We start from the raw sequence: 72,089 nt of genomic DNA, 5'->3' as shown, positions 1-72,089 counted from the left end.
GCACTGTGAAATAAGCCCTCCACCAATACTGACTGGACACAGACATCAGAGCTGAATGAAGCAGCAGGGGGAAGAGAGATGAGTGGGAGAGAGAGATGGGGAAGAAAGAGAAAGAGAAAAGAGCGAGAGAGAGAGAGAGCGAGAGAGAGAGCGAGAGAGAGAGAGAGAGAGAGAGAGAGAGAGAGAGAGAGAGAGAGAGAGAGAGAGAGAGAGAGAGAGAGAGAGAGAGAGAGAGAGAGAGAGAGAGAGGAGGGGGTTGTGGTGTTTCAGCATGGGAGAAAAGTGGAAAAGTGAAAGTGGCCTACCTCATGTCATACATCTTCCCATCAGACACCTAGTGGGGGAAGAGACGGAGGAAAGGGGGAAGAAATGAAAAGATTAGATGGATACTGAGCTGAGACACTGTCTAGTATCTTTAACGAGGCAGGCTTTTGTGGTAAGTGTCTCTCAAAGACGCCCGTATACAAATACCCCTCACTTCCACATCAGCATTAAGACAGAGAGGAAAACGTCAGAATTACGGTAAGAGAAAAAAATGCAGCGTGCTGGGACCAGGTGCCCCAGGGCCATGGGTAGAGAGAGAGAGAGAGAGAGAGAGAGGGCAAGAGAGAGAGCGAGAGAGAGCGAGAGCAAGAGAGAGCAAGAGAGAGAGAGAGAGAAGGAGGGAGTACCACAAGTAATAGATAATGGAATCTGTTGACTTTCCTTGTATGCTTGTGTCTCCCCTACATGCATAGCATGGGTTACACAAAAGGGTTTTGTGGTGCAGAACCAAACATTGGATCCTCTGGATCCTGTTCCATACTGTACAATATTATAACAAAACAGATGGTTCTCACTGTTAATATGATGATAATACTATTATATTATATTTATGACTACGACTATAATTAAAATTGACACTTCAGATTATATAAAAATTATATACTCCTTCACAGACATCGTCATTTTGTTATTAAGTATCATAACAGGTTATAAACACTTCAGCATATGTTATCTGACACTGCTCTGGGAGAGGCAATGCTGTGCGTGTGTGTGATGTGTCATAGCAACAGTGTGTGTGTGCGCGCGCGTGCGTGTGTGTGTTTGTCATAGCAACAGTGTGTGTGTGTGTGCGCGTGCGTGTGTGTATTTGTCATAGCAACATTGTGTGTGTGTGTGCGCGTGCGTGTGTGTGTTTGTCATAGTAACAGTGTGTGTGTGATCCAGCAGGATGAGTCACGACTCACTAGTGAATGAGAGACCAGTAATCCCCCCCTACTCCCCCGCCTCTGCCCCTCCCTCTCCTCCGGCTCCTCCTGTCCCCAGGCAGGAAGCCAAGTCTATGGGTATCCCTGGGAGCAGTCAATGGAAAAGGAAGCAGAGGCAGCCATGCCAGCACCTCCCCATCGAAGCCTCACACTGTCCTGAGTATTGGATCTGATAAATAGCCTTTGAATACCATATTGTAGGGTACCTCTGCCATTACATTTGACATTTTAGTCATTTAGCAGACACTCTTATCCAGAGTGACTTACAGGAGCAATTAGGGTTAAGTGCCTTGCTCAAGGGCACATCGACAGATTTTTCACCTAGTCGACTCGGGGATTCGAACCAGCAATCTTTCGGTTACTGGCCCAACACTGTTAACTGCTAGGCTATCTGCCGCCATGCATGGCATCAATCCTTTGAACAAATAACGATAAGATAATATAAGATAAGATACGATAGTATTACTTAACAGTTCATCATTTTTGGAAGGTTGTGAGTCGACATAAGGACCTTGAATTGAATTTGATGAAACACACACACACACACACACACACACACACACACACACACACACACACACACACACACACACACACACACACACACACACACACACACACACACACACACACACACACACACACACACACACACACACACAGTGCTACTCCCATCTCTCTTGCATCCCATCTTCTCCATTCATTCATTCGTCTTGGCAGAGACCATCTCTCTTTGATTCCCCCCTCCCCTCCCCCACACACTGACAGACAGTTGCTCTGAGTTGCTAGGGAGCTGGCACACGTTGAATTCACATTGCGGAAAACGACCCTCCTCTGACTCTAGGCTTTGTGTCTGGTCCAGTCCACCCCAGAAACAGCATACAGTGGCCTATAATACCATAGTGCCCTTAGGAGTGTTAAAGAGACATTACAGAAGCTGCAATGGTAGAGCCCAGCCCAGACAAAATAGGGAGCATTGTGAATGATTTATGCTGGCAACCATCACAGGCAGGCGCAATAGTGAAAAGCCAGGTTTCTTCTCAGTCTGGACAGTGAGTGAGAGGGTTGTGAATTAGGCCTATGTATATTTTACAACATATACCAAAGGGAAGGACTAACACCAGTACGTCTGTGAGTCTGGCTAACATGGGTAACAGATATCTAGAACAGACATAGTATAACTGCAGTGTATTCCATTGACATTCCAGAAAGGTTTGTAAAAATGCTTGGGTTAAGTGTGAATTCAGGTTTGAAATGGGAGAGGAATCCCATTCATAGGCGTGTAAAAAGTGTGTACGTTTGACTTTGTGGCTTTAACTGCAACGTGTTAAACATACTGCATCTGTTGTAAAACAATATCGCGCCAATACAAAAAAGCTCAGGTCTCTGTCCTGCGAGTGTAGTTTTAGTGCACCATAACTAGATGATCTGTCAGACACATTTAATAGCAATGGATCAAATATAGAGGCTTGACAATGCGTATGCCCGAGTGTGTCAAGTATAATTACAGTATTTTTTTTTAACAAGGCTGCTTATGATCAAATTATATTTCAAAGCCTTGAGCATGACAAAGTCAAGTCATTATGCATCTCTCTAATCTGCTCCTTTCTGCTCCCCAGTTTTTTTTATAACGAATCTCTGTTTTGCTCTGCTCACTAGGGAGCTCATTGATAAGGACTTCGCATCTGGTGTATAAAGCAGTCCCGTTTAAATTAAATGTTTAATTCATTGTCGTAACGAAGACGTTGTAATCTGGAGGATGTCTATTATGTATGTGTGTATGTATGTATTTTTTTAAAGGGAACTAGTACTTACCGTGTTACTGACAGGTCTAGTGGACCTGTTGGGGTATTTGGAAAAGCCTTGGGGCCAGGACAAGACAGGACACGGACTTGGGCTTCTCGGTCCCTCGAAGCTCACTCGAGGGGTTTCAGGGCTGCCGTTTCTTCTCTCCCTCCCTCTCTCCAGGGAGCCATTAAACTCCAGTTCATCCCGTCTCCTAACAATGTCGATATCCGTCTCCAGATAGGTTCTCCCTACAGATGCCAGCTCCGAGTGGAAACAGCTTTCCACCTGGCCCACTTTGCTCAGGCCTTCTCCGTGGTCCAGCACCTTACAGCTGGGCGTGCTGTACTTGCTCCACTGGTGCTCCAAGTGGGAACAGTCCACCCTCGGTTCTTGTAGTTCCTGAATGGGCTGTAGAGAGGAAGACATTGGGCTGGACCAGGAGGCTGCAGCTGCGGCTAGTTCTCTCTGTCGAACATGGTTGAAGGACTCCCAGGGACTCCCTGGAACCAGCACCCTGTTTGTGACCTCATCTAGGAACTGGGAGAACTTGAGCCGCTCCTCCAGTTTCTGCTCCTGCTGTGCTGAGAAGGTCACAACCTTGCCCTGGCCCTGGTTGCTGGATGACGACAGGCTTTGGGTTGAATCACACTTTACTTTCAACACTCGCTCCGGCCCCTCCTGGCTCTCGGCTCTATCCGTTCCGCTATCACCCTCGCAGTTCCCCAGGGTCTGGTAGACATTCTCTGTAGACGTGTCACTGGCGGCAGTCTTATCGGCCCTGCCACCAGGACCAGGGGAGCTGGCACGGGCCCGGAACACCTCGTCGCTGTACTGCTTGATGGAGGTGCGCAGCAGGCAGGTAGCCCCGGAGCTCCAGCTGTTGGTATCCCAGCTGTCGTCCTCGCTGGAGCTCCCGCTGCACACGCTGGAGCTAGAGGTGCTCTGCAGACTGGGGCTAGAGCTGCGCAAGCTGGGACTGGAGCTGCGCAAACTGGGGCTAGGGCTGGGGCTAGAGCTACGTGGACCCAGGCTGGAGCTACACGGGCCTGGGCTGGAGCGATCCAGACCCGCCAAAAAGCACCTCAACCCAGAGATGGATCCCTTCAGGCTGGGTAAGGAGCCTTGGAGGCTGGGTAGAGAGCCCTTGGGGCTGGGGTCGTATGAGTAGAGACTGCGTAGAGAGCCATTGGGACTTTGGCCAGAGGAGTGGAGGCTGGAGTTGGAGACGAATTTGTGGAGGCTGGAGTTGGAGATTGACGAGTGCAGACTGGAATTGGAGCCCTGGAGGCTGGGGGAGGAGAGGCTGGAGGGGCAGCGTGGAGGTGGGTCCTCCTCTTGGTCACTATGCCTTCCGGAGAAGACGGGACAGGAGGCGATGGAGGAGCAGGAACTGCACTCCTGCCGGGTGAGGGAGGTTGTCCTGGCCGTCTGGGGCCGGGGATGGTTCTGCCGCTGCGGGGCACCTGTAGTCCAGTTGGCCATTTGTCCCGCGACACGTCTTCGCCGATCCACTCGCTGATCCCTTTGCCGATCCGTTCTGCATTTGGGGCCTGGAGCTTGGAGCTGCACCGTCAGAAATCACTCGCACAGGCAACTGAACCATGGCGAGCTGGGTGGGACAGATTTAAAATGTGTTTCCGTCCCACAGCGTCTATATCACTGATCGTCCTAGATGTGTGGGCTTCCCATCATGCTCTCTGCCTATCACTGACAACTGAGTTTCAACCCCCCTGCTGGTTAGCACCCATAGTCATTTGGATGTGGGGACCTACTTTCATTATAGACCCACTGACATTCTAAATATAATCTATTCCCCTTTACAAAAGGCATTAGAGCGCTCAGCAAGTGCATACACTCTGTGAACGGTATTTGTAATTAACATGTACAGCTACGTATATTGGTTTAACAGCAGAGCCCAGCATGCTTTCCAGGTCACTTGCTTGTTGGGGCAGAGACATTGATCACAGATACCATGTGACGTCTAGGATGTGGTCATGAAAACAAAGTTACAGTGCCATAATCAATGACTCTATTGAGGGGACTGTTTTTGTGTGGCACATAAAGTGGGGTCCATAATTATTGGCACCCTTGATAAAGACTAATTTTTGCTCATCTTTATCAAAAGGTACCAATAATTATGGACTCCACTGTAGTAGGTGTTATTTGATGTTGGACTATTCAATGGACACAGCTTAGCCAACTTTAGTTTGTCAAATAACCTAAGTGCTTGAAATTCAACTGGCACAGTTACCACAGTGTTTTGTGCTATATTCCATGTGTTGTTGAAACTAACCACCCGAGGGTACGCATGCAACTATTACAACGGAGATGCAATGAGTTTGAGACTTTCAAAATAGTATTCTAATAAAAACAGTGCATTGTACGGTACTTCACTATAATTGAACAATTCTACCAGTAGTAATTCATTATTTGATTTCATGCTACCTATATCCCAGTGATGGATCACCTCATCAAAACAAAGATATAAACGAGGAAGAACCTGGTCTCTTTTCTTCTCTTTTTTTCTATTTTCTTCTATTTTTTCTATTTTTTTCTCTTTTCTTTTCTTCTCTTTTCTTCTCTTTTCTTCTCTTTTCTTCACTTTTTTAAATGTTCTTTATTTTTATCCTTAGTTTTCCTCACTTGTTTTGAACTTTAATAAGTGCCATGGAAAGTCGTACAGAAGTATGGCTCTAGAAAGACATGGGTTTAGTGTTAAAGACATTGGGATGATGAGGAATTGATACGGCACCAGATATTTCACATTTCAACCAGCTGAACTGATAAGTGAGAAATACATCTTTAATGGCCAGGTGTCTAGACAAGGTTACATCTGCTGGGGTGGGTCGTTTTATCCTAGCTGTAAGCAACAGCTGCTATCCTGGAAGACACCATCAGAAAAACATGCTATATTTAGATAATGGGTGTTTGCATGCATGTCTTGGAGGATTTTGGAGAATTCATACATGCACTTTTTTTTTTATATTTTAATTTGAAAATGATCTTTTAGGTGGTAGATCAGCTTTAATATTGCAGAAAGATTGTGGCTTCTATCAATGTAATTATCTGCATCATTTTCAATCCCCCATATATATTTGGGTAAACAGGTGGTCCTCTGTAGCTCAGCTGGTAGAGCACGGCGCTTGTAACGCCAAGGTAGTGGGTTCGATCCCCGGGACCACCCATACACAAAAATGTATGCACACACGACTGTAAGTCGCTTTGGATAAAAGCGTCTGCTAAATGGCATATTATTATTATTATAAACATATATTCTTTCTTTATTATTTTCCCCTAACCCTACCATCCCTCCCCTAATTGGAGTAAACTAATGGACAACAATACTGTATTGTACTACCAGCTTATACATACTAGATACATTTTACGGGAACAGTATATTTTATATTCGTTTTCTTGTTTTTTGTTATCTTTAGTCCCACCCTTCAGCTCCCCTCAACCACTCCCATCTATCTCTGAACACCATCCAGTTTCTATTTGCCATATCATTTTCAACTGTGCTGTGCTGTTTCACAATGCACAACTCTTATTAAAGGCCTGTGCAGTCCAAATTCAGTTTTTCCTGTGTTTTGTATCATATTGTACAACAGCTGATGAAACACTATAAGTGTGAAGAACTGCTTCGTGGACAGTGTGCGGTATGCTTCGTGGACAGTGTGTGGTATGCTTTGTGGACAGTGTGTGGTATGTTTCGTGGACAGTGTGCGGTATGCTTTGTGGACAGTGTGCGGTATGCTTTGTGGACAGTGTGTGGTATGCTTTGTGGACAGTGTGCGGTATGCTTCGTGGACAGTGTGCGGTATGCTTCGTGGACAGTGTGCGGTATGCTTCGTGGACAGTGTGCGGTATGCTTTGTGGACAGTGTGTGGTATGCTTCGTGGACAGTGTGCGGTATGCTTCGTGGACAGTGTGCGGTATGCTTTGTGGACAGTGTGCGGTATGCTTTGTGGACAGTGTGTGGTATGCTTTGTGGACAGTGTGTGGTATGCTTCGTGGACAGTGTGTGGTATGCTTCGTGGACAGTGTGTGGTATGCTTCGTGGACAGTGTGCGGTATGCTTTGTGGACAGTGTGTGGTATGCTTCGTGGACAGTGTGTGGTATGCTTCGTGGACAGTGTGCGGTATGCTTCGTGGACAGTGTGCGGTATGCTTTGTGGACAGTGTGCGGTATGCTTCGTGGACAGTGTGCGGTATGCTTTGTGGACAGTGTGTGGTATGCTTCGTGGACAGTGTGTGGTATGCTTCGTGGACAGTGTGTGGTATGCTTCGTGGACAGTGTGTGGTATGCTTCGTGGACAGTGTGCGGTATGCTTTGTGGACAGTGTGCGGTATGCTTTGTGGACAGTGTGTGGTATGCTTTGTGGACAGTGTGTGGTATGCTTCGTGGACAGTGTGCGGTATGCTTTGTGGACAGTGTGCGGTATGCTTCGTGGACAGTGTGCGGTATGCTTCGTGGACAGTGTGTGGTATGCTTCGTGGACAGTGTGCGGTATGCTTTGTGGACAGTGTGCGGTATGCTTCGTGGACAGTGTGTGGTATGCTTCGTGGACAGTGTGTGGTATGCTTCGTGGACAGTGTGCGGTATGCTTCGTGGACAGTGTGTGGTATGCTTCGTGGACAGTGTGCGGTATGCTTTGTGGACAGTGTGTGGTATGCTTTGTGGACAGTGTGTGGTATGCTTCGTGGACAGTGTGTGGTATGCTTCGTGGACAGTGTGTGGTATGCTTGATAGCTTGTGGTGTTTTCAAAGTGCACACCTTAGTATATTCTCTATTACTCCATTTGGAAACCTATACATAGTCTCCACTCCTCACCAATGATCAAATACTGAATCACAGAATTATGTGAATTACTATTGATAGAGTAATGCGGTGGGACTATGATGTAACGCAGTGGGACTATGATGTAACGCAGTGGGACTATGATGTAACGCAGTGGGACTATGATGTAACGCAGTGGGACTATGATGTAACGCAGTGGGACTATGATGTAACGCAGTGGGACTATGATGTAACGCAGTGGGACTATGATGTAACGCAGTGGGACTATGATGTAATGCAGTGGGACTATGATGTAACGCAGTGGGACTATGATGTAACGCAGTGGGACTATGATGTAACGCAGTGGGACTATGATGTAACGCAGTGGGACTATGATGTAACGCAGTGGGACTATGATGTAATGCAGTGGGACTATGATGTAACGCAGTGGGACTATGATGTAACGCAGTGGGACTATGATGTAACGCAGTCGGACTATGATGTAATGCAGTGGGACTATGATGTAACGCAGTGGGACTATGATGTAACGCAGTGGGACTATGATGTAATGCAGTGGGACGATGATGTAATGCAGTGGGACTATGATGTAACGCAGTGGGACTATGATGTAACGCAGTGGGACTATGATGTAATGCAGTGGGACTATGATGTAACGCAGTGGGACTATGATGTAATGCAGTGGGACTATGATTCAACTACAGCTGTTCTTTATTCTTGTTTTGACAAACATTGAAAAGTAATAGAGTACAGTAGTGTTCAAAGGTGATGTACTTTTTTAAAACAGCTTTTTGGAGATGTTTTTTTTTGTTGCATATTGTCCCATCCTTGCTGTGTTGTTCCTATGTTTTTAACATGCTTGCTTTCTCTTCTTACTAATCACAAAGAACCATTGCAAGGACATGCATCTCAAATGTTAGCACATTCATGCATCTCAAATGTTAGCTCATTCATGCTTCTCAAATGTTAGCACATTCATGCATCTCAAATGTTAGCTCATTCATGCTTCTCAAATGTTAGCACATTCATGCATCTCAAATGTTAGCGCATTCATGCTTCTCAAATGTTAGCACATTCATGCATCTCAAATGTTAGCACAATCATGCTTCTCAAATGTTAGCACATTCATGCTTCTCAAATGTTAGCACATTCATGCATCTCAAATGTTAGCGCATTCATGCTTCTCAAATGTTAGCACATTCATGCATCTCAAATGTTAGCACAATCATGCTTCTCAAATGTTAGCACATTCATGCATCTCAAATGTTAGCGCATTCATGCTTCTCAAATGTTAGCACATTCATGCATCTCAAATGTTAGCACAATCATGCTTCTCAAATGTTACCACATTCATGCATCTCAAATGTTAGCACATTCATGCTTCTCAAATGTTTGCACAGTAGGCCAAGGGGGCATACTGTATAGTACTGTTGATATGTTGAGTAATCCCTAGTCTCAGTGCTACCAATGGCACATGACTGGTGGAAAGGGAAACAACTTTTTTTTTTTTACGTAAAACCTTTTTTTTTACGGACCGGTGAAGGTTTTCTTTTGAATCTGTATAAAACTGATCCACATATACAGCGGTGACCTGGTAAAATGGTATTGGATAAAACCTTTTTCAACACCATGAACTATCTGACCTCAAACTGTTTTGTTCTTTTCCTGTGAGGTAGCTTTTTTGGGTGGATTTCTATTCATATGGGTGCCTGTTGTGAGCAAACACATGGCAACTATAAACTACCACAGAGCAAATGCATTAATATTCCCAAGCATCACTGCTTCACTCAATAATACACAGGCAGATAAACAATACATTGGCCACCAACCGCTACACGGGCAAAGAACAAATCCATTACAACAGCCAAGATGCATATCCTCCCGATATCATTTGAGCCGTCGCCATTAAACAACGCATTGCTTTCTTTTCGGTTTTTTTCTCCATGCCATCAATGGGTGTTGAAACTAATGGGGTGTTCTCAATTCCCTTGTGTCAACAACATTGACGTCGCCATGGCAACAGGATCTGCGAGATGAAGATGAGTCTATACCCCGAGAATGCAGAGCTAGACTAAAGCCTCACTTTCCTATAGAAAATGAAATCCTCAGTTCACCAGGATATAGAATTTGTACTAGGGTGACAGGCGGACCATACGTTTTTCCTCCTTAACGTCCGACCTTCCACATTTACTCTGATAATTTTCCATTGGAAATAAAAGGAGCAGAACATCAGAGAAAACCTAATTAAAAAGATCCCCATAACAAGCAGCAGAGATCTTAGTATTGGTGTAATAGAGAATGACAGACTATGGCTTCATTGGTGAGGGAAGTACAGGCCGGTGTAGGCTGTCACTTTTCAATTAGATTTGTTTGGACATTTGAAACCCCACCTCTTTAAGGAATACCTGGGATAGGATAAAGTAATCCTTCTACCCCCCCCTTACCCCAACCCACCCCCCCCCCCTAAAAAAAACAACAACAAAAAAAAACATTGTAAAGTGGTTGTACTACTGGCTATAAGGTGAATGCACCTATTTGTAAGTCGCTCTGGATAAGAGTGTCTGCTAAATGACGTAAATGTAAATGTAAATGTTAATGTGTAATTGTAAATGTAGAGTGTTTTATTAAGACTGATCATGTTGATTTATTGTTACCATGGCACCCCTTTAAATGAGACCCTGGTCTTAATTGGTTTCTCCTGGTTAAATGAAGGTTACAAAATAAAAAATAATAATAACAATAATAACAATAATAAAAATAATAATGGGCCGGAGCAAGGCCATTAAAACCATTAAACCCTTCCATTGAACACCTCTTTTGAACGCCTCCCTAGACCCTTTGCTCTTGATGCTCTGACTGCAGCTTGTCCGTTTCTGATTAATTCTCTGTCAGTCTTTCTGGTTTATCTACCTATTACAGAGCATATTTATAATTTAAAGTTAAAGACGCTATACATAACCTTTGCCTCTGGAGGTGCTTTTGAGCCAAGGGGTCCCCAAAATGGACAGATATATTGCCCGGAAATGACCTCATTGGAGGTGCTAAACTAAGGATTTGTGTGGTTTCATGAGATAAGACATTTATTAATATTATTTCATGATCCATACAGCCAACATTCAAGCCAACATTTGATGTAAATAATAAGCAACTAAACTTCCATATTGTATCTTTAAAGAGGCCCTCATCTCTAAAGTTCTATTTTCAGATCATGGGAAGAAAAATACTGAGCTATTTTCATACTGAGAAACACAGCTGGTGTACAGATCGCAGTCAAAGCATGCTTCATATTCGAGAAGATAATTACAGTGATGTAGTCAAAATAGAGTTCTTTATATATGCAACAGTGCCCTCTAGTGGTTAAATACATTCATGTGTTCAACGTCATCAGTGTCTGTCTCCCACTTTCACACTGGCTTCACCCTTAACCTCACCAATTCACTGCTTGTACTGTGGATGTCTGGGCAAAAACAGTGTTATGACCCTGAAAAATATTTGGTCAGATTTTATATGAAAGATGAGGGGAAACAGCACCACTGTCAGTCCCAGCACCTTTGTTATTGTTTTTGTTCTGTTTTTGTTCTTTTCTCTATTTTTGCATGTTTTTGATACTGAATGTTATCAGATCTTCAACCAAAACCTAATATTAGATAAAGGGAACCTGATTTTACAAATAACAACAACAAAAAATATACTTATTCAATTTATTTTACTAACAAAGTTATGCGCTCTGACGAATCATCAAACAGGCAAAGCGTCAATACAGGACTAAGATTGAATCGTACTACACCGGCTCCGACACTCGTCGGATGTGGCAGGGCTTGCAAACTATTACAGACGTGAGCTGCCTAGTGGCACGACCCTACCGGACGAGCTAAATTACTTCTGTGCTCGCTTCGAGGCAAGCAACACTGAAGCATGCATGAGAGCATCAGCTGTTCCGGACGACAGTGTGATCACGCTCTCGGTAGCCGATGTGAGTAAGACCTTTAAACAGGTCAACATTCACAAGGCAGACAGATTACCAGGACTTGTACTCTGAGCATGCGCTGACCAACTGGCAAGTGTCTTCACTGACATTTTCAACCTGTCCCTGACTGAGTCTGAAATACCAACATGTTACTAGCAGACCACCATAGTCCCTGTGCCCAAGAACACTGAGGTAACCTGTTTAAATGACTACAGACCCGTAGCACTCACATCTGTAGCCATGAAGTGCTTTGAAAGGCTGGTCATGGCTCACATAAACACCATTATCCCAGAAACCCTAGACCCACTCCAATTTGCATACCGCCCCAACAGATACACAGATGATGCAATCTCTATTCCACTCCACACTGACCTTACCCACCTGGACAAAAGGAACACCTACGTGAGAATGCTATTAATTGACTACAGCTCAGCGTTCAACACCATAGTGCCCTCAAAGCTCATCAACAAGCTAAGGACCCTGGGACTAAACACCTCCATCTGCAAATGGATCCTGGACTTCCTGACGGGCCGCCCCCAGGTGGTAAGGGTAGGTAACAACACATCTGCCACGCTGATCCTCAACACGGGGGCCCCTCAGGGGTGCGTGCTCAGTCCCCTCCTGTACTCCCTGTTCACCCATGACTGCATTAAGTTTGCCGACGACACAACAGTGGTAGGCCTGATCAACGACAACGATGAGACAGCCTATAGGGAGGAGGTCAGAGACCTGGCCATGTGGTGCCTGGTTAACAACCTCTTCCTCAACGTGATCAAGACAAAGGAGATGATTGTGGACTACAGGAAAAGGAGGACCAAGCACGCCCCCATTCTCATTGATGGGTCTGTAGTGGAACAGGTTGAGAGCTTCAAGTTCCTTCGTGTCCACATCACCAACAAACTATCATGGTCCAAACACACCAAGACAGTCGTGAAGTGGGCACGACAAAGCCTATTTCCCCTCAGGAGACTGAAAAGATTTGGCATGGGTCCTCAGATCCTCAAAAAGTTCTACAGCTGCACCATCGAGACCATTCTGACTGGTTGCATCATCACCTGGTATGGCAACTGCTCAGCCTCTGACCGCAAGGCACTACAAAGGGTAGTGTGTATGGCCCAGTACATCACTGGGGCCAAGCTTCCTGCCATCCAGGACCTCTATACCAGGCCGTGTCAGAGGAAGGCCCTAAAAATTGTCAGACTCCAGCCACCCTAGTCATAGACTGTTCTCTCTGCTACCGCACGGCAAGTGGTACCGGAGCGCCAAGTCTAGGTCCAAAAGGCTTAACAGCTTCTACCATCAAGCCATAAGACTCCTGAACAGCTAATCAAATGGCTACCTGGACTATTTGCATTGCTTGAAAACCCACAAATCTCGCTAAGTTAAAGCAGTTTTGCATGAAAGAGTGTGCCAAAATTCCTTCACAGCGACGTGAGAGATGGATCAACAACTACAGGAAGCGTTTGGTTGGAGTCATTGCAGCTAAAGGTGGCACAACCAGTTATTGAGTGTAAGGGGGCAATTACTTTTTCACACAGGGGCATTGGGTGTTGCATAACTTTGTTTATGAAATAAATGAAATAGGTATGTAATTGTTGTGTTATTTGTTCACTCAGGTTCCCTTTATCTAATATTAGGTTTTGGTTGAAGATATGATAACATTCAGTATATAAAATATGCAAAAGTAGAGAATATTAGAAAGGGGGCAAATACTTTTTCACAGCACTGTAACTGTTCATAATGTCAGTACCATTTCAAAGGTTGCCCGGGTGCAAGCGAATGAAATGGCAGTGGTGCTCGTGTGTGAAAGGAGCTCTGCATTTAACCTTAGCTATCAAATAAGCTTTGCTTACCTCAGTGTACAATGCCAAAGACACAGGGACACAGTCATTCAGGGATGCACCTGCTGACACTTGGCAGGTCACACTGACTGTTCCAGCATGTTGCCGCCTCCCTCTGTCCTCCGTAATGTGTCTTCCTCATGCAGAGGGATCCTAGAGGTTGTGACAGAAGTGACACGCGCGCTGACATCATGCATGCTATGAATAAATGGATGGAATGCATAATGTGACTGCTGCCTGTGAGTGGTAGCAATAATATCTGAGGGATTTTCATGGGAATGAGTGGTATTCATGAGATGGAGATACATTGTTTATAGAGGACGTGTGGAATTCATGCGATGTTTGTCATCTGAATCGAGTGTGAAGGGTGACTGATTGACTGTCACCTTGGACATGTTAAAGGTAGCTATGATGACAGAGAACCCACTGGGCACAGGTGTCAGTTCAACATCTAGTTTTGATTTCTATTTGGTTGAGTTGAATTCAGTGTGAAATCAACCAAAAAATGTCACCCTGTCATTGGATTTAGGTTAAAAGTTGGTGAAAAAAATATGAAATTCCCTTACGTTGATGAATTTTTGCAAATCCAATCAGTTTCCACGTTGATTCAACGTACTCACATTTACTTTTTGGGGTTGAAATGACGTGGAAACAACGTTGATTCAACCAGTTTTGCCCAGTAGGAACTACCTATTTACAAATAAAATCTATGTTTATTCGTCATATGTACAGGATACAGCGGGTGTAAATGGTACAATGAAATGCTTCCTCGCAGTAACAATACCAACTAAATGTTTAATAAGGCAACAAGCAGGTAAAAAACAACACAACACTATTCCAGGATTGCAAATTATTATACTACAGTGCATTCAGAAAGTATTCAGACCCCTTGATTTCTTCTACATTTTGTTACATAACAGCCATATTCTAAAACTGATTAACTAAATAAGAATCCTCATGAATCTACACACAATACCCCATAATGACAAATCGAAAACAGGTTTTCAGACATTTTAGCAAATGTGCTATGTCAGGATGTGCAAAAATAAAATGTTTCTCTCCAGAATTGAATATGCACTGTATACAAATGTTGATATTAACCCAAAAACAGATGTCTGTGCTTCTTTCATAAAGTGTACTATTACGAAGTTATATCGTTTCAAGAATACATAGAGTAATCGCATCACCCTGAACCAATCAGCTAATCGATTTCAATTTTAACACAATATTTTTATTACCTGCCATGAAGAATGTAGGGTTAGTGCCATCTGAATTAACAAAAAATGTTAAATTCACAATTCACAATTGTACACATCAATACACTCACACACTGTCCTCCCTTTCTCAACCAGAAGGATAAAAGTATCACAATTATCAAATATTTCACGCAACAATCGTTTTTCATTTATAAAAAAACAAGTAGGTCACTTATCATTGCTTCCTTCAATAGACAGGCCAATAACAGTTTGTCATTACAATAATTTAATTGAATCTTTGTCATGCGTATCAACCATGGTCTGGGTCAATTCCATTTAAATTCCATTAAATTCAGGAAGTACACAGAAATTCCAATTCCAATTCTCTTAAAAACTTTTCAATTAGGACAATAAAAAAAAAAAAAATGGAATTTGGTTTACTTTCTGGAATTGAATGTCTGGAATTGAAATGAAATTGACACCAACTCTGATACCAACCGGAATCCGTGATGAGTTCCTTGTATTTTTTCTAGAATTATTCCCACAATACCTATGATCGAAAGTGTACTAGAATATGTCCAAAAAGCAGTTAATATTACAGCGAATACTATGGTTAAAATGGTCATGAATACCTCCTCCTTCGTTAAGCCAGTCTCTCTTTCTATTCTCTTCCAGTTGATGTGACCAGACAGGTCCTCTGACAACCCGAGTTTTAGGATGCACAGTGAACTTCAACCATTTGTACAGTGATGATGCCTTGGATATATTTAAGAAATTCCTTTGTTCAGTAAACCACTGAAGCGCGGCTCTGGGCTCTGGGTTGGTCAGCAAATATAGCATATCTGTCTTTTGGGTGTAGGCTTCAGCCAGACAGTTAAATTATTCTCCATGTTGACAGCAATTTTTCTTATCCACGTCTTGGACTGTCTGGCTCTCTCCCATTCTCAGCTCTCTGATCAGGTCTTCAACCTGATAGTGGATCTGGGCTTTGATATTGGCGGCAACGGTGATTTCATTCTGTTGGCTGTGGCGAAGCTGATTAACTTCAGCAATCTTTTTGTCCAGGATATCCAAGTTTGAGGCCTGCTCCTTCTTGAAATCCTCCTCCAACTCGTTCAGTGGTTTGAAGGAGTGGGCTATGTGATCTCTCCCCTTGGTGCAGACCAGACAGACCAGGTCGCTGCATGACACAGACCAGTTTTAGAGGCTCCTCATGTTCAGGGCACATGTCCCCTGCTGGCCTGACATGACCTCTGACCTCCCTTCTCTGTCTCAGCTCCCGTGTCAAGTCTCTCAGGATTCTGTTGACCTGAAGGTTCTCCTCTGTGATCTGTCTCCTGCACACTGGACAGAACTGGTGGCCAGCGTTTAGGCTCTCTGCCAGGCACTATGTACAGAAGGTGGGCTGGCAGCTCAGAGATACAGGCCCAGTGAAGACCTCTGTACAGCTGAAACAGAGGAGATGGTCAGATAAAGGGGATGCTGTCGTCATGTTTTAAGTCTGATCTGAAGTCTCCTCTTTAGACAAACACAACATTACTTTTGTGACTTTTTTTTGAACTTGTGTGGCACTGCAAACTTCCTGTGATGAACAAAAGTCAGGGACGTGTGTTCACGGTGCTTGAAAATATTTGACTTTTAGCAGTATTCCATTGCTTTTATTGTACCAGGCAAACTAAATCAGTATAGCTCAGTTGGTAGAGCATGGCGCTTGCAACGCCAGGGTTGTGGGTTCGATTCCTGCGGGGGCCAGTATGAAAAAACAAAACAAACAAAAATGTATGCACTCACTAACTATAAGAGCGTCTGCTAAATGACTAAACATTTTTATGTAAATGTATGTGTTTGACCCAGGACAGGGCGGTATGTCACTAAGCTAGTTAGATAGCTAACTTTTGTAGATGTTCAGAAATAACTGATAAATATATTTTTTAAATAATAAATGCTTCAAATGGACATAGATTGATTCAGTTGTTCAACCAACAACCTATATTCAAGTGTAGGTTCATTAATGAACCAGAAACTCTTTTAAATTCTGAATGTTTATCAAAGTTAGCTAGCTAACTTAGCGATCCTGCATTGTAGTATCGTTAGTGTTCCATAGTCAGTGTTTTTGGACTGGTATTGGTGAAATGTAAACATTCACTTTTCATAATAATGAAAAACATCTGTCAATTACTGTTTACCCACTTGGTGTATTAATGGTAAATAGTTAAATTCATAAGTAGCCAAGTGCAAGCATCTGATTCATTAGCAATGCATGTGTTATTTCCTCAGTGGTATGTATGGGATTTTCCAGTGACATAAATTATGATTGGTTGGGACTGAAGAGTAGCTCCTCCAATGACAAACATGCCATTGATTTTTTTTAGGATGTTTTTTTTTTTTTTTTGTCACATACACCAGATAGGTGCAGTGAAATGTATGGTTTTACAGGGTCAGACATAGAAGTATAGCACCCCTTGAACAATTAGGGTTAAGTGCCTTGTTCAAAGGCACATCGACAGATTTTTCACCTTGTTGGCTCGGGTATTCAAACCAGCAATCTTTCGGTTACTGGCCCAATGCTCTAACTGCTAGTCTACCTCTCGCCCAATGATCATTATATAACCATTGATCCAATGATAAACATTGCTAGATGATCACTGATCAGGTTAAAAGTAGGTAATCTGAGAGGTATGCCTTTAAGAATATTATGTATTCTCTGATAATAACGTAATCTTTATCAGGGATACACCAAAGACAGTAAACCCTATACTTCTCTATTAATGCTATCACGATTACCAGGGTAATATTTCAGTAAGGCTGCAAAATGTCTGTAAATTTCCCAAAATGGACAGGTTGTCACGGTTCTCTAAGACCAAACCCAGAAGCAGACCAGGACAAGGTGAGTTGAATGAATGAGAGTGTTTATTTACAGATAAAATATGCAGAATAGTCCAGGAGACGGAGCGGGTGGCGGAGATGAGTAGGTGGTGGTGAAGTGGCAGATGAACTGATGGCACGGCAGGGGTTGGGTGAAGGTTCCGGGAGAATGACTGTAGACAGAACAAACGGAGGTAAGTACAAGGCAGGTCAACAAGGTGCAAAAAAACAACAAAACTAACGCTGGTACTCAGAGGCTGATACGCTGGCAAAACATACTGTTTATGGCTAACGATCCGGCAGGGAATGGATGTCAGGTCAGAGCTTATGAAGGGGTGATGATCAGGACCAGGTGTGCCGAAGCTGATGAGAAGCAGGTGCGGGTAATCGAGAGATCACCCGCCTAGCAACGTCGCCCGGCAACCGGACAGGGTGCGTTCAGGCACCTTCGGGAAACAGGAGATACAGAGCAGAAAAACGGCAACACAGGCAGGAACAGACTCAGGACGCAGGGTTCATGACAGTACCCCCCCTCCGACGAACGCCACCGGACGGACTACCCGGAGTGCCAGGATGGAGGCGGTAGAAGTCACGAAAGAGGTCAGCATCAAGGATCTGACGCCGAGGAATCCAACTCCTCTCCTCAGGACCATACCCCTCCCAGTCCACGAGATACTAGAAACCCCGGCCCCGCCGTCTGGAATCCATGATGCGGCGCACCGTGTAGACAGGACCTCCTCCGATCATCCGAGGAGGAGGAGGGGGAGGTGGAGGGGGCAACAGAGGGCTGAGGAGAACAGGCTTGAGGCAGGAGACATGGAAGGTGGGATGGACTCTGAGCGTACTAGGCAACTTGAGTCGAACCACAACAGGATTAATCACTCTCTCCACCACAAACGGACCAATGAACCTCGGCGACAGTTTCCTTGACTCAGTCCGCAGAGGAAGGTCCCGTGTAGCCAACCAGACCCTATCTCCGATTGCATAAGCGGGGGCTGGAATACTGCGACGATTCGCCTGGAGCTGATACCGGTCAGAAACTCTAAGGAGGGCCTTTCTGGCCCGATGCCAGGTCCGGTAGCAACGACGAATGTGGGCCTGGACAGAGGGAACCGAGAGATCCTTCTCCTGAGAAGGAAACAAGGGGGGTTGGTAGCCGTATAGGCACTGGAAGGGAGACATCCCAGTGGCAGAAGTAGGGAGAGTATTGTGGGCATTCTCAACCCAAGGCAAATGAGAGGCCCAATAGGTGGGGTTGGAGGAAACAAGGCAGCGCAGCGTGGATTCCATCTTCTGGTTGGCTCTCTCCGCCTGTCCATTAGATTGGGGGTGAAATCCAGATGTAAGACTGACTGTAGCTCCAATGGCCAAACAGAAGGATTTCCAGACAGCAGAGGTGAACTGAGGGCCACGGTCGGAAACTATGTCACTGGGCAATCCGTGGACCCTGAAAACCTCCCTAACCAGGATCTTGGACGTCTCAGAGGCAGAGGGAAGCTTGGAGATGGGCACAAAGTGGGCGAACTTGCTGAATCGATCCACAATAGTCAGAATGACCGTGTTCCCCTCAGAAGAGGGCAACCCAGTGACAAAGTCCAGAGCCAGATGCGACCATGGTCGCCGGGGGATCGGTAGGGGGTGAAGAAGTCCAGAGCTGGGCCGATTGGCACTCTTGTTCTGCGCACAAACTGGACAGGCAGCAACAAACCTCCGAGTATCTTCTCCCATGGCAGGCCACCAAAATCGTCTGCGTAGAAGCGCCATCGTCCGAGCCACACCAGGGTGACAAGCCATCTTGCTGGCGTGGGACCATTGGAGGACAGCCGAACGAACCGACTCAGGCACAAACAACCGACCGGGTGGACCGTTACCGGGGCCGGGCTGCGTCCGAAGGGCCGCCATAACCTCCTCCTCAATCCTCCACATAACGGCTCCCACGACAAGGTTCCGGGGAAGAATCGTCTCAGTCTTGGCCCCACTCTCCTCCGTCTTGGAGAACATCCGGGACAAGGCGTCCGCCTTGCCATTCTTAGACCCCGGTCAGAACGTCAAGGAAAAATTTAAGCGTCCAAAAAACAACGACCACCTGGCCTGACGGGAGTTGAGACGTTTAGCCGATTGCACGTAAGCAAGATTCTTGTGGTCAGTCCAGACAACAAACGGTTGCTCCGCCCCCTCCAACTAGTGGCGCCACTCCTCCAAGGCAAGTTTCACCGCGAGAAGCTCCCGGTTACCCACATCGTAGTTCCTCTCCGTAGACGAAAGACGACGAGAGTAGTAGGCGCAGGGATGGAGTTTACCGTCAGTGGAGCATCGCTGGGACAGGATGGCGCCAACCCCCACATCAGACGCATCCACTTCAACGACAAACTGACGGGCAGTGTCAGGTTGAGAGAGAATCGGAGCGTTGGTGAATCGCCTCTTCAAATACAGAAATGCTCGGTCCGCCTCAGGATTCCAACTGAAGGTTCTGGTACTAGAAGTCAGGGCAGTTAAAGGAGCGGCCACACGGCTGTAATCACGGATAAATCTCCGATAGAAATTCGCAAACCCCAGAAACCTCTGGAGCTGCAATCTCGTACCGGGCTGGGCCCAATCCAGAACCGCCCTAACCTTCTCTTGGTCCATCCTAATCTCTCCCCTGGAGATGATGTACCCGAGGAAGGATGTAGTGTGGGCGTGAAATTCACACTTCTCGGCCTTCACAAACAGGCGATTCTCCAGCAATCGCTGCAGAACCTGCTTGACATGCTGGACGTGGCTGGAAGGCTCCTTCGAGAAGATAAGAATGTCATCCAGGTAAACGAACACAAAAAGACCGATCATATCTCTCAGGACGTCATTCACCATACTCTGGAACACTGCTGGGGCATTGGTCAGTCCAAACGGCATCACCTGATACTCGAAATGACCCATCGGTGTATTGAAACCAGTCAACCACTCGTCCCCCTCTCTGATCCGGACCAGATGATACGCATTGCGTAGGTCCAGCTTGGTGAACACAGTAGCACCCTGTAAGGAGTCGAAAGCAGAGCTCATCAAGGGCAGGGGATACTTGTTCTTGACCGTGATATCATTCAACCCCCGATAATCAATACAAGGTCGAAGAGAGCCATCCTTTTTACTCACAAAGAAGAATCCTGCCCCCAGGGGTGATGACGAGGGACAAATGAGACCAGCAGCTAGGGACTCCTTTATGTAGGTCTCCAAAGACTCACGTTCAGGTCGGGAGATGCTGTATAACCGTCCCTTGGGATAGGCAGCTCCAGGGAACAGGTTTATGGCACAATCATATGGTCGGTGGGGAGGGAGTGACAGAGCCCGCTGCTTACTGAACACTTCCCCCAAATCGTAATATGTCTCGGGAACCAGGGACAAATCTGGGGGGTATGGTAATATTTTATGTATCATTAAGGCAAATGTTGGGAAATGTCAAAAGTAAAATATAGTAAACATGATTGACATTCTATAATTCAGATGTATGTTTAAATAAGCAATATAGCCAATACAGTGTGTAACCATGCCTTAATGTATGTATGTGTATTATTTTTGAGAAAGGGTCTGCCACCAATATAATGAGATAAGAGGAAGAGGTCATATGGAAAAGTTCACATAGCCTTTTTGGAGAAAAACAACATGTGACATCTAGACGTTGAAAGATAAGGGTGGCATGGCCATGAAAGAAGTTAATCAATTACCCTAAGGGTAGTAACTGTGTATGCTATGTAAGGATGACTATGCACTTGTATTTGTATAAAAGGAGATCTTTGAGCCAAGGAGAGCCAGTTGTTCCATGGAGCAAGCTCGGCTTTGTTATGCAATAAAGTCTAATTCTTGGATTCACAAGCTCCGGTCTCTTGAGAAATATCTTTAAGTTGACTACTTTTCAGTCAAATATTTCTATAACAGGGGTTAGCCTCAATCACCTGACTGGGAACAGAATGGGAACAGGCAGTCTTGAGGCAGTTAGCATGACAATCAATGCTCCAACTAGTTACCTTGCCAGTCACCCAATCGAACGTGGGATTGTGTTCTTTCAGCCAGGGGTATCCAAGGACCAGAGGAACATGGGAAGAAGGCAGAATGAAGAATGAGATAACCTCAGAATGATTCCCTGACAATAGCATCTTAACCGGTTCAGTCCTCATCGTGATACGTGCCAGACTACTGCCGTTCAGAGTGGTAGCTTCAATGGCTTCCGGTAATCGCTCCTTGGAAAGCCCCAGCTGTTCCACCACGTCGGCATCAATAAAGCTTCCATCGGCACCTGAATCGACGAAAGCGTTAATCGCTAAACTCTGATTCCTGTTCATGAGGGTAGCTGGGAAACGGGGTCTGACAGGGGTATTGAGAGGTTGAAACTGGCTCGCTAAAAGTCCTCCCAACTTTAGCGAGCCGAGCAGTTTGACGGCCGCTGGGAACAAGTGGAGATGTAATGTCCCGAACTACCACAGTAGAGGCAGCGGTTGGTCTTACGTCTATGTTGGCGCTCCTCCTTGGTTAAACCGTGCCGCCCCACTTGCATGGGTTCAGAATCTGGAGGCAGGACCTCTCCACTAATCCCGTGTGGTGGACAATGATTGACGCATTCTGGTCCACCTCCTGACCCGACTGGAAACTGAGAAGCTGATTGATTGGACGGGCCCCATTGCTTCTCCCTCCTTCTCTCTCGAACTCTGTTATCCACCCGAATAGACAAAGCTACCAAACTGTCCAGGTCACTAGGCTCCGGATAGGAGATCAACTCATCCTTGAGCTGCTCCGACAGCCCCTGGTAAAAGGCCGCTTGCAGTGACTCCTCATTCCACCCACTCTCCACAGCCAATGTCCTGAATTCGACTACGAAGTCGGCAACGCTGCGAGTTCCTTGGCGAAGAGAAAACAGGCGCTTAGCTGCGTCCTTACCTCGGACTGGATGGTCAAACAGCTTCCTCATCTCTGCCGTGAACTGCTGGCATGACGCCATGCAGGTGTCCTGTCGTTCCCATACGGCTGAAGCCCACTCCAGGGCTCTACCACGCAGCAATTCAATAACAAAGGCTATCCTAGCCTTGTCTGTGGCGTAAGAGTGGGGCTGTAGATCGAACACTAATCCACACTGCATAAGAAAGGAACGGCATCTTCCCAAATCCCCTTCATACTTCTCAGGCGTCGGAACCTTGGGCTCACTGAAGGGCACAGCTCCAGAAGCGGCAGGCGAGAGAGGTGAAACCGGTGGTGGATTCTCCACCGGCAAACTGAGCTGAGCCTGGATCTTCGTCAGACTGGCAGAAAAGTTCCGAACCGATAACGCTATCTCCTGTAGCGCCATGCTGTGTTGTCCCAACATCATCTCCTGATGGGTAATGGCATGGCGAACAGAGTCCAGGTCCGCTGGGTTCATTTATGGCCGGATCGTTCTGTCACGGTTCTCTAAGACCGAACCCAGAAGCAGACCAGGACAAGGTGAGTTGAACGAATGAGAGTGTTTATTTACAGATAAAAGATGCAGAATAGTCCAGGAGACAGAGCGGGTGGCGGAGATGAGTAGGTGGTGGTGAAGTGGCAGATGAACTGATGGCACGGCAGGGGTTGGGTGAAGGTTCCGGGAGAATGACTGTAGACAGAACAAACGGAGGTAAGTACAAGGCAGGTCAAAAAGGTGCAAAAAAATTATAATACTAACTCTAGTACTCTGAGGCTGATAAGCTGGCAAAACATACTGTTTATGGCTAACGATCCGGCAGGGAATGGATGTCAGGTCAGAGCTTATGAAGGGGTGATGATCAGGACCAGGTGTGCCGAAGCTGATGAGAAGCAGGTGCGGGTAATCGAGAGATCACCCGCCTAGCAACGTCGCCCGGCAACCGGACAGGGTGCGTTCAGGTACCTTCGGGAAACAGGAGATACAGAGAAGAAAAACGGCAACACAGGCAGGAACAGACTCAGGACGCAGGGTTCATGACACAGGTTTTCCAGAAATCCTGCTTGGAGAATTCCTGGAATCAGTAGGGAATAAGCAGGGAATTCAGGATCCTTCTACCAGGATTTATTTTAAACCAGGGAATTTAGGGAAAGTTAGCGGAATTGGACATGGATTGACTCCGTGGCCGTGCTTTCAAGTGTAGGTTCATTCATTTTGCAGCCCTACATGAGAGACTAATTCCAGGATAATATTTCCACATTGCCTGATTTATGTTGAGCATTCTGTTATCCTTGAGACAGTGAGACATGTCCGGGGGCTATATACGTCTTGATCAAATTGGATTCATTAGTTCAGCACATACCCAATGTTGTGAAAATATCCCATTTGGAGTCTTGCCAATATAGGACAATCCTACAAGGGACAATGTTCCATGTTAAGAGTTTCCCACATCCCAGAGTATCAGAGAGATTGGTCACACGGTGTGTTTGCTGAAATCAACCTGGATAACACAGTCACTGTTGCCATGGTGACGGCCGCCTGCATATGTATGAGAATTGGCACGTAGCCACAAAGGCCCAATTATTTTCCACTGTGCAAGGACACTCTGACACCCCATATACAAATGAATTGAATGAAAGTAATGATTTCAGAGTTAATTGTGAATAAAGTATAAGCTGTTATGATTGACAAAAGTCAATCACTTTTGAGCGAGACATACAAAACATTTGTGCATGAAAAATGTGTCCCGCAATGGCAAATGCAACTATTCTAACTCTGTTACTAATAAAGATGGGATCAGCCCAGAGACAATTTTTTGATAACTTTTAAACATGAATGCATCTAGTAAGCGGCACATTAAAATGTGCTGATTCATTATTTGTTAGTAAATGTCTGTTGCATTTAATATGATCAGTACAGTTTGTGGGTGTATCAAGTTTATGTTACTGTATCCTTGAAGTATTATTGCTAAATGTTAAGTCACCCACGTAGAGTTTAGGCATTGGTGCCAAACAATTTGTCTGGCGTTAGATCAGCTCAATCAAGTAAATATAATGAAATCTCAAATCAGATCAAATTTTATTTGCCACATGCGCCGAATACAACAGGTGTAGACCTTACAGTGAAATGCTTACTTACAAGCCCTTAACCAACAATGCCGTTTTTAAGTAAAAAAACTAGATAAGTAAAAAATAAAAAATAGCAAATAATTAAAGAGCAGCAGTAGAGAGAACAGTCTATGACTAGGGTGGCTGGAGTCTTTGACAATTTTTAGGGCCTTCCTCTGACACCGCCTGGTATGGAGGTCCTGGATGGCAGGAAGCTTGGCCCCAGTGATGTACTGGGCCGTACGCACTACCCTCTGTAGTGACTTGCGGTAGGAGGCCGAGTAGTTGCCATACCAGGCGGTGATGCAACCAGTCAGGATGCTCTCGATGGTGCAGCTGTATAACTTTTTGAGGATCTGAGGACCCATGCCATCTAACTGCCTCTATAAGAGGGAAAATTAACCCAACTGAAAAGGAACTTCAAAAAGCCAACATGACAAACACACACCACAATCTAATGAATCAGGTGTAGTCTATTGAATCAGGTGTAGTCTAATGAATCAGGTGTAGTCTAATGAATCAGATGTAGTCTAATGAATCAGATGTAGTCTAACGAATCAGGTGTAGTCTAATGAATCAGATGTAGTCTAATGAATCAGGTGTAGTCTAACGAATCAGGTGTAGTCTAATGAATCAGATGTAGTCTAATGAATCAGGTGTAGTCTAACGAATCAGGTGTAGTCTAACGAATCAGGTGTAGTCTAACGAATCAGGTGTAGTCTAACGAATCAGGTGTATTTTGACTATGAATGACTGGCGCTTTGTGAAGGATCAAACAGAAATTATAATATATGCCTTATGAAATAGTTAACTAAACTCTCTGATGCTGTAATAGGTGGTCGTGCGCTCAGTTCAACAACCGTGGCCGTGCTCAGCTCAGTTCACCAACCGTGGCCGTGCTCAGCTCAGTTCACCAACCGTGGCCGTGCTCAGCTCAGTTCACCAACCGTGGCCGTGCTCAGCTCAGTTCACCAACCGTGGCCGTGCTCAGCTCAGTTCACCAACCGTGGCCGTACTCAGCTCAGTTCACCAACCGTGGCCGTGCTCAGCTCAGTTCACCAACCGTGGCCGTGCTCAGCTCAGTTCACCAACAGTGGCCGTGCTCAGCTCAATTCACCAACCGTGGCCATGCGCTCAATTCACCAACTGTGGCTATGCTCAGCTCAATTCACCAACCGTGGCCGTGCTCAGCTCAATTCACCAACCATGGCCGTGCTCAGCTCAATTCACCAACCGTGGCCGTGCTCAGCTCAATTCACCAACCGTGGCCGTGCTCAGCTCAACTCACCAACCTGTTTGCCTCATCATAGGCTGGATTATAGAATGGTTAGTGCTATCTGGGATCCTTGGGACGTCCCTACCCTAACCCCTACCCTTACCTTAACCTTTACCTTATCCATTTTAAATTTCAACTTCAATGGGGCAGGGACGTCCCAGTGTTTTAACAACATGAAATCGTTTTAAAATGAAAATTCTATATAGCAATATAAAGTGGGAAAGCGGCCGTGCATTTGGGCAATTAATAGACACTGCAGTGAATAAAACCTAATAAAAACCGGAGTAAACGCAGACCGGTGCTACAGTAGGCCTATATGCAAATAAGCCATTCGCCACAAGGGCCTGCCATCATTCACTTTGAACTGGACTGTGTGTTTACAGGAAGTTGCAACTGAGTGACTTTAGATCATTAAAACACATTTGCCAAAAGCCACAAAATACACCTGAATGGATTTCTGCAAATATGTAAATACCACAGGAGTCCTCTTACCTTTGGGAACATTACAGTCCTATTGATCAAACAACCATGAAAAGGTAGGCTCTCTCTCCCTCTGTTATGCACATTAACAACAACAAGATCAACAACTAATGCTAGCCAGAGCGAGATGAGCTAGAATCGAACGAGGGAACATTAGATAAACCCTCTAAAACGTTTTCAGCCAGTTGACCATCCAAATTTCACTGAGAAATGATGGGGAATTGTAGCCTGCTCGTCCTTCTGCAGCTTGCCTGCCAATGCATGCTTGTCCCAACCCATGTTTTGACAACTGAATGGGAACTTGCCTGCCCATTTGATCAATGCCAAATACATTTGATTGACAACTAAGCAGTGGCGGCTCCTGAAAAAATTCTCAGGAGGGGCAATTTTTCTGATGATTTAGGTGACCTACACACATTTAAAAAAAGATATGTCCAGCAACAACATGAAGACAGGGGCAGCATATAAGTCAATACCAGAAGCATTTATTGACTGATCTCAAAAGTGTTGGCTTACCAGGGTTGGTGGAGCCCTCAGTTTCATCTTTGCCTCGCAAAGCTAACTCAAACACTCCGCAAAACTTCACACACTGGATTAGCCGGCTGAGGATGTGGCGGTTCTTGCTAATGTCGTAGTAAATATATTTGTTATAGTGAATATGGAATATGATATGTTGAGTAAAATGTTGTGCTAAGATCTATTTAGGTCAGGAGCTGGTTATAAGTTCTGTTCCTATCCAATAACAATGGACAAAAGGGTCCTATCTTGACAGCCTTGTCAGCAGGTGGCCAAGGACAACACCCACGCCATAGGCCTCTCAGTTCTTCCAACTCACGAGTTCTTGCTCTGAGGACACACACACACACAAACACACACACACACACATCATCACTGTTAAACACACACACACACACACACATCATCACTGTTAAACACACACACACACACACACACACAAAAATCCCCTCTCTTAGGCTGAACATTTGAAGACAGAGAACCCGACTCAGAGCCAATGCAACAGTGACAGTAGCCTGCAGGGGACCTCGCCCAACTCATCAGGACCAATCAGAAGATCAGAACTACTAGATTGAACCTACTTCATTTATTGCATAAAATGTCTGCACACAATGTTTCGGGGCTCTCTTCAGATAATAATAATAATAATAATAATAATATGCCATTTAGCAGACGCTTTTATCCAAAGCGACTTACAGTCATGCGTGCATACATTTTTGTGTATGGGTGGTCCCGGGGATCGAACCCACTACCTTGGCGTTACAAGCACCATGCTCTACCAGCTGAGCTACAGAAAGTGGATACTCATGGATGCGCATTGCAATTGTAAAATGTCAACACAATTGGAGACACCACGTCCTTTTTGGAGACATGTTATTGACAGTAAACTATTGTAGATGCGACTGCTAACTAAATAAAACATTTTAGCTGGCTAGCTAATCATCTTAGCTAAATGTGGGGCAAACAATTCAGTTATTTACCATTAATTTGAGGGATTGGGGTGAAAGAAATCGAGTTACATAGTGATACTTTACGATATACTGTATTGACAATATCGCAATATTTTAGCGCTAGTTGGCTGTACCTGCACCAAAACACCATTATTGTTCCTTCATAGCTTGTTCTCAATCTTTTCACATTGGGAGCAAATTTGTTTTCAGCACTTTTATTTCCATGACTGATCAAAACTCGTTCTCATGGCTTTCTGATCCCTCTGCAACAGACATATGGTGCGCAATAAAATCACAGTATCGAATCGCAATCCGTATAGAATCATGAGACTCGCAATGCTGATGCATATATCTTATCGTGAGGTTCCTGGCAATTCCCAGCCCAAGTTCATTTGCCACAACAAATCTCTTCGCTAGCAAACGCGATGTCTTCTCCAAAACGGCAATGTTTACTTTTTTGACGTTCTATGGCATCTCCACTTTCCAAGCATATATGACCACATGTAATATTTTGGTAAGTGATGCAAATAGTGAACTATGTAGGGCCAGGATGTAAAATATATGTAGCTGCAGCAATTTCTCTTATCTGATATGGTAAGTAATGGGGCTTAATTTATAGCTCCCTAAGAGTTTGACGAACGGGTCCGTGAACGCGATTCCAGATATATTTACCTCTGAATAAACTGCCTTTATTACACCATATCCACATCCAGTAAACTTGTGATTATCAACACTAACCTCATCGTTGTGGCGGCGGACAGCTAGCCTGTATCCCTCGTCATCCAGTTGAGTGAGTGGCAATGTCTTTTTTCGTTCGTACCAATTTTTGGAAAATCCTCGGGTGTAGGACTTTCCGCCTTTAGTAGAAACCTGTTGAATTATTAAATTTGGTCTGGGAGGTCCTAATTGTTTCGTTGCCAATTTATCTTCATTTGTTCGCCGAATCGCCGACAAAAAGGAACTTCTTTCAAACAATCCACTCTTTTCTCAGTTACGTTCATGGTTACGTAACGTATGACGAAAGCGCGTAAGTGCAAGCCCACAGACACCCATTGAGATTGTATTGAAGGCTCTGAAATTTGAAAAAAATAGATTTTACATGGGAGTCTATTACAGACTTCTGGGCGATTTTCAACCTGACTGAAATCGCCCCAAAAGGGGGGGGAGCCATTTGAAGCACGACTTTAGCCTGATTCGACATTTAGTGGCAGTGTGGCACTGTGGCAGATCAGACGTATAGATTACAACACTGATAACTACTGTTGCCGTGATATAATTGATTAGAAAAAAAATCCCTTCCTTTTCCAGTTTGGCAGTGCGTCGCCCATATCGCCCTATTGAACAGGCCGCCCCTGCAACTAAGAGATACGCTAACTGTGGATAACAGTTGTTCAAGTTCAGCATAGCTAGCTAGCTAGCAAAGTGATTCACATTTCTTGCTAGCTAACCAAATGACATCTCTAGCTGTAGCCACCGAAAAAACGATACGAGGGGAGAAAGTCGGTCACTCACCCACTCTTCCAATGACATGACATCCTCCCAGCAGCTAGCTAGTTAGCTAGCTAACATTAGGCTTCATGTTTTTAGCTTGCTAAATAAATAGCTAGCTACATAAATAGATACGCTAGCCCAGGGTTGTCAAACTCAATCGGTGCATGGGCCATATTGAACAAAACAACGAATTCGCAGGCCAGACATAGCCTATTTGTTTTTACAAAAAAGCGTAACTGCGACCCAAACTGGCCATTGTTTTATTTGAAAAAATATGGCCCTTTATAATGACCACTTATGTACATACTGTAGCGACCCGCACAGACAGCGGTGTGTTATGTGTTAGGCTAGTAGATGGTTGTGTTGTACCTACCAGTACCCAGTGTTCGCGGGGTCCGACATGTCAATCAACCTGCTATCTTCCAATCACGGGAATGCCTGGAATGTTCTGATGCCGGGCATCCTGGCGGTTGGCGGAGTGGCGTGGAGGGGGGTTGGGCAGGGGGATGGAGCATTGGAAGTTAAGACCAGGGTTAGCCTTTGTTCTCTCTCTTTTTTACGTCTGGGCTTCACAAGAGAAGGTCACGATTGGCTTGTGGGTTATCTTACATTTATTTTGGCGTGGGCTACGGCCAAACAGTAGCCTGTGTAAAGTTGGTTTAATAAACCGTCCATTCGTAAACTCAAGCCTCTGTCTGGACAGTTGTTCTTTTATGATCTAGTCAGGTCATTACATTGGTGTCAGAAGTAAAAACGTTGATAAAAGTTAGCCAGCTAGCTAGCTGACTTCTGTGGCTAGCTACCGTAGGTGGAACGGGGGTTGAAAATGCTTCGAGGGAATCCGAAAGTGAAGGTGGAGGTAGGGGACGATTATGGCCAAGGAGGTGCGTGTGCATGGACGTCGGGGGTTCTGGCTGAGGAGATCGCCAGGGCATCGGAGCCCAGAGGCCGCTTGAGGGAGGATGTTAGAGTGATGGCGGCTGAAGCGGGCATGAGTGCTTCGTCGACTGCGTTTCGCGGGGATTCTGGTGGGCGGACCGAAGGGGTGACGTCGACGCGGCGGGACGAGGAATCGGGGGCTCAGAATGTAAACAAACATGGCGGCGCCCAGTTCCCGGCTGCGTCCGTATCTATTAAGACCCCGAAGTATTCCGGTAAGGCGGATTGGGAAGCATTTCATGCTCAGTTTGAACTGTTAGCTCATTGTAGGGGGTGGTCGGATGAAGAAAGGGCACTGCAGTTGGCTTTATGCCTCACGGATGAAGCTCTGGCCTGTTTGATATTGATTAGCCCCGAGGACAGACGTGATTATGGTGCTTTAGTGGGAGCACTGAGGAGGCGCTATGGACAGTGTGTACAGCCCGGGCTACTGCGCTCCGAACTGAGTAATAGACGCAGGCAGCCTGGAGAGCCTCTACGGGTGCTAGCTAATGACATTGAGAGCCTCTCTCGGCGGGCATATGCTCACATGCCCCCCTCCGTGCAGAGCGAGCTAGCACGGGACCAGTTCATACAGGCGCTCTCTCCTACGGAGCTGCGCATACAGACCCAGCTGGCTCATCCTGAGTCATTGCAGGTAGCCTTGGAGATGGCTTTAGAGAGGGAGCTGGTGTGGGCTGGGGCTTCAGCTGGGGCTTTGGTGGGGGTGCAGGGAGACAGACCCTCTGTGCGAGCTGGGGGGCAGAACAGCCCGGAGCCGGAAAAGCCTGCATGGGTGGCTGAAATGACAGAACTCATTCGTGCTGTGACGCTACAGGCGGCACGAAACACATGCCCTGGTCCCAGGGTCTGCTGGGGTTGTGGCCAGCCAGGCCATCTGCGCAGAGATTGCCCCATGTCCTCCAGAGCTCAGGGAAACGGCTCGGGGTCCGCATAGACCGGGTAGTGCGGACCCCTGGCTTTCTATCCCAACCACCATCTTCTTCAGGAGGAGCCCACCGGCACAGACGGGGAAGCAAGGCTCCACTTCCCCCAGAAGCAGACGTGGACAAGCGGATGGAGCCTGTTGTTGTGGTGGGCCGGACCTGTGTTGGGGACTTTTGTCATGTCCCTGTCACTGTGGAGGGGGTGCCCTGCTCCGCCCTGGTGGACACTGGGTCCACAGTAACCCTGGTGAGGCCAGATATTGTGCCAGGTTGGACTCAGTGTGAGCCTACAACTGTGCAGCTCCGCACAGTCACAGGTGAGCTGGCACCCATGAAAGGGAAGGGAATAATGACTCTGACAGTAGGGGGCAGGACTGTGCGTCATCCTGTGTGGGTGGCGGCGGTGCAGGACCCTTGTATCCTGGGGTTGGACTTTCTTAGGAGCACAGGCTGCCAGTTAGACCTAAATAGGGGCACACTGAGCTTCCAGGGAGGGCCGGAGGTCACCATGGCCCCTAATGTCACATTCACTCAACCCAACAAACCCTTTACTCCAACAGTTAAAGCAGCAGAGACTCATGGCTGCCCCCCCTCCCCCACATCTGTGTGTGACTTTTCCCCAGCCCCCCTGTCACCTACGGCGTTGCGTTACATTCCCCCAGCTACCTCCACGACACAGCCCTCTGTGAGCCCGGGCCGCGCCCCCCCAGCCCAGCTACCCCAGATGGGAGGGGAGGGGACACTGTCTGCAGTGAGGGAGATATGGGGGAGGAACTGTGTTGGTCTTGACCCCGAGCAGCAGGAACGGTTGTGGCAGTTGCTGTTTGAATTCAGAGACAGCTTTGCGCTGAGTGAGGAAGAGGTGGGTCAGACTCATCTGGTGCAGCATGAGATCGACACAGGTGATGCTCGACCTATCAAGATGCGTCCCCGCCGTATCCCGCTGGCACGCCAGGAGGCGGCAGACAAGGCTGTGTTGGAGATGCAGCGGGCAGACTTCATTGAGCCCTCAGACAGCCCCTGGGCGGCGCCAGTCGTCATGGTTCCGAAGAAGGGGGGCAAGCTGAGGTTCTGTGCGGACTACAGGCGGCTGAATGAGGTAACCAGAAAGGACTCATACCCCATACCACGTATCGATGAGTCGCTGGACCTGGTTAGGGGGTCCTCCTGGTTCTCCTCACTAGACCTCCGCAGTGGCTACTGGCAGGTGCCCCTCTCCCCAGAGGCCAGAGCCAAAACTGCGTTCTCCACTAACAGAGGACACTGGCAGTTCAAGGTCCTGTGCTTTGGCCTGTGCAACGCTCCAGCTACTTTTGAGCGTTTGATGGACAGGGTGCTGGATGGCATCCCCCGACAGCAGTGTCTGGTATACCTCGATGACATCCTGGTCCATGGCAGCTCCTTCCAGTCAGCCCTGGGGGCGCTACGGTGTGTGCTGGAGAGGGTGGCTGCCGCAGGTCTGAAGCTCCACCCCGAGAAGTGCCACTTCATGAGGAGAGAGGTGTCCTTCTTGGGCCACCGAGTGGGGAAGGAGGGGATCAGCACCATGGAGGACAAGGTAGCGGCTGTCAGAGACTGGCCCACCCCCACCGACCAGCGTCAGCTGAAGAGCTTCCTGGGCCTGGCCTCGTACTACAGGAGGTTTGTACGGGGCTTCTCAAGCGTTGCTGCTCCACTGAACCGCCTGCTGCCGAAGGACAAGGCTTTCACTTGGACAGTGGAGTGTGAGGAGGCGTTCAACACCCTCAAACGTGCACTGATCGAGGCCCCCGTGCTCGCCCCCCCTGACCTCACATTGCCCTTTATCCTGGACACAGACGCGAGCAATGTGGGCATGGGTGGGGTGCTGGCCCAGGTGGGGCCAGAGGGGGAGAGAGTGGTGGCGTACTTCAGCAAAACATTTGACAAACATGAGCGCCGCTACTGTGTCACCCGGCGGGAGCTCTTGGCTGTTGTGGCTTCCGTCAAACACTTCAAGTACTACCTGGGTGGTCTGCCCTTTACTGTAAGAACTGACCACTCTGCTCTCCAGTGGCTCATGTCTTTCAGAGAGCCAGAGGGGCAGGTGGCACGCTGGTTGGAGGAGCTTCAGCCGTATGACTTCACGGTGGTGCACAGGGCAGGGGCACGCCACTCCAACGCCGACGCCATGTCCCGTCGGCCCTGTACTGCAGACGGTTGCCGCCACTGTGAACGGAGAGAGGGACGGGAGAGAGAGCTGTGTGCAGAGGAGGGGGTCTGTGCCACAGTGTGTCGGGCGAGCGGGCCTGTCTGCTGTGAGCTGCAGACTGTCGACGTGGCTGAATGGGGGCAGCAGCAGGGACGGGACACAGACCTACAGCCAGTGCTGCAGTGGGTAGAGGCGCAGGTGAGGCCACCATGGGAAGAGGTGACAGCGCTCTCACTCGCGACCAAAGGGTTGTGGTCAAAGTTTGAGCGACTGCGGCTGGCTGATGGCGTGTTACAGCGGGCATGGAAGGAGTCAGCTACGGGGGAGGAGAGGTGGCAGGTGGTGGTCCCAAAAGCATTGCGGGAGGCTGTGCTCCAGAGTACTCATGGGGGGGTGGGGACTGGACACTTTGGGGTCACAAAAACACTGCGCCGCCTCCGTCAGGGCTTTTACTGGGGGCAGCACAAGAGGGATGTGGAAGACTTTTGCCGCCGCTGTGACAACTGCACAGCGAGAAAGGGCCCCCCAGGCCGCTCTCATGCTCAGCTCCAACAGTTCCCAGTGGGGGCTCCCATGGAGAGGGTGGGAGTGGATGTAGTTGGGCCGTTCCCCACCACAGACAGTGGAAACCGCTGGGTGCTCACGGCCATGGACTATTTCACAAAATGGCCCGAGGCCTATGCTCTGCCTGACCAGGAGGCAGAGACCATCGTCGACGCCCTGACAGCGGGGATGTTCAGCAGGTTTGGAGCTGCAGAGTCCATCCACAGCGACCAAGGCAGAAACTTTGAGTCCCGTGTGTTCGCCACCATGTGTGAGAGGCTGGGTATGCACAAGACCCGCACTACTCCTCTCCATCCTCAAAGTGATGGCCTTGTGGAGCGCTTCAACAAAACGCTTGGACAGCAGCTGGCCATCGTCTCTTCCAAACACCAGCGTGACTGGGACAAGCACCTGCCTATGGTCCTCATGGCATGCCGCTCCGCTGTCCAAGACTCCACCTCCTGCACGCCTGCCCTCCTCATGCTGGGGAGAGAGATCCGTACCCCTGCGGAGATGGCGTTTGGTCGGCCCCTGGATAGCCCTCATGTTTCCCCGGGGCCGGAGTATGCCCGGAGACTCCAGGACCGCCTGGAGACAGCCCACACCTTTGCCAGAGAGCAGCTGCTGAATGCAGGTGTGAGGCAGAAGAGGAACTATGACGTGCACACCCGGGGAAGGCACTTTGTGGCTGGGGAGCTGGTCTGGGTCTACAGCCCGCTAAGGAAAAAAGGCAGATGCCCCAAGTTGGACAGTCACTGGGTGGGACCCTGCAGTGTCCTGGAGAGGGTAGGGGAGGTTGTTTACCGGGTGCAGCTTCCTCCCAGGGGGAGAAAGGTGACACTGCACCGGGACAGGTTAGCCCCATATAGAGGGGCCTCTTCTCCCCAAACCCCAGGAACCCCCACAACTCCCCTCTCTGGCAATGACATTCTCCAGGCACCCACCCCCAGGTGCCGCAGACAAGGCTCCAGACAGCCCACTCCCCCTGTGTCACCGCGTGGTTCCCCAGAGCCACGGACTGTATTACCCGTTCCCGCTTCCTTGTCCCCCATGTCCTTGCCTTCATCCCCTGGTTCCCAGAGGGGCGCACTGCGGCCATCACAGCCACGCAGGCAAAGGAGACCTCCGGGTCGCTTCAGAGACTTTGTTTGTTCCCTCGGGGACGAGGGACTTTGTGGTGGGGGGGCTGTGTAGCGACCCGCACAGACAGCGGTGTGTTATGTGTTAGGCTAGTAGATGGTTGTGTTGTACCTACCAGTACCCAGTGTTCGCGGGGTCCGACATGTCAATCAACCTGCTATCTTCCAATCACGGGAATGCCTGGAATGTTCTGATGCCGGGCATCCTGGCGGTTGGCGGAGTGGCGTGGAGGGGGGTTGGGCAGGGGGATGGAGCATTGGAAGTTAAGACCAGGGTTAGCCTTTGTTCTCTCTCTTTTTTACGTCTGGGCTTCACAAGAGAAGGTCACGATTGGCTTGTGGGTTATCTTACATTTATTTTGGCGTGGGCTACGGCCAAACAGTAGCCTGTGTAAAGTTGGTTTAATAAACCGTCCATTCGTAAACTCAAGCCTCTGTCTGGACAGTTGTTCTTTTATGATCTAGTCAGGTCATTACAATACGATGCTGTATATAGCATTTTAACATATTAAAACAAAAGAAGAGATACATAATATTTGTCCAGCCTTTGCTGCTATGCTTGCAGATGTGCATAATATGCTGCGACCCTAATCAAAAAGTATTTAATAACTCAAAATAATGAAAATGTAGCTATAGGTTGTTGTAACATTTAAACTTAAAACATGTTGAACAATTTTTTTGCACTGCATGGTTCACCGGTGCGGTTGAATGCATCATTGCTGTATGGTGCACTCAAAATGTATTGTAGTTGAGTAACCAGCCTAGGCTACTGCTCAAATGTTGCTGTAATAAGCCTACATGTTTCTCCTTTGCATGGTGTTTTGTTGCAGGTTTTGTTTTTTGGTTATTCATTGTCAAGCTTTAAAAACCGAAGCCAGATTGCAGCATTTTAGAAGCCTAGCTAGGACTGTGGCATGTGTCTGTACACTTTCCCTCCGCTGCTCGCTGTCAACCCGGACACACGAAAGCAGCGCAATTGAAGTTGAATTCACAGATGCAAGTACATCAGGCTGTAATTTCATAAAGTAGATGACAACTGTTGACTCATTTATACTTGCCTGTGTGTCTTACTCTGCCTGCAGGCCTATTAGCCACGTTATGACTGACTTGTGATCATTGCCCTTGCTAGTCTGATTGTATTGACATTCCCAGGATTAGTTACAGTCGTCCTTTTTTGTTCCGAATATTGAGTCATTGAAACTGAAACAGCCCATCCTGAATGGGTGGAGGCAGTAAACAATGTACCAGGCAAGCTGTGATTTACAACCTGATGGCAATATTTTTTCGACTACCGTTTCTGTATTGAAATGTGTTGGTGAATTATATTAATCATGCATTGAACTGCATCCATCTATTATGCCAACAATGTCTTACTGTACGTCATGGATTTTTTTGTCAAATAGAACCTATTTCTAAAACCTCTTATAAAGTTGGTTTTGAAGCATAAACTGGGAATTTGATATTTTTGACTGATGTTATGATTGTCTGTTAGTTTCATATCTGCAAAGTAGTTAAAGCAGTGTCAGTTCCACTTTAAAACATAGAATATCTTTGGAATCTTCTGAGCTGAAACTTGGGATAAGGGATATGTAGTCGATTTTCACTGTGAGGACATTAATGAGGACAGATTCTATTGGGTTGTGTGTGTGTGTGTGTGTGTGTGTGCGCGTGTGTGTGTGTGTGTGTGTGTCAGGCAACTCCTCTTGTGATGTTCAGCTCGGCTCTACTGAAGTTGATCAGATTAAACGTTGGAAGTCTTGTTTGTTTCAGGGTTGGGGTCAATTCCATTTCAATTCCAGTCAATTTAGGAAGTACACTGAAATTCCCATTTTAATTCTCTTCAATGCTTTTGTAATTGGATTTGTAATTTGGTTTACTTTCTGAATTGACTGGAATTGAAATGAAATTGACCACAACACTGATATCCATATTTAAAATGCATGCTGAATTCTAATGTCTTGTTTCAATCTGAGTCTATGACGAGAGGGGGGTTGTGTGTTAATGTCGTTAGTTATTGTGTTGATTTCAAATGAAACTGCTGCTCATCAATAGATTGATTTTTGAGAAAATCAAAACTGTGTTTGATTAAACCTGTCAAAGACTGATTGGAAATGTGACGATTAATTTAATGGAAATATACAATGTTTTCGTCCCCAGTGGTCGGGATATTATCTCTTTGAATTCTGGCCATTTCGTGTGGCAAATTCTTGTTGGTGTAGTTAAAACGTATAATCAGAATTATATTTATTTTGCTTAGAATGTATTGTACTCTCTAAGAAGGAGTTCTCTGTGATATTGCTGATGTTTTGGGAGGCATGACTTTTTGATAATCCAGTCATTTCAAATCAAACCCTTTGCTGTATGTTGTAATTGCATGCTCTGGACTAAATTGAAGCACGACGCAGTCCACTGCAATGAATAATTCATCTGGAAATTAAGCTATGGTAAAGAGGAAATACTAATCAAACATTTCATTTTTTTCTTCTTGTGTCCTACAGCTGACTCGTAGATACATTAATTTGTATACTCTCATCAGTTGCCTCAGACAATGCATGATGAACAATGTATAGATATAATGGTGTGTGACATTTTATTTTGTCTTTGTGTTTGTGCTCTGACATGCAGCACTCCTATAGTCATGGATAAACGTCATGTTACAGACCTGTGCTGTACTGTGCTGAGTTGCTGAATGTTGCTGAATGTCTTGCCACGGAGAAGTGAGAATATGACAACAGCGCAGTCGTCTGTCATGAAGTCAACCTCCAAACCTCTCAAGTCAGCAGTGCCAGGTGAGTAATGGAGCCTAGAGAAAATGGGATTTCACAAACAATAAAGAACATAAATAAGAAAATCTTTCAAGTTTCAAACTCCTTCTACTTCTTCTAACAGAAAACCCAATACCCCTTCTACTTCTTCTAACAGAAAACCCAATACCCCTACTACTTCTTCTAACAGAAAACCCAATACCCCTACTACTTCTTCTGAGTAACAGAAAACCCAATACCCCTTCTACTTCTTCTAACAGAAAACCCAATACCCCTTCTACTTCTTCTAACAGAAAACCCAATACCCCTACTACTTCTTCTGAGTAACAGAAAACCCAATACCCCTTCTACTTCTTCTAACAGAATACCCAATACCCCTTCTACTTCTTCTAACAGAAAACCCAATACCCCTTCTACTTCTTCTGAGTAACAGAAAACCCAATACCCCTTCTACTTCTTCTAACAGAAAACCCAATACCCCTACTACTTCTTCTGAGTAACAGAAAACCCAATACCCCTACTACTTCTTCTGAGTAACAGAAAACCCAATACCCCTACTACTTCTTCTGAGTAACAAAGTTCAGGAAATGAGGAAAGTTCAAGCAATACCAATGATTGCATTTTGAAAACGTATTTGTCAATGTCAATGTACTGTAATTTAAACTAGGACCTGATGGAGGATAAAGGTTGCTTGCACGGTAACCATTATCTTGACAAGCCTTCATTGTTCTCAAATCAGGGAGCTTGATAGACAGTTGGTGCAATTAGTATGGTAACAGAGACGGTACTAGACTGACAATTCCCCAGCACACAGTAAACGATTTAATTACTGAAATCATAATTGTATGACTTGTCAATCACATTTTCTAATTGAGCAAATGAAACATCTCTGATGAAGATAATTTCATTATGTTTCTATAATACAGTATTTTCCTTAGCCTATAGCCATTCTACAGCCTTTTAAATCCTGTATCTATGTCCAGTGTTATCTTGTCAGAAGTTATAGTGGCACGTGCGCTACAAGATGAATTGATGTTTTTTGATTCAATTCTTAAAACATTGATTTTGTCCTTTGAAATGGCCCTGTATTCTGTATTCCTGACTGTATCTCCCATTACAAGCCCTTGGCTAGACAGATCCCCAATATACAGTCCACTCTGTTATCATAATATGATCACTGGAAGTACACAGACACGGAGCGCAATGCATTCATTCCAATGTTCTAAATGTGTCTTTCTCCATAGTTAGTAACAAACTGTAGAGAACTCTCTGTGCCCCAGTCTTATTATAGATATATATAGAGAAAATGCATGCTGGGATGTGGTCAGTCAGAGAGAACATCAAGGCTATGTTAAAAAAAAAAAATGACTAGCTGCCAAAATCCTTTGCTCCCTTCGTCCTGTTTTCCAGAATTCCTCTCAAAGCTCATTGGAGGAGAAGGTTCGAGGGAGAGACCTTGGATTCTCTCCTCCAATGAGCTTTAAGAGGAATTGAGGAAACGAGGACTGAGGGACTAAGGATTTGACAGATTGTAAACGTTTTTAGACACAGGCCCATACTGTACGTTCAGATCACCGACAGGAAGCTGGGCTTTAGAAAGCATGTGTAACAGCCTGGAAATGGAGTCTGCTCAGCCTGCGGAACATTGGGAGCCTGGGGAACCTGACAAAGCGGCCATAATCCTCCCTTCCAGTTTCTCCATTTATTCACTCACTCTCCCCCCTGGCACATCTTCTTAATATTCTCTGCCTATGGATGTGAGAATGTACTGTGGTTAACAAAATAGACGTCAGTAGAGCGAAAGAAAGAGAGAGAAAGAAAGAGGTCAGGATCATGCAGTACCTGTACAGACCGTGCTTACTTCTCTCCTCCAAAAGAAGAGATAATCTTTCTTTCACTTGATGGGAGGATGATCGCAAGCATAGATTGGTTGCTTCTCCTGCTCAGGGGATTGGATCTGACAGTGTGAATGAGCGTCATCATATCTGATACAGTAGGAGGTTCAACGGCACTCATTATTTTCAAAACAGAAGACCTTCGGAGGGAGAAATGGGTGGAAATTAGACGGGATACTGAAGCTGATTAATATAGAGAGATCAACGGCATAGCTGTGAGTTTCCCTTTAAGCGTCCTAGTTAATAGATAGCTTAGAATGGGGCACACACACACACACACAACCCCAACAGTATCACTGTATTCAACAGCTTTGAGAATAAAACCAAACATTTGATATGGTTGTATTGCACAGTAGGTTTGGTATGATCTTCGAGGTTGGGTCTGACTCACTCATGTGGTTCCTCTCAGCTTTGAAAACACCTGCTAAATAATTAATAGAGAGTACTGTCGGTGTGTCAACCAGATCTAGATTAAAATACTATTTCAAATAATTTCACATACTTCAGCTCAGCTTGATTGAGCTAGCCTGGCAAAATGGAACCAATAGAATAGGCACAAAACTACAAAACTCTGCCCATCTGGCACGTCAGGCAGGCTAGAGCAAACACTAAAAGTACGATTTCAATAGTATTTGAACCCAGGTCTGACGTCGACACCTGCACAGTTGTAGATTGGTGGTGTTTCACTGTGGGATGCCTAGAGATAAGGTAGAGTATATTTCATCAGGCTATAAAAAAAATCTCTCTCTCTCTCCTCTCTCTCTCTCTCTCTCTCTCTCTCTCTCTCTCTCTCTCTCTCTCTCTCTCACTGTCTCTCTCTCTCTCTCTCTCTCTCTCTCTCTCTCACTGTCTCTCTCTCTCTCTCTCTCTCTCTCTCTCTCTCTCTCTCCTCTCTCTCTCTCTCTCTCTCTCTCTTCTCTCTCTCTCTCTCTCTCTCTCTCTCTCTCTCTCTCTCTCTCTCTCTCTCTCTCTCTCTCTCGTCTCTCTCTCTCTCATCTCTCTCTCCTCTCTCTCTCTCTCTCTCTCTCTCTCTCTCTCTCTCTCTCTCTCTAGTTCGTTGACAGGAGCTGCGTTGCAGTCTGCTCAGCACACAGACCCAGAGGGAGGGCTGAACGCAGAGAGTAGTCAAAGCTACACCGAGAGAAGATTCATCTCCATTATGTCGCATTCACCCGAAACTAGGCATATGGTTAAAAACACTGTTAGGGCTGTCGACCGTAGCCAGGTTTGGAAAATGGAATTTACATGGCAATACCTCATACACGCATGCATGGTAATCCCACCAACCACAATGTATAGACATCAGTCTCACCACCACCCTGAATGTCAACCACACCGATGAATCTTCAACTACTACCAGTGCTTGCTATCCTCTCTCCATGTAAACAAAGGGCCTTCTAAGGACACACACACTGCTCACACACACACACACACACACACACACACACACACACACACACACACACACACACACTGCTCACACACACACACACACACACTTACCTATTGAGTTGAGTTATTTACCTATTCTGTGTGTCGGTTTGATATTTGTTTACCTTGACAACTATCAGCTCATGCCAGCTCACATGCAATCTTCCCAGGCTGCTCTGCTGGAACCGCTGAATGCCCTCAGAGCCTGATAGAACAAACAAACAGTGACAGCAGAAGCAAACAGTCTCCGGGGAGCGGAATAATCCTGTTAGGAACTCATTTCACCAACCCCAACCTAAGACCCAAACTCAACCTCTTTTCAAAAACAGGAAAACACTAAATACTGAAATAAATTCACCAACCCCCAACTAAGACTTCTCAACTCAAACTTATTTTCAAAAGCAGGAAACACAAAAATATAGAAGAAAATATCCATTATGTTCTGCCTATATTACAGTTTTTTCCAACTGCTTACACACAAAATCTTTTCATGTCACACGATTTTTGAAACCTCTCACTCAAAGTGCAAAACTACACACCAAATCTCCAAAACCATAAGCTATTTCTCAGCCTTTGACTCAGTTGTCAATTGCAAAAAACACTTTTTTCAAAACACTACACACAATTCTCTACCTAAAACACAAAAATCTAACAGGAAGTGACTTGCTTTCCTTTTCCAAACACAACATTCAAAATGCTACACTTATTCACCAGGTCACACACACACTCTTCACATCTGCAAACACTAATTGCTTAACTGATCACTAACCAATCACTGCTTTACTGTAGTATAGGCCTATAAATAGGTCAAAGGTCAGATTACCTGTTTTGAACAATGGATGCCAACAATGGACAGAGAGCAAGAGGAGTAGGAGGGAGAGGCAGGGGACAACAACGAGGACAATTCAAAGACGAAGTGTTGGAAGAGGAGGAGAAGGAGGAAGAGAAAATGAAGAGGAAGAGGAAGAAGAGGACGAGGGCAAAGAAGAGAAGGAAGGAGATTTATTTATGTGGATGAGGTTGGCTTCAACCTCACCAAAACCAGGGCGCCGCGGAAGAAATGTAAAAGGACAGAGGGCAATTACCAATGTCCTGGACAGCGTGGGGGTAATATAACTATGTGTGCTGCCATCACTCAAAACGGGGTCCTCCATCACAATGCCACACTGGGTCCGTACAAGACCGGCCATAGGCTCACTTTTCTGGATGCAATTTACACAATGCTTGTCCCTGATCCAGATCAGGAGCCTGCTAGATTTGTGGTTATATGGGACAATGTTAGTTTTCACCGGGCTGTTTTGGTCCAAAACTGGTTTGCCACCCATCCACAATTTGTAGTTTTTGTACCTACCCTCATATTCACCTTTTCTAAATCCATAGAGGAATTCTTCTCAGCCTGGCGCTGGAAAGTGTATGATTGCCAACCCTATGCCCGCATGCCGCTTCTCCAGGCAATGGAGGACGCATGTGGGGACATAGAGGTTGCCTCTGTCCAAGGTTGGATACGCCATGCTAGGAGATACTTCCCTCGATGTTTGGCAAGAGAAAACGTATCTTGTGATGTGGACAAAGTATTGTGGCCAGACCCAGCCCGGAGAAGAGATGAAGCGTAGCTTAGCACTGGTGACTGCCCACCCCCCCTACCAATTCCTGGACTGCCCCCCGGGACCCCACACACTTTACTGTATTCTAAAGAATATACTTTTGGTTTACATATGTTTATGGTTTTGTTGTGTGCTACTGTATACAACAGTAATGTTTGGCCTAATAAATATTTTCTGTTTATACATTGCATTGGTGTTTACAGTGTACTTGTTACCCCTCTCAGCAGATTACTTTCACTGTAGAACATTGTATTGAAATGTAGATATAAGCCTATGAAAGACCAAAGAGCTTTAGATTTAGAACAACAGTGTTTACATGGTATATCCAAAAATGTACTATTATGAAAGATGTGTTTGCCATTTGATGCAAATGCTTCATTCTGACATGTGTTTATGGCATTTTGAATGCAGTGTTACATTTTGAAGGAGATGTGAGGCATTTTGCATTTTGTGTGTGCAGTTTTGGGAATTGTGTGTAGAGTTTTGAAAAAAGGAGACATAGTTTTGAAAACGTGTGTAAGCAGTTGGAAAAAACTGTAGTGTCGCAGGTAACGACTGCTTTATTCGACCGGATCAATACACCTACCCCAAGTCCCTTCTAACAATTTAGACTTAGAAGTACTTGAAGATGACAAGTACTAAGACAATAAAGAAGAGGCTGAGAGGAACCTTGTCAAACAGTATAGTATGGTTACATTTTCAATGGTAGCTCAAAATCATACCCCATCCCTTAACCCTAAACCTTACCTTAACCAATTGGGATTACTTGCTTAAATTCGGTCACATTTCTTGCCTAAACTTAACCAATCACATTAATTTCTGTGCTTGAGGCAGAGCTGTCCTCAGAACAAGATTGAATAAGGAAAACTCGATCTTCTCAAAGCACAGAAATGATCTTCTGCTTTGTCACCAAGTGTGGCTTTTGTTAATGGCTTGGATTGGAGACAACTGCCTGAGTTGAAAAAGACTCCCAATTGAAATGGATTGTGAGCTCCTTTGGGCAATGTTGATCTGTTTCAACATTAATCGCACCAACCACAATGTATAGACTTCAATCTCACCACCACCCTGAATGTCAACCACACCGATGAATCTTCAACTACTACCAGTGCTTGCTAACCTCTCTCCATGTAAACAAAGAGCCTTCTAAGGACTCACACACACACACACACACACACACACACACACTTACCTATTGAGTTTAGTTATTTACCTATTCTGTGTGTCGGACACACGGACTACTCACAGATAGCATCACCTGTGTTGGTTCCTATGGTAACGTGACAGGGATTGGGTAGGAGCTGATAGATTGCTCTCTCTCTCTTTATCTCTAGTGCACCCTAAGCCTTCATTAGGACCTGTTGGCAGCACGGGTCCCAGGTTGCCATGATGATGAACGAGCGCGAGTGCACCGCTTAATGAAATGAATCGACGATCTCTACAACCTCCACATATTGGAGCAGCTGGCGAGATGTGCGAGATGCACAGACACTGGGCTCTGATTGGTTTCTTGCACATACCCCCTGACCTTGTCTTGCGACCCTCCGAGTTAGATTTCTGAAGTGCTAACACTAGTACCTAATTTTAAGCCTCTCGTCACACGTCCAGAGGAACAATAAATCGGGCTTTTCAATCCCGTCGAAACATTTGCCTCGCACAGTCAATTAACGAGATATTCGCCAGGAGTGAAAAAAAGTGAAAAGTCTAGGTCTCAACGGGACAGGTTATTACCGTCGCTTGGATTAAAACATGAGTTGCTCCCACTGGAGCCGAGCAACGGCTTGAGCATGCGACCCCTCCCACAGATACGCCACAGACACTGCCATGTCAACAAGATGGCTTAACCTTGATATAATGCAGGGCATCAACGAGCATCAGCTGACAGACAGCCAATCGATGGAGGCCGCACTCTTTCGCTCACTTATCCTTTTGGAGGACACTTGAAAGCCCTCCATTACTATGAGGAAGTATGAGGCTGCATTCAAATGAACAGAACGCTGTGATCTGAGCTTTTGGATCCTAAAGAAAAAGGAGGAAATTCAAGGGTTTTGTAAATACAAGACAATAGAATGTCAGGGTGTCCGCTTCTGAGGTGTAATTATGGATACGAATGTGGTAATCGAGAAGTTCTTTGTGGAATTACTGTATATACATTTAAACTCTGCTTATAGGCCCACGCTCTGTACCAGATAATGTTTGTATATTGTGAAGCCTTTGGAGTTGATGTAACAGCAGTGCAATGTTGAAAATTCTTCAAACTGGCCAACGCTGAAAGCAGCATATATGGCTGACGTTGAAAGAAGCGAACTTGGCAAAAATCACAAGGGAAAAAACTGTGAACATTTTGATCACTAAACAAAGAAATGACTCAACGCTGCCAAGTGGTTGCCACGCACCGAAATACAGATAAATAATTAAATGGCCTACCAGTTATCTGTGCTAACTTGCATATTTAGGACAGGCAAATGAATCAGGCCAATTTAGAAGATGTTGCTTTCAAGCCATCCTTCCAAAAGGCTTTTGGGCAACATGTGGGAGCTGGGGATTTCAAAGGAATGGAGACAGAAATCAAATGCTTGAAGTCCTGCCAGCAGCAGAACCATGTCCCTGGAGCTACATGGCAGTCTGCCCTCAGCAAAAGCAAACAAAATTCACAATTCACCTCCAGTCAAAAGCAGAGCAGCAGACATCAGCTTTAGGTTGGTTTTATACTCTGTCTCCCACATGGTGAGAGAGAGAGAGAGAGAGAGAAGAGAGAGAGAGAGAGAGAGAGAGGAGAGAGAGAGAGAGAGAGAGAGGAGAGAGAGAGAGAGAGAGAGAGAGAGAGAGAGAGATGAGAGAGAGAGAGAGAGAGAGAGAGAGAGAGAGAGAGAGAGAGAGAGAGAGAGAGAGAGAGAGAGAGAGAGAGAGAGAGAGGAGAGAGAGAAGAGAGAGAGAGAGAGAGGAGAGAGAGGAGAGAGAGAGAGATTGAGAGAGAGAGAGAGAGTCTTTGTGCTACTAAGAAGAGACACATTTTCTCTGCATGCAGAGGATGATGGATCTTCCTGAGCATCTATCTGGGTATTTGTGAATGTGTCCCTCTCTGCTAGCTAGCTGTTTATCATTCTTCAGGGGCCTGACATTAAGTGTTAATACATTTTAGTAAAGTGGTCCTGAGTTATAGTCATGGGTTAAGGCTTCAAGCTGAGGGCCACATTCAAGTCAATCCTCTCTTTCTCTCCTCCCCTCTTCTCTCCTCCCTCCTTCTCTCCCTCCCCTCTTCTCTCCTCCCTCCTTCTCTCCCTCCCCTCTTCTCTCCTCCCTCCTTCTCTCCCTCCCCTCTTCTCTCCCTCCCCTCTTCTCTCCCTCCCCTCTTCTCTCCCTCCCCTCTTCTCTGCTCCCTCCTTCTCTCCCTCCCCTCTTCTCTCCCTCCCCTCTTCTCTGCTCCTCAGCTAAGGGATTAGGATGACTCTCTCTCAGACAAAGGGACTGAAGCCTGTGTAATGATGTGATCATTGCATATTATGAATAGTTTATGACTATGGAAATTGATGTCAAGAGACCAAATTGACTCGATGATTTGCCTCTGGCTGTAAATTAGATTGGAAACCCTGTTGAACGCTCCCACTCAGACCAATGGCTCTGTAGTGATATAATGTAACAGACTCCGTTCAAATCCTCTGAATCATCACATAAACATCATCATATCAAATGGCTACCCGGACTATTCGTCTTCCACTAATTAACCTTTAACAAGGCACACCTGTTAATTGAAATGCATTCCAGGTGACTACCTCACGAAGCTGGTTGAGAGAATGCCAAGAGTGCGCAAAGCTGTCATCAAGGCAAAGGGGGGCTACTTTGAAGAATCTCAGATTTGTTTAACCCTTATTTGGTTACTACGTGATTCCATATGTGTGTTATTTCATAGCTTTGATGTCTTCAATATTATTCTACAATGTAGAAAATAGTAAAAATAAAGAAAAACCCTTGAATGAGTAGGTGTGTCCAAACTTTTGACTGGGACTGTACACATTACCTCAATTACCTCGACTAACCTTGACTATAAATATAATTTTTATCGAATTTTGGTCATAGATTCGCATTTGGTCTTGTTGTCTGGAACTGCAATGGAAAGCTTGAGCTATCTTCTCTATGACTATAAACAACCAAAACAAATATGACTACCATTGAAAAATATCTTACTCCGGGACACTTCACAAGATGACAATCCCAGAAAAAGCAAGAAGAGCTGTTGTCTTCAATGATCTTTGAGGTTTACTAGGGACAAACAAACAAGCTTATAGAACTGCAGCGTGTCAGAACTCAGACGCCTTCCTCAGGCCGTGTCTACACTTGACAGTTAATGTGGTTTTTGTATTCTGATCATGAAGTTCTGATCATGGAATTCTGAACACATAGTTTGTCTACACCTACATGCAAATGTGTCCACCATAGATGGGGTAAAGAGGTCAATGGAACTCGATCCCGAGTCTCCTCATTGGCCCCCAGCAAAATGGGCCTACATTTAGGGTGTTGTTTATACGTGTATTTCACACTATGTTTTTTTCCCCCACCTTTATTTAACCAGGTAAGCCAGTTGAGAACAAGTTCTCATTTACAACAGCGACCTGGCCAAGATAAAGCAAAGCAGTGCGATAAAAACAACAACAACACAGAGTTACATGAGGAATAAACAAAACGTACAGTCAATAACACAATAGAAAATCTATATACAGTGTGTGCAAATGTTGTAAGTTATGGAGGTAAGGCAATAAATAGGCCATAGTGCAAAATAATTACAATTTAGTATTAACACTGGAGTGATAGATGTGCAGAAGATGATGTGCAAATAGAGATACTGGGGTGCAAATGAGCAAAATAAATAACAATGTAAATAATAATATGGGGATGAGGTAGTTGGGTGGGCTAATTACAGATGGGCTGTGTACAGGTGCAGTGATCGGTAAGCTGCTCTGACAACTGATGCTTAAAGTTAGTGAGGGAGATAAGTGTCTCCAGCTTCAGAGATTTTTGCAGTTCGTTCCAGTCATTTGCGAGAGAACTGGAAGGAATGGCGGCCAAAGGAGGTGTTGGCTTTGGGGATGACCAGTGAGATATACCTGCTGGAACGCATACTACGGGTGGGTGTTGCTATGGTGACCAATGATCTAAGATAAGGCGGGGATTTGCCTAGAAGTGATTTATAGATGACCTGGAGCCAGTGGGTTTGGCGACGAATATGTAGTGAGGGCCAGCCAATGAGATCGTACAGGTCACAATGGTGGGTAGTATATGGGGCTTTGGTGACAAAACGGATGGCACTGTGATAGACTACATCCAATTTGCTGAGTAGAGTGTTGGAAGCTATTTTGTAAAAGACATCGCCGAAGTCAAGGATCGGTAGGATAGTCAGTTTTACGAGGGCATGTTAAGCAGCATGAGTGAAGGAGGCTTTGTTGCAAAATAGGAAGCCGATTCTAGATTTAACTTTGGATTGGAGATGTTTAGTGTGAGTCTGGAAGGAGAGTTTACGATCTAACCAGACACCTAGGTATTTGTAGTTGTCCACATATTGTAAGTCAGACCCGCCGAGAGTAGTAATTCTAGTTGGGCGGACGGGTGCAAGCAGCGTTCGATTGAAGAGCATGGATTTAGTTTTACTAGTGTTTAAGAGCAGTTGGAGGCCACGGAATGAGTGTTGTATGGCATTGAAGCTCGTTTGGAGGTTTGTTAACACAGTGTCCAATGAAGGGCCAGATGTACATAAAATGGTGTCGTCTGTGTAGAGGTGGATCTGAGAGTCACCAGCAGCAAGAGCGACATCATTGATATACACAGAAAATACAGTCGACCCGAGAATTGAACCCAGTGGCACCCCCATAGAGACTGCCAGAGGTCCAGACAACAGGCCCTCCGATTTGATACATTGAACTCTATCTGAGAATTAGTTGGTGAACCAGGCGAGGCAGTCATTTGAGAAACCAAGGCTATTTAGTCTGCCAATAAGAATGCGGTGATTGACAGCGTCAAAAGCCTTGGCCAGGTCGATGAAGACGGCTGCACAGTACTGTCTTTAATCGATCGCGGTTATTATATCATTTAGGACCTTGAGCGTGGCTGAGGTGCACCCATGACCAGCTCGGAAACCAGATTGCATAGCGGAGAAGGTACGGTGGGATTCGAAATGGTCGGTGATCTGTTTGTTAACTTGGCTTTCAAATACTTTCGAAAGGCAGGGCAGGATGGATATAGGTCTGTAACAGTTTGGATCTAGAGTGTCACCCCCTTTGAAGAGGGGGATGACCGTGGCAGCTTTCCAATCTCTGAGGATCTCAGACGATACGAAAGAGAGGTTGAACAGGCTATTAATAGGGGTTGCGACAATTTCGGCAGCTAATTTTAGAAAGAAAGGGTCCAGATTGTCTAGCCCAGCTGATTTGTAGGGGTCCAGATTTAGCAGCTCTTTCAGGACATCAGCTATCTGAATTTGGGTGAAGGAGAAGCGGGGGGGGCATGGGCAAGTTGCAGCGGAGGGTGCAGAGCTGGTGGCCGGGGTTGGGGTAGCCAGGTGGACAGCATGGCCAGCCGTAGCAAAATGCTTATTGAAATTCTCGATTATCGTAGATTTATCGGTGGTGACAGTGTTTCCTAGCCTCAGTGCAGTGGGTAGCTGGGAGGAGGTGCTCTGATCAATGGAATGTCTGTGTTCCATTTACTCCTTTACCACATTTATGTCCACATTGTGGCCAGATTCCTTTTTCCCGCGCTATATTCAAATGCAAGTATGTATTCTGCAAGCAGTGGAATAAGCTAAATATGGTATCAACACAACAACAACTGATGGCAGTAGCTAACTACTGTAGCTAACTAGCCAGTTAACCTCTGTAGCTAGCAAGCAAAGCTAAAGGGATTGCAAACAGGTTTTTGAAATATTAGCTAGCTGTCTAGCATTTATGAGGCCAGCAAACACGTTCCGCACACGCTAGGAACGTATTTCCTCAAACGTTATAAAGGAAAAGGTGCTTCTCACTCCTAAATCATACGGTTTCAGGAGACCTGTGGGTGGAGTGCTGATGACCTTGCCTACTGGATGCACTTAGTGGTTAAGAGCGTTGTGCCAGTAACCGAAAGGTCGCTGGTTCTAATCCCCGAGCCGACTAGGTGAAAAATCTGTCGATGTGCCCTTGAGCAAGGCACTTAACCCTAATTATTCCTGTAAGTCGCTCTGGATAAGAGCGTCTGCTAAATGACTCAAATGTAGACCTGTCTTTTCAATGCCATCTTCGTATTCTGATAGCAGAAGTCACATGTAAGTGTAGACACGGCCTCAGAGCTCTTTAGACGAGCTGGTAAGATGTTTTTTTAAATATGTTTTTCCTTGATTCCTAAATCCCTAAATTGAGCACCCTTTTCCATTTTTTTTCACAAGCTGGGCTGAAACGCATCTGGGTGTGCTCTCATTTTATCACTACCACTGCATATGGCATTTTGTGTAGGTGTAGTAGTGGTGCATGGGTTAGCTGTTTGTACACCCGCACCAGCCTGCAATTTCTAATAACCCATCAGCAACCACCCGACTGTATGTGATAATCTGAGGCCCGCATCCGACCCTTACCCGCTAATATACATTTTATTCATTTAGCAGACGCTCTTATCCAGAGCGACTTACAGTTAGTGAGTGCATACATTTTCATACTGGCCCCCCGTGGGAAACGAACCCACAACCCTGCCGTTGCAAACGCCATGCTCTACCAACTGAGCTACACGGGACTACATATAGACATTTCACTGTAATTTGCAACATTTTGGTATGGCTATTTGTTAGTTAACTTGTCTATAATTAGATACATGCAGCTTCTCTTCTGTCATTATATGTTGCCCTACACACTTAGAAAAAAAGGTTCCTTATAGAACCAAAAAGGGTTTTATCGCTTGCTTCATATATGGAACCCTTAAAAGTTCTATATAGAACCCTTTTATAGGGTTCTTTGATCAGAACCCTAGAGGTTCTTCTTCACTGAAGCAAAAAGGTTCCATATAGAACCCTGCATAGTGCCATTTGGATGGGAGCGCATATTGTGAGGTTAAGGGCCTTGCTCAAAGGCCAAACGGTAGGGAAACATTTTGAGGATGTAAACCCAGCAGACCTCCAGTTGTCAGATGAATTCCACCCATTTTTTTCAGCGCCCAGCCCAGGATTCGAACCAGCCACCTTTCGGTCACAGGTTCAACTCTTTAGCCACCAGTACAGTATAGGTTGTTGTCTGACTGGTTCCAGAGAAGAAAAAATAAGAAAAAACATGAGTTAATCTTCAGAAATAAGCAATCTGCCAAAATGAAGACCAAATGCTATGCAAGACATATTTATTATGATGTAGAAGGACAACTTACATGTAGTTGTTGTCAGCTGCAGCTGAAAGAGAGATCCTCTGCCTCTGATAGTTCTGGGTTACTGCCAGACTGAGCAAAACATAGAATCAAGCTATTGAATCACCAAGACGTATTATACATAATTTATTATAAATAATTTATACAGTACCTCCTCTCAGTCAGCAAGTCTTCTAATAGCTTCATGAAACATAGTCCCCTCAATTGACTCCACACTGAAATACTAAAATAAAAGTAACAATTAGCTAATTGCCAATGTCAGGCTGTGTCTGTAGCTCTATTTGGCATATCCCAGAATACAAAATAATGCTTATTTGAAAGAGTTAGCTGGCTAGCTTGTAAAGTGGCCAATTAAAGTAGCCTAGCTAATTTTTTCTGTTTAGTTAACGTTAGCTAAGTTAGCTAGCTAGCTAGCTTTAAAACATGCTCAAATTCTACCCTTACAAAAAAAGATTGCAGTTTTGAAACTGCAGTAAAAGTGCAGTAACTGCAGTCAACTGTGGTATTTTGGATGCAGTAATTGCAGAATAACTGCAGTGAACTGCAGTTGAACTGCAGTTACACTGAAAAATTACTGCAGTAAAAAAACAGTTTTTTTGGACGCAGTATTTGCACCATACTACTCTAACTGCAGTTATACTGCAGTGTACTGCAGTTATACTGCACTCTGACTGCAATCTTTTTTAGTTAGGTTAATAACGTTTCAACTTTATTAATCTAGCCTAGTTTATCATATGACTGTGGCTTCATATATTTTAAATACATAGACAAATAAAGTGCTTATTGGTAGGCTACGCTACTTGCAAGTTGGTTCACCCACTGTCCTCTTGCGTCGTCATACTGGAATTGAAGTTTTTTTTATTTATCGGAATGGCAGTTCTATTTTGAATTGCCCAAAAGGTTCTATATAGAACCCCTTTTTTTTATCTAAGAGTGTATGCTTTATTAAACACATTATTTCCTCTTGCTTCTAGGTAGCATTTAGTTTGCAACAGCACAGGTTTGTATTAACCTTTCTGTTTGCAACTCAGACCTCGGCAACAATATTGCAAAATATGAATTCGATCTTCCCCCTGCCATAGAGCGCTAACATTGTCAGACGTCAGCTAGCCATTTCTCTGACAAGGCGAAATCATGCAGCAGCATCATTAATATGGAGCTAGTTTTCTGTCATTTCAGAGTTTCGTGTGACTGGGTTAGCTTTTGTTACCTGTTGTTTTCTAAAATCCCCATTACACTCTGGGTTACACACAGTTTATTAGGTACACCACCCCGTTCACAAAAATGGTTCGCGCCTACAGACAGTGAGCCACGTCTGAGTATACCAAAATATACGCTGAGTATACCAAAACATTAGGAACACCTTCCTAATATTGAGTTGCACCTCCCCCCTTTTGCCCTTCGTCAAGGCATGGACTCTACAAGGTGTCGAAAGCGTTCCACAGGGATGCTGGCCCATGTTGACTCCAATGCTCCCCACAGTTGTGCCAAGTTGGCTGGATGTCCTTTGGGTGGTGGACCATTCTTGATACACACGGGAAACTGTTGAGTGTGAAAAACCCAGCAGCATTGCAGTTCTTGACACAAACTGGTGCGAGTGGCACCAACTTATGGAGGACTAAAAGTGCCACAATTAAATAAATAAATACACCATTAAATAATTACTTAAATGTGTCATTAATTAATTAAAATTAGAATTAAATACATAAATGTGTTATTAAATGTGTCATTAATTAATTCAAATACCGATTCATTTTATGTAAAATACATATATAATAATTTCACTATTTACATTTACATTTCATGGTCCTGCGTTGGAGTGCTTCCTGAATTACTTAAAACTGTCAAACTGACCCATCAAAAGTTGGTAGGCGGAACCTAACGCCTGATTGGTTACCCTCTGCATCAAGCCAAGACAAATCAATTCCGGATAATGTCAGCAGGTCCTGCTTCTACATCCTCTGCTAAGTTTAAAATGTCTCTAACCAACTCCCTGGAAAGTTCACGGAGATCCTCCATTGTCTCTATCCAGGTTGGCCTACTCTACTTCAGACCAAAGCAATGGATCAGACTAGATTCGCGTTAGCCCCGCCCACTGACTTTGATGGGTCAGTTTGACAGTTTTAAGTAATTCATGAATCACTGCAATGCAGGATCATGAAATGTAAATGTAAATAGTGAAATAATTATATATGTATTTTACATAAAATGAATCGGTATTTGAATTAATTAATGATACATTTAATTACACATTTATGTATTTAATTCTAATTTTAATTAATTAATGACACATTTAAGTAATTATTTAATGGTGTATTTATTTATTTAATTGTGGCACTTTTAGTCCTCCATACCTATGGAGGACTAAAAGTGCCACAATTAAATAAATAAATACACCATTAAATAATTACTTAAATGTGTCATTAATTAATTAAAATTAGAATTAAATACATAAATGTGTAATTAAATGTATCATTAATTAATTCAAATACCGATTCATTTTATGTAAAATACATATATAATTATTTCACTATTTACATTTACATTTCATGATCCTGCATTGCAGTGATTCATGAATTACTTAAAACTGTCAAACTGACCCATCAAAGTCAGTGGGCGGGGCTAACGCGAATCTAGTCTGATCCATTGCTTTGGTCTGAAGTAGAGTAGGCCAACCTGGATAGAGACAATGGAGGATCTCCGTGAACTTTCCAGGGAGTTGGTTAGAGACATTTTAAACTTAGCAGAGGATGTAGAAGCAGGACCTGCTGACATTATCCGGAATTGATTTGTCTTGGCTTGATGCAGAGGGTAACCAATCAGGCGTTAGGTTCCGCCTACCAACTTTTGATGGGTCAGTTTGACAGTTTTAAGTAATTCAGGAAGCACTCCAACGCAGGACCATGAAATGTAAATGTAAATAGTGAAATTATTATATATGTATTTTACATAAAATGAATCGGTATTTGAATTAATTAATGACACATTTAATAACACATTTATGTATTTAATTCTAATTTTAATTAATTAATGACACATTTAAGTAATTATTTAATGGTGTATTTATTTATTTAATTGTGGCACTTTTAGTCCTCCATACATACCAACTACCATACCCCGTTCAAAGGCACTTACATCTTTTGTCTTGCCCATTCACCCTCTGAATGGCACAAGTACACAATCCATGTCTCAATTGTCTCAAGGCTTAAAAATCCTTCTTTACCTTGTCTCCTCCCCTTCATCTACACTGATTGAAGTGGATTTAACAAGTGACATCAATAAATAATAATATGCCATTTAGCAGACGCTTTTATCCAAAGCGACTTACAGTCATGCGTGCATACATAATTTTTTTTTGTGTATGGGTGGTCCCGGGGATCGAACCCACTACCTTGGCGTTACAAGCGCCGTGCTCTACCAGCTGAGCTACAGAGGACCACAGTATGCCATTTAGCAGACGCTTTTATCCAAAGCGACTTACAGTCATGCGTGCATACATTTTTGTGTATGGGTGGTCCCGGGGATCGAACCCACTACCTTGGCGTTTCAAGCGCCGTGCTCTACCAGCTGAGCTACAGAGGACCACAATAAGGGATCATAGCTTTCACTTGGATTCACCTGGTCAGTCTATGTCATGGAAAGCAAGTGTTCTTAATGTTTTGTATACTCAGCGTATAAAGCAGGCAGACAGGCATCGTGGCATTCTGTTACTGTTCAGTTGAACGTTAGAATGGACAAAACGAGTGAACTAATCGACTTTGAGCGTGGTATGATCGTCGGTGCCAGGCGCGCCGGTTCCGGTATCTCAGAAACGGCAAGCCTCCTGGGTTTTTCACGCATGACAGTGTCTATGGTTTATCGAGAATGGTGCGACAAACAAAAAACATCCAGTCATCGGCAGTCCTGTGGGCGAAAACAGCTCACTGAGGTTGAAAGAGAATGACAATAATCGTGCAAGCTAACAGACGGGCCACAAACAGGCAAATAACGGTGCAGTACAACAGTGGTGTGCAGAACAGATTCCACTTCATTGTGGACGTCCATTGAAATGCATGACATCAGCCGCAATGTAATGGAGTGCTTATGGGTAATGTGAACGAGGCTTGAGATCACCATCTGCGGGTGACGCACAGCTCGAACGCGCACCTCCCTACAATTCCCAACCAACGCATCTCTGGTACGCGTCCTCTAGTCATTTGAAAGTGTTTACTGCTGGAGAAATTGCTTGAGCTGCGCTGAGAATTTGAAAAGCATGAATGCCAACAGTCCAATATTCTAGAACACTGTGGTGTGCATGCATACACGTTTGGTACTCTGATAGACCCTTTAGGCTGAAACATTAATGTCAAATAACATAATGAAATACAATTCTCAATGTAGCCTATAGATATGAATTGCTCAAGAATGATACATTCATGGATTTTTTAAGGTAGCCTATTGAATTCTCTCCATCCACCCTCCCTTCATCCACACAATATTTAATGACCCTAAACCCGCATGCGCCACGGATATAACCGCGGGGAATGCGGGTTATAAGTCAACCCGCGCATAACTAAGGTGTTGTACTTTACATCGTAGATAATTTGTCCTTGACTGGGCCATGTCTCTGAACGGAGCTAAGCCTCATTGAGCCACTGTTGGCATGATGTGATGTATAATGGGGCAGCTAAAGCTGAGCTACCTGTGGAAAAGACCCGCTAAAGTGGATTAGTTCATCATTGTTAGATTTATGAGTTCATTGCAGCATGCTGAGACTAACACTAGTGCAATTATTCAGACGTCTGCTGTCACCACTGAAAAATATCTATTGGAGCAACATGAACTCATAAACTCACTGGATTAGTTGACGTTTATCCAATTTAACTAGAACATCAGATTTGGACTTTGACAGCATTGTCAGAGTATTACTTGGAGTGACTTGTCTCCTCAAAATTAATGATATCCTGCTTGGAAGATACTGCCACCTTTCTCATGATCTCATAGACCATTGGCCATTGTAAAGGAGGTACACTGCCAACCCATCATGTGAATATATTTTTACAAGATGATCATTTAATATTCTTAGCTCACACTTAAGCCTTGCTCCCTGGTGCTGACTCGTTATTATAGACGAAGGAAGGGGGCGAGATTGATCCTTCTTCAACTGTCAGAGCTAGCCTCATTAGATACACACACTGCAAGTTCGTTCTCCCCAATCCAGACATCAGTCGATCTGAAGAGACAGGCTCTCCTCTGTAATGTCCAAACGAAAGGAGAACATCCTTGGGGTCAGGATGAAAGTACTGATCTCGGACAAGATTAAGAGGTAGAACATCTATCGGATGATTCCTCCACTTTAACACAGCAAATTTAAAATGGGACATTTCATTAGAAGACTCAGAATGGCTGTTATTATTTATTTGTTTGTGGGGGTGGGGGGACCTGTAGCCCTGCGATAGACTAGAGTCTTGTCTAGGGTTACTTGCACATCAAGCTGTTTCACGCTACATTAACAGGAGACCAGAGGCTCCTGCCCTATGGGTAATTCTGTTTTAGACAAGGCTACTTACGCTATCCCGCGCTATGTCACTTCCACTGTTGAATCGTGTTTTTTTCATGGGCTTGAGGGGAAAACAGGCACAGCTCTCATTTTGCAAGTTTAAAAAATACTATATTTTTAGAGAGTTCAAAATAAAAACATTAACATCTTGGCATTCATCAGAATGGTTTTTTAAATTCACTGACTTTTAAATTTTCAGTCCATGGAATAAACCAGTGGTCTCTTTCTATAGGTTGGAATGTAAACAGATCAATTAACTTCACCTGAGAGCACCTAAAGCACTTCTCAGATTGTGAGATTGTCAGAATCATTTCCCTGCTCCATCCCTCTCTCTCTTCCCTGCTCCATCCCTCTCTCTCTTCCCTGCTCCATCCCTCCTCTCTTCCCTGCTCCATCCCTCTCTCACTTCCCTGCTCCATCCCTCTCTCTCTTTCCTGCTCCATCCCTCTCTCTCTTCCCTGCTCCATCCCTCCTCTCTTCCCTGCTCCATCCCTCCTCTCTTCCCTGCTCCATCCCTCTCTCTCTTCCCTGCTCCATCCCTCTCTAACTTCCCTGCTCCATCCCTCTCTCTCTTTCCTGCTCCATCCCTCTCTCTCTTCCCTGCTCCATCCCTCCTCTCTTCCCTGCTCCATCCCTCCTCTCTTCCCTGCTCCATCCCTCTCTCTCTTCCCTGCTCCATCCCTCTCTAACTTCCCTGCTCCATCCCTCCTCTCTTCCCTGCTCCATCCCTCTCTAACTTCCCTGCTCCATCCCTCCTCTCTTCCCTGCTCCATCCCTCTCTCTCTTCCCTGCTCCATCCCTCCTCTCTTCCCTGCTCTATCCCTCCTCTATTCCCTGCTCCATCCCGCTCTCTCTTCCCTGCTCCATCCCTCCTCTCTTCCCTGCTCCATCCCTCCTCTCTTCCCTGCTCCATCCCTCCTCTCTTCCCTGCTCCATCCCTCTCTCTCTGCCCTGCTCCATCCCTCCTCTCTTCCCTGCTCCATCCCTCTCTCACTTCCCTGCTCCATCCCTCCTCTCTTCCCTGCTCCATCCCTCTCTCTCTTCCCTGCTCCATCCCTCCTCTCTTCCCTGCTCCATCCCTCCTCTCTTCCCTGCTCCATCCCTCTCTCTCTTCCCTGCTCCATCCCTCCTCTCTTCCCTGCTCCACCCCCTCTCTCTTCCCTGCTCCATCCCTCTCTCTCTTCCCTGCTCCATCCCTCTCTCTCTTCCCTGCTCCATCACTCTCTCTCTTCCCTGCTCCATCCCTCTCTCACTTCCCTGCTCCATCCATCGCTCTTCCCTGCTCCATCACTCTCTCTCTTCCCTGCTCCATCCCTCTCTAACTTCCCTGCTCCATCCCTCCTCTCTTCCCTGCTCCATCCCTCCTCTCTTCCCTGCTCCATCCCTCTCTCTCTTCCCTGCTCCATCCCTCTCTCTCTTCCCTGCTCCATCCCTCTCTCTCTTCCCTGCTCCATCCCTCTCTCTCTTCCCTGCTCCATCCCTCCTCTCTTCCCTGCTCCATCCCTCCTCTCTTCCCTGCTCCATCCCTCTCTCTCTTCCCTGCTCCATCCCTCTCTCACTTCCCTGCTCCATCCCTCTCTCTCTTCCCTGCTCCATCCCTCTCTCTCTTCCCTGCTCCATCCCTCTCTATCTTCCCTGCTCCATCCCTCTCTCTCTTCCCTGCTCCATCCCTCTCTCACTTCCCTGCTCCACCCCTCTCTCTCTTCCCTGCTCCATCCCTCTCTCTCTTCCCTGCTCCATCCCTCTCTCACTTCCCTGCTCCATCCCTATCTCTCTTCCCTGCTCCATCCCTCTCGCTCTTCCCTGCTCCATCCCTATCTCTCTTCCCTGCTCCATCCCTCTCTCTCTTCCCTGCTCCATCCCTCTCTCTCTTCCCTGCTCCATCCCCCTCTCTCTTCCCTGCTCCATCCCTCTCTCTCTTCCCTGCTCCATCCCTCTCTCTCTTCCCTGCTCCATCCCTCTCTCACTTCCCTGCTCCATCCCTCTCTCTCTTCCCTGCTCCATCCCTCTCTTACGTCTCTGCTCCATCCCTCCTCTCTTCCCTGCTCCATCCCTCTCGCTCTTCCCTGCTCCATCCCTCTCTCTCTTCCCTGCTCCATCCCTCTCTCTCTTCCCTGCTCCATCCCTCTCTCTCTTCCCTGCTCCATACCTCTCGCTCTTCCCTGCTCCATCCCTCCTCTCTTCCCTGCTCCATCACTCTCTCTCTTCCCTGCTCCATCCCTCTCTCTTCCCTTCTCCATCCCTCTCTCTCTTCCCTGCTCCATCCCTCTCTCTCTTCCATGCTCCATCCCTCCTCTCTTCCCTGTTCCATCCCTCTCTCTCTTCCCTGCTCCATCCCTCCTCTCTTCCCTGCTCAATCCCTCTCTCTCTTCCCTGCTCCATCCCTCTCTCACTTCCCTGCTCCATCCCTCTCTCTCTTCCCTGCTCCATCCCTCTCTCTCTTCCCTGCTCCATCCATCCTCTCTTCCCTGCTCCATCCCTCCTCTCTTCCCTGCTCCATCCCTCCTCTCTTCACTGCTCCATCCCTCTCTAACTTCCCTGCTCCATCCCTCCTCTCTTCCCTGCGCCATCCCTCTCTCTCTTCCCTGCTCCATCCCTCCTCTCTTCCCTGCTCCATCCCTCCTCTCTTCCATGCTCCATCCCTCTCTCTCTTCCCTGCTCCATCCCTCTCTCTGCCCTGCTCCATCCCTCCTCTCTTCCCTGCTCCATCCCTCTCTCACTTCCCTGCTCCATCCCTCCTCTCTTCCCTGCTCCATCCCTCCCTCTCTTCCCTGCTCCATCCCTCTCTCACTTCCCTGTTCCATCCCTCTCTCTCTGCCCTGCTCCATCCCTCCTCTCTTCCCTGCTCCATCCCCCTCTCTCTTCCCTGCTCCATCCCTCTCTCTCTTCCCTGCTCCATCCCTCTCTCTCTTCCCTGCTCCATCCCTCTCTCACTTCCCTGCTCCATCCCTCCTCTCTTCCCTGCTCCATCCCTCTCTCTCTTCCCTGCTCCATCCCTCTCTCACTTCCCTGCTCCATCCCTCCTCTCTTCCCTGCTCCATCCCTCTCGCTCTTCCCTGCTCCATCCCTATCTCTCTTCCCTGCTCCATCCCTCTCTCTCTTCCCTGCTCCATCCCTCTCTCTCTTCCCTGCTCCATCCCCCTCTCTCTTCCCTGCTCCATCCCTCTCTCTCTTCCCTGCTCCATCCCTCTCTCTCTTCCCTGCTCCATCCCTCTCTCACTTCCCTGCTCCATCCCTCTCTCTCTTCCCTGCTCCATCCCTCTCTCACGTCTCTGCTCCATCCCTCCTCTCTTCCCTGCTCCATCCCTCTCGCTCTTCCCTGCTCCATCCCTCTATCTCTTCCCTGCTCCATCTCTCTCTCTCTTCCCTGCTCCATCCCTCTCTCTCTTCCCTGCTCCATACCTCTCGCTCTTCCCTGCTCCATCCCTCTCTCTTCCCTGCTCCATCACTCTCTCTCTTCCCCTTCACCTCTGACCTTCCATCTTCCTTTGTTCTGTCTATTGTTTGTACCGGATCGCAGGACTTAATTGCTTTACACACACACACAAACCCTTTCACCCTTTTACTCTCCCAAGGGAGATATTGATCTTTCAAAATCAGGAGATACAAACTATAATTTAGTGATTAGAATAATAGTTACGTTTTTATGTATGGTTCCTATGTTTTTATTATTTTTTGTTGTAATTTTACCCCCTTTTTCTCCCCAAGTTCGTGATTATGATCTTGTCTCATCACTGCAACTCCCCAACGGGCTCGGGAGAGGTGAAGGTCGAGTCATGCGTCCTCCGAAACTTGACCAGCCAAGCCGCGCTTCTTAACACCCGCTTGCTTAACCCGGAAGCCAGCTGCACCAATGTGTCGGAGGAAACACCGTTCAACTGACGACCAAAGTCAGCCTGCAGGCGCCAGCCCGGAGTAGCTAGAGCGCAAGCCAAAGATGGTGTTCTTTGGCTTGCAAGCTGCCCCCATTTTCCTCCAAACATAATGATGGTCATTATGGTCAAACAGTTATATTTTTGTTTCATCAGACCAGAGGACATTTCTCCAAAAAGTACGATCTTTGTCCCCATGTGCAGTTGCAAACCGCTGTCTGGCTTTTTTATGGCGTTTTTGGAGCAGTGGCTTCTTCCTTGCTGAGTGGCCATTCAGGTTATGTCGATATAGGACTTGTTTTACTGTGGATATAGATACTTTTGTACCTGTTTCCTCCAGCATCTTCACAGGGTCCTTTGCTGTTGTTCTGGGATTGAGTTGCGCACCAAAGTACATTCATCTCTAGGAGACGGAACGCGTCTCCTTCCTGAGCGGTAGGACGGCTGCGTGGTCCGATGGTGTTTATACTTGCGTACTATTGTTTGTATAGATGAACGTGGTACCTTCAGGCGTTTGGAAATTGCTCCCAAAGATGAACCAGACTTGTGGATGTCTACAATCTTTTTTCTGAGGGCTTGGTTGATTTCTTTTGATTTTCTCATGATGTCAAGCAAAGAGGCACTGAGTTTGGTGGTAGGCCTTGAAATACATCCACAGGTACTCCTCCAATTACATTTTAGTCATTTAGCAGACGCTCTTATCAAGAGCAACTTACAGTTAGTGAGTGCATACATTTTTTCATACTGGCCCCCCGTGGGAATCGAACCCACAACCCTGGCGTTGCAAACGCCATGCTCTACCAACTGAGCTACACGGGACCTGTTGACTCAAATGATGTCAATTAGCCTATCAGAAGCTTCTAAAGCCATGACATAATTTTCTGGAATTTTCCAAGCTGTTTAAAGGCACCGTCAACTTAGTGTATGTAAACTTCTGACCCACTGGAATTGTGATACAGTGAATTATAAGTGAAATAATCTGTCTGTAAACAATTGTTGGAAAAATTACTTGTGTCATACACAAAGTAGATGTCCTAACCGACTTGCCAAAACTATAGTTTGTTAACAAGACATTTGTGGAGTGGTTGAAAAACGAGTTTTAATGACTCCAACCTAAGTGTTTGTAAACTTCCGACTTCAACTGTACATATGAGATGAGTAGTGCAATATATGTAAACATTATTAAAGTGACTAGTGTTCCATTTCTTAAAGTGGCCAGTGAATTCAATAGGCAGCAGCAGCCTCTAATGTGCTAGTGATGGCTATTTAACAGTCTGATGGCCTTGAGATAGAAGCTGTTTTTCATTCTCTCGGTCCCAGCTTTGATGCACCTGTACTGACCTCGCCTTCTGGATGATAGCGGGGTGAACAGGCAGTGACTCGGGTGGTTGATGTCCTTGAGGATCTTTTTGGCCTTCCTGTGACATAGGCTGCTGTATATGTCTTGGAGGGCGGGTAGTTTGCCCCCGGTAATGCGTTCGGCAGACCGCACCACCCTCTGGAGAGCCCTGCGGTTGTGGTAATACAGACCGACAGGATGCTCTCAATTGTGCATCTGTAAAAGTTTGTGAGGGTTTTAGGTGCCAAGCTGAATTTCTTCAGCCTCCTGAGGTTGAAGAGGCTCTGTTGCGCCTTCTTCACCACACTGTCTGTGTGGGTGGACCATTTCAGTTTGACGGTGATGTGTACACCAAGGAACTTGAAGCTTTCCACCTTCTCCACTGCGGTCCCGTCGATGTGGATAGGGGGGTGCACCCTCTGCTGTTTCCTGAAGTCCACGATCATCTCCTTGATGTTGAGTGAGAGGTTATTTTCCTGGCACCACAATCCCAGAGCCCTCACCTCCTCCCTGTAGGCAGTCTCGTCATTGTTGGTAATCAAGCCTACTACTGTTGTGTCGTCTGCAGACTTGATGATTGAGTTGGAGGCGTCCTTGGCCACACAGTCATGGGTGAACAGGGAGTACAGGAGGGGGCTAAGCACGCACCCTTGTGGGGCCCGAGTGTTGAGGATCAGCGAAGTGGAGATGTTGTTTCCTACCTTCACCACCTGGGGGCTGCCCGTCAGGAATTCCAGGACCCAGTTGCACAGGGCGGGGTTCAGACCCAGGGCCTCGAGCTTAATGATGAGCTTGGAGGGTACTATGGTGTTGAATGCTGAGCTATAGTCAAGGAACAGCATTCTTACATAGGTATTCCTCTTGTCCTATTTTCGGAAGCTACCCGGAACATATCCCAGTCCGCATGATCAAAACAATCTTGAAGCGTGGATTCCGATTGGTCAGACCAGCGTTGAATAGCCCTTAGCACGGGTACTTCCTGTTTGAGTTTCTGCTTATAGGAAGGGAGAAGCAAAATGGAGTCGTGGTCAGATTTGCCGAAAGGAGGGCAGGGGAGGGCCTTATAACCATCCCGGAAGTTCGAATAGCAATGGTCGAGGATTTTAGCAACGCGAGTACAACAGTCGATATGTTGATAGAACTTCAGTAGCCTAGTCCTTAAATTTGCTTTATTAAAATCCCCGGCTACAATAAATGCAGCCTCAGGATATGTGGTTTCCAGTTTGCATAAAGTCCAGTGAAGTTCTTTGAGGGCCGTCGTGCTATCAGCTTGAGGGGGGATATACACGGCCATGACTATAACCGAAGGAAATTCTCTTGGGAGATAATACGGTCGGCATTTGATTGTGAGATTTTCTTTGTCGGGTGACCAGGTTTCTAAAAACCTGTTTTTGCTTTGTCATTATGGGGTATTGTGTGTAGATTGATGAGGAAACATTTTTGTTTAATCAATTTTAGAATATGGCTGTAACGTATAAAATGTGGAATAAGGGAACGGGTCTGAATACTTTCCTAATGCACTGTAGCTTCATATGTTGAATGTGTTGAGAAAACACAGAGATATGCGATGTATACAGTCAGTATTTGTCAACATTAAGAGATAAAATAGGATGTCACATATCTCAGGATATTGAATGAGTCCATATCTGGCCATAGGAAATGTCCATGTGTGATATTAGGAGTAATCCCAACATCATATATGTCTAAAAGACTCATCTGGATTCAGAATTTTTCAGGATATGTTGCATATCCACAGAATCAAAATATGCATTGGAAATTGTCTGTATTCTCTAGAATATCAAAAACGTGTAATGTAAAAAAAAAACGTGTCATGATATGGACCCCTTTTCGCCCAGTGTCATGGCTGGAACGGCATAAATGGAATGGTATCGAACACATCAAACACGTTTCCCATGTGGTTGATACAATTCCATTCACTCCATTCCAGCCATAATTATGAGCCGTCCTCCCCTCAGCAGCCTCCTTTGTATATATACAGCACCAGTCAAAAGTTTGGACACGCCTGCTCATTCAAGGGTTTTTCTTTATTTCTTTTTACAATTTTCTACATTGTATAATAATAGTGAAGACATTAAAACTATGAAATAACACATATGGAATCATGTAGTAACCAAAAAAGTGTTAAACAAATTAAAATATATTTTATATTTCAGATTCTTCAAAGTAGCCACCCTTTGCCTTGATGACAGCTTTGCACACTGTTGGTATTCTCTCAACCAGCTTCATGAGGTAGTCACCTGGAATGCATTTTAATTAACAGGTGTGCCTTGTTAAAAGTTAATTTGTGGAATTTCTTTACTTCTTAATGCGTTTGAGACAATCAGTTTTGTTGTGACAAGGGAGGGTTAGTATACAGAAGATAGCCCTATTTGGTAAAAGAGCAAGTCCATATTATGGCAAGAACAGCTCAAATTATCAAAGAGAAACGACAGTCCATCATTACTTTAAGACATGAAGGTCAGTCAATCTGGAAAATTTCAAGAACTTTGAAAGTTTCTTCAAGTGCAGTCGCAAAAACCATCAAGCGCTATGATGAAACTGGCTGTCATGAGGACCGCCACAGGAATGGAAGACCCAGAGTTACCTCTGCTGCAGAGGATGAGTTCATTAGAGTTACCAGCCTCAGAAATTGCAGGCCAAATAAATGCTTCACAGAGTTCAAGAAACAGACACATCTCAACATCAACTGTTCAGAGGAGACTGTGGGAATCAGGCCTTCATGGTCGATTTGCTGCAAAGAAACCACTACTAAAGGACACCGATAAGAAGAATAGACTTGCTTGGGAAACACGAGCAATGGACATTAGACCGGTGGAAATCTGTCCTTTGCTCTTATGAGTCCAAATTTGAGATCTTTGGTTCCAACCACCCGTGTCTTTGTGAGACGCAGAGTAGGTGAACGGATGATCTCTGCATGTGTGGTTCATCGTGAGGCATGGAGGAGGTGTGATGGTGTGGGGGTGCTTTGCTGGTGACACTGTCTGTGATTTGTTTAAAATTCAAGGCACACTTAACCAGCATGGCTACCACAGAATTCTGCAGCAATGTGCCATCCCATCTGGTTTGCGCTTAGTGGGACTATCATTTGTTTTTCAACAGGACAATGACCCAAAACACACCTCCAGGCTGTGTAAGGGCTATTTGACCAAGAAGGAGAGTGATGGAGTGCTGCGTCAGATGACCTGGCCTCCACAATCACCCTACCTCAACCCAATTGAGATGGTTTGGGATGAGTTGGACCGCAGAGCGAAGGAAAAGCAGCCAACAAGTGCTCAGCATATGTGGGAACTCCTTCAAGACCGTTGGAAAAGCATTCCTCATGAAGCTAGTTGAGAGAATACCAACAGTGTGCAAAGCTGTCATCAAGGCAAAGGGTGGCTACTTTGAAGAATCTCAAATATAAAATATATTTTGATTTGTTTAACACTTTTATGGTTACTACATGATTCCATGTGTTATTTCATAGTTTTGATGTCTTCACTATTATTCTACAAAGAAAAGCCCTTGAATGAGTAGGTGTGTCCAAACTTTTGACTGGTACTGTATATATATATATATATATATATATATATATATATATATATATATATATATATATATATATATATATATATATATATAAACAAAGATATTACAATGGTTACATGCATTTGTAAGGGAATGGCATCATCACTCAGCGCTCCTTTCAATGCAGCAGCGTTACAGAGCTCACACCGTGATGCAGACCCAGAGAGAAGACAAAACGTACCTCGAGAAAGACAGAGATGGCAGTGAGAGACAGGGAAAAATAAGAGGATCGCTGATGTCAGTGAGAGAGAGAGAAGCCTGTTCTGAGGACAAAATGGAGGGAGACGAAGAGAGAAGAAAAGGCCAGAGCAACAACCAGGGCATATTTTACCCCTCCCCCCACACCTCCCCCCACTTCCTGAACACGACCCAATGCCAGGGCCCTCAAGGTTAGAGCAAGCTTGAAGCTGGGCACTTTGATGATTTATTAATCAGGATCTATTTGAGTTGTGTTCACAACAGTTGACAATATGTGCTCTATTCTATATTACTAAACATACCCATGCTATTACTATGTTTGTTTGTTTGATTGGTTGGTTTATTGATTACTTCATTCATTGAATAACTGACATACTGATTGATTAACTGATTGGTTGATTGATTTATTGATTAGTTTACTGATCGCAATACTAATAGTGCTGACTGTGGTTTAGGCAAAGACGTCAAGGTCAAAGACCAATAACATAAAGAAAAGACTCATGAAAGAGATCAAGGAAATTCAAGCCACCTTGGAAAAAGAGAAAAGGAAAAATACAGGAAGAGATTTCAACGCATTAAGGGAAACTCCAAATCTCCTCTCTCAAAAGTGAATGCCGTGCTGAGACATCATCCTTGTCACGCCCTGACTCTGGGGACTCGTATTTGTTGAGTGAGGCAGCTGTCGCTCGTTGTCTCTGATTGGGGACCATACTTAGGTAGCCTATTGGCACTAGGGGGTTGTGGGATCTTGTTCTGTGTAGGTATGTTTTGTGTTCTACCTTGGACTTCACGTTTCGTTTGTTTATTGTTTTGTCGGTTGTTTATTCATTAAAATAAACATGTACGCATATCACGCTGCGCCTTGGTCCGTCCCGTTCATCAACGATCGTGACGATCCTGTCCATCCAACCAGTAGAAGAACCATTCTGTTACACACCTCATTGGTCGAAGACATTAGAACTAAATATCACAAATACAGAAAAGTAAAGGAGAGGCAGATGATTGCAAGAGTAACTATTGGGAAGATTGTGAAGAAGTGCAGACTGCAAAGGCTCACCAAGACTACTCTAGGTTTTTCAAAGAAGAGGGCTGGATTGGATGGAGATCTTTATACCTTTGTGTGGACGAAGAGAAACCGGGCAACTGCTGAATCCAAGAAGAGAGTGAAATCCTTCTTTTTGAGGGATGATGTGAGTCGCATGACTACAGGAGGAAGCAAACTGTCACACGAAACAAAAAGAAGATGCAAAAAAGTTTTCTGACGGACACAGTGAAGAATCTACACAGGAAGTTCTTGTCAGAAAGTCAAGACTTGATCTCCTACTCTTTCTTCTGCACCTTTAGAGGCCATTTTAGGTTGTGGCACCCATGGAAGCTGACCGTGAGACGTGCCAATATAAAACCAACGAGAATCTCCAATTCATGGCTAACAGCCTTTACAGCCGTGGGCTTTTATAGTCCAAAAATCTTGAAGAGATGGCAGATGCCACTGTGTGCAACACCAAGTCTAAAACCTGTGCGTATGGTGAGTATAAGGCATGCCACCATGCCACTCACACCTTTGTGAAACTCCCATCAAACAAAGAAATTGCCCCAATGGTCAGTTGAGAGCTCCAAAGATGAAGAACACAGGACCAACGTTACAGTGAAGAAGGAGGTGACGACAACTAAGGATGAACTTGTCAGTCAGTTCCAGGACAGGCTCTTCAGGTTCAGGCACCACCTTTTCAACATCAGATGGCAGTAGGCAGTGTACAGATAGCTGAGGGAGAATCTCAAGCACAACCCATGTCTGATCCATGTGGACTTCTAGCGAGAATTACTCCTGCAAATACTCCATGGAGAATTGCATCATCAGGCGACCTTCCACACTGGATTATTATAAGCAGGAGCACAGCCTTCACCCGTTGTCTTCTGCTCCATCTTCCCATGAAGAAGGCACGACCCGCCAGAAATCTGGGCACACCGTGATCTAGTTATGGAGATGGTTAAGGAGAGGTACCCAGAAGTTAACCAGCTACACTTCTTCAGTGACAGGCCAGCAAGCTAGTATAAACAGAAGGGAAACATCTTCCTCGTTTCGCCTAGGAGAAGACATTCCAGATGCTGAGGCACTGTTCAACAAGCTGAAGAGTCTGCAATCATCAGTAGAGCTCTTATTTGTCAGCGAGAACAGTGTCAACACAAAGGTGCAGTAAATGCTTGAGGTATGTGTGTGCGCGTCAACACACACAGAACTGCTTTTTTGCATTTTGCATTTTGTCCATTTTGAAACTGTGGAGAAGGAGATATTGTCTAGTGGCTGTGTGAGTAAGGGAATACAGTGGGGGAAAAAAGTATTTAGTCAGCCACCAATTGTGCAAGTTCTCCCACTTAAAAAGATGAGAGAGGCCTGTAATTTTCATCATAGGTACACGTCAACTATGACAGACAAATTGAGGGAAGAAAATCCAGAAAATCACATTGTAGGATTTTTTATGAATTTATTTGCAAATTATGGTGAAAAATAAGTATTTGGTCACCTACAAACAAGCAAGATTACTGGCTCTCACAGACCTGTAACTTCTTCTTTAAGAGGCTCCTCTGTCCTCCACTCGTTACCTGTATTAATGGCACCTGTTTGAACTTGTTATCAGTATAAAAGACACCTGTCCACAACCTCAAGCAGTCACACTCCAAACTCCACTATGGCCAAGACCAAAGAGCTGTCAAAGGACACCAGAAACAAAATTGTAGACCTGCACCAGGCTGGGAAGACTGAATCTGCAATAGGTAAGCAGCTTGGTTTGACGAAATCAACTGTGGGAGCAATTATTAGCAAATGGAAGACATACAAGACCACTGATAATCTCCCTCGATCTGGGGCTCCACGCAAGATCTCACCCCGTGGGGTCAAAATGATCACAAGAACGGTGAGCAAAAATCCCAGAACCACACGGGGGGACCTAGTGAATGACCTGCAGAGAGCTGGGACCAAAGTAACAAAGCCTACCATCAGTTACACACTACGCCGCCAGGGACTCAAATCCTGCAGTGCCAGACGTGTCCCCCTGCATAAGCCAGTACATGTCCAGGCCCGTCTGAAGTTTGCTAGAGTGCATTTGGATGATCCAGAAGAGGATTGGGAGAATGTCATATGGTCAGATGAAACCAAAATAGAACTTTTTGGTAAAAACTCATCTCATCGTGTTTGGAGGACAAAGAATGCTGAGTTGCATCCAAAGAACACCATACCTACTGTGAAGCATGGGGGTGGAAACATCATGCTTTGGGGCTGTTTTTCTGCAAAGGGACCAGGACGACTGATCCGTGTAAAGGAAAGAATGAATGGGGCCATGTATCGTGAGATTTTGAGTGAAAACCTCCTTCCATCAGCAAGGGCATTGAAGATGAAACGTGGCTGGGTCTTTCAGCATGACAATGATCCCAAACACACCGCCCGGGCAACGAAGGAGTGGCTTCGTAAGAAGCATTTCAAGGTCCTGGAGTGGCCTAGCCAGTCTCCAGATCTCAACCCCATAGAAAATCTTTGGAGGGAGTTGAAAGTCTGTGTTGCCCAGCGACAGCCCCAAAACATCACTGCTCTAGAGGAGATCTGCATGGAGGAATGGGCCAAAATACCAGCAACAGTGTGTGAAAACCTTGTGAAGACTTACAGAAAACATTTGACCTGTGTCATTGCCAACAAAGGGTATATAACAAAGTATTGAGAAACTTTTGTTATTGACCAAATACTTATTTTCCACCATAATTTGCAAATAAATTCATTAAAAATCATACAATGTGATTTTCTGGAATTATTTTTCTCATTTTGTCTGTCATAGTTGACGTGTACCTATGATGAAAATTACAGGCCTCTCTCATCTTTTTAAGTGGGAGAACTTGCACAATTGATGGCTGACTAAATACTTTTTTTCCCCACTGTATTTGTAAAGTTTTTCTAATCTCAGTACATTGTCTCATCTCAGTTAACCCATCTAACTACAGTAAGAGGCACAATGAAGATGCATCAAGTTATGTGTATTGCCAGGTCACATCAAGTTCAGAGACATAACCTGTCTCTGCCAAAGAGATGAAGGGGTCATGAACTGTCCCTGCTTTGAGTTAAAAGAAGCAACTCTAGAAGCTGTTGAGGCTCCAATATCAACTCTAGAAGCTACAGAGGCTCCAATATCAACTCTAGAAGCTGTTGAGGCTCCAATATCAACTCTAGAAGCCGCTAAGGCTCCAATATCAACTCTAGAAGCTGCTGAGGCTCCAAGATCAATTCTAGAAGCTGCTAAGGCTCCAATATCAACTCTAGAAGCTACTGAGGCTCCAATATCAACTCTAGAAGCTGCTGAGGCTCCAATATCAATTCTAGAAGCTGCTAAGGCTCCAATATCAACTCTAGAAGCTGTTGAGGCTCCAATATCAACTCTAGAAGCTGCTGTGGCTCCAATATCAACTCTAGAAGCTGTTGAGGCTCCAATATCAACTCTAGAAGCTGCTGAGGCTCCAGGATCAACTCTAGAAGCTGCTAAGGCTCCAATATCAACTCTAGAAGCTGTTGAGGCTCCAATATCAACTCTAGAAGCTGTTGAGGCTCCACTATCAACTCTAGAAGCTACTGAGGCTCCAATATCAACTCTAGAAGCTACTGAGGCTCCAATATCAACTCTAGAAGCTACTGAGGCTCCAATATCAACTCTAGAAGCTGCTGAGGCTCCAAGATCAACTCTAGAAGCAACTGAGGCTCCAATATCAACTCTAGAAGCTACTGAGGCTCCAATATCAACTCTAGAAGCTGCTGAGGCTCCAAGATCAACTCTAGAAGCTGATAAGGCTCCAATATCAACTCTAGAAGCTGCTGAGGCTCCAAGATCAACTCTAGAAGCTGCTGAGGCTCCAGGATCAACTCTATAAGCTACTGAGGCTCCAATATCAACTCTAGAAGCTGCTGAGACTCCAATATCAACTCTATAAGCTACTGAGGCTCCAATATCAACTCTAGAAGCTGCTGAGGCTCCAATATCAACTCTATAAGCTACTGAGGCTCCAATATCAACTCTAGAAGCTGCTGAGGCTCCAATATCAACTCTATAAGCTACTGAGGCTCCAATATCAACTCTAGAAGCTGCTGAGGCTCCAAGATCAACTCTAGAAGCTGTTGAGGCTCCAATATCAACTCTAGAAGCTGCTGAGGCTCCAGGATCAACTCTATAAGCTACTGAGGCTCCAATATCAACTCTAGAAGCTGCTGAGGCTCCAAGACAAACTCTAGAAGCTGTTGAGGCTCCAATATCAACTCTAGAAGCTGTTGAGGCTCCAATATCAACTCTAGAAGCTGTTGAGGCTCCAAGATCAACTCTAGAAGCTGTTGAGGCTCCAATATCAACTCTAGAAGCTGTTGAGGCTCCAAGACAAACTCTAGAAGCTGTTGAGGCTCCAAGATCAACTCTAGAAGCTGTTGAGGCTCCAATATCAACTCTAGAAGCTGTTGAGGCTCCAAGATCAACTCTAGAAGCTGCTAAGGCTCCAATATCAACTCTATAAGCTACTGAGGGTCAGTCTATGACTAGGGTGGCTGGAGTCTTTGACAATTTTTAGGGCCTTCCTCTGACACCCCTTTACTGGCTCAAATAGCCAACCAATTAACCTGTTACCAACCCTTAGTAAACTATTGGATGAAATTGTTTTTGACCAGATACAATGCTGTTTTACTATAAACAAATTGACAACAAACTTTCAGCATGCTTATAGAGAACAACATTCAACAAGCACAGCACTTACACAAATGACTGATGATTGGCTGAGAGAAAGTGATGATACAAATATTGTGGGGGCTGTTTTGTTAGACTTCAGTGCGGATTTTGACGTTATCGATCATAGTCTGCTGCTGGAAAAACGTATGTGTTATGGCTTTACACCCCCTGTGTCACGATCGTCGGGAACAGAGGAGGACCAAGGCGCAGCGTGGAATGCGAACATATTTATTTTTATAAAGTATCACACGAACAAAACGAAAACGTGACGTCCCTGGTTACATACACAAACCAACACGGAACAAGAAACCACACCAAATGAATGCCTAACGGCTACTTAAGTATGGCTCCCAATCAGAGACAACGAGCTACAGCCGTCTCTGATTGGGAGCCACCCTGGCCAACATAGAAATACAACAACTAGAACAAACACAAATGAAAACTCACACCCTGGCTCAACATACTAGAGTCCCCAGAGCCAGGGCGTGACAGTACCCCCCCCTAAAGGCGCGGACTCGCCAACCAAATACCACAGGGGAGGGACCGGGTGGGCACTCCGCCTTGGCGGCGGATCCGGCTCCGGGCATGATCCCCACTCCC

The sequence above is a fragment of the Coregonus lavaretus genome (genome assembly GCF_964263955.1).
Source record: "Coregonus lavaretus genome assembly, chromosome: 18".
Taxonomy (NCBI): Eukaryota; Metazoa; Chordata; class Actinopteri; order Salmoniformes; family Salmonidae; genus Coregonus; species Coregonus lavaretus.
The sequence above is the reverse complement of the archived record's forward strand: the minus strand, read 5'-3'. Positions refer to the sequence as shown.